Source organism: Seriola aureovittata, chromosome 20 (assembly GCF_021018895.1).
Source record: "Seriola aureovittata isolate HTS-2021-v1 ecotype China chromosome 20, ASM2101889v1, whole genome shotgun sequence".
Taxonomy (NCBI): domain Eukaryota; kingdom Metazoa; phylum Chordata; class Actinopteri; order Carangiformes; family Carangidae; genus Seriola; species Seriola aureovittata.
Window position 1 is genome coordinate 14,689,487 of NC_079383.1, and position 60,948 is coordinate 14,750,434.

General features: G+C 41.7%; 3 protein-coding genes across 4 annotated transcripts; 2 read left to right on the top strand and 1 right to left on the bottom strand.

Annotated features, from left to right (window-relative positions):
- The first annotated feature begins 16,072 nt into the window (after positions 1–16,072).
- csrnp1b (cysteine-serine-rich nuclear protein 1b) lies at positions 16,073–29,143 on the top strand. 2 transcript variants are annotated; one of them, XM_056364340.1, is made up of 5 exons: positions 16,073–16,291; positions 22,776–22,974; positions 25,056–25,315; positions 25,406–25,702; positions 25,845–29,143. In XM_056364340.1, exons 2-5 carry the CDS (start codon positions 22,794–22,796, stop codon positions 26,847–26,849), a joined length of 1,743 nt encoding a protein of 580 aa, XP_056220315.1. In that variant the 5' UTR covers positions 16,073–16,291; positions 22,776–22,793; the 3' UTR covers positions 26,850–29,143. The 2 variants fall into 2 exon arrangements, with proteins under 2 accessions (XP_056220315.1, XP_056220316.1); XM_056364341.1 differs by lacking the exons at positions 16,073–16,291; positions 22,776–22,974 and adding an exon at positions 22,982–24,072.
- Positions 29,144–30,474: 1,331 nt separating this feature from the next.
- Positions 30,475–32,656, bottom strand: LOC130161390 (chymotrypsin-like elastase family member 2A). The gene is made up of 8 exons (XM_056364657.1): positions 32,623–32,656; positions 32,382–32,476; positions 32,026–32,132; positions 31,779–31,907; positions 31,404–31,540; positions 31,146–31,291; positions 30,741–30,890; positions 30,475–30,644 (listed from the first exon to the last, which is right to left on the bottom strand). The coding sequence occupies exons 1-8, from the start codon at positions 32,654–32,656 to the stop codon at positions 30,627–30,629; spliced, it is 816 nt and encodes a 271-aa protein (XP_056220632.1). The 3' UTR covers positions 30,475–30,626.
- Positions 32,657–34,011: 1,355 nt separating this feature from the next.
- On the top strand, positions 34,012–38,521 carry LOC130160898 (Golgi reassembly-stacking protein 1-like). The gene is made up of 9 exons (XM_056363676.1): positions 34,012–34,211; positions 34,662–34,742; positions 35,537–35,740; positions 36,067–36,153; positions 36,249–36,379; positions 36,477–36,615; positions 36,714–36,831; positions 36,921–37,043; positions 37,449–38,521. The coding sequence occupies exons 1-9, from the start codon at positions 34,146–34,148 to the stop codon at positions 37,715–37,717; spliced, it is 1,218 nt and encodes a 405-aa protein (XP_056219651.1). The 5' UTR covers positions 34,012–34,145; the 3' UTR covers positions 37,718–38,521.
- Positions 38,522–60,948: the final 22,427 nt, after the last annotated feature.

A 60,948-nucleotide genomic window follows, 5' to 3' on the forward strand; every position in this document is an offset into this window, starting at 1 on the left:
AAATAGTGACCTCCCCTCATCTCCTGTTCATGAGCCGGAGAGAACAGCTCTCTAATTGTTGCTTTGCTGCTCTGCTCTCCTTTGCTTGCCTGCTACATTATCCCTAAATGACAAACACACGGTGTTATTTTGGGTGATCCGCAAAACTGCAGGAGTCAGTAGGACTCCGCATTAAAACACACACAAATGATAGTCTGCCAGGTTTGGTACACAAATCATCCACTAGAAATAAGCAGTGTGTATCCAAAGTGTCCTTGTGTTCAGACAAAACTGCCTCTGTATTTTACAAATGAAACAGAAAAATCTATGTTTTGATTTAAAATTGCAGGTTATCATGAGTGACCGGCTTTGTTCTGTTTTATTTAAGTCTCTTTTATGTTTTTTTTTTTTAAAGAGAGCTCATTTATTTTTAGCTAGTTTTTAGCATCGTTCCGGACCTCACTAATCAAATGTTTGTCAGTTAGGTTTAGTTTGCAGGAATTGTTGCTCACCAATATGATCCAGTGGAGCAAAGGGAAACTTAGATGTGTCTGAAGTCAGTTTCATCATTCAAAAGAGGAACTAAAAAACTCTAAATATTCTATTTTTATTCCTCAAGGACCAGGAAAAACACTGACAGCGGGTTAATGGAAAGGGAGATTCCTCGGAAAAAACATTAGATCAATTGTTTGTTCTCTCTTCATTTGACTGATTAATGATCCCAGCCAAAATGTCAGGTTGCTTTTGTGACTTGCATTTACCAAACCCGTGCCAAACACAGCTTAACTCGTGTGAAAAAAACCCCACAACATAAATGCGGCTATTAGAAAATAAGAGAAGTGAAATTGGAAGACAAGAAAATGAATAAAGAAGGAAAAGTTATTTTGGGAAATTTGATTATTCACTTTCTTGCCAAGAGTTAGATGAGACAATTGGGACCACCCTCTTAACTGTCTGTAAAATATGAAGCAACAGCCAAGGGGCAATTAGCTTAAATTAGCACAGAGACAGGAAGCAGGGGGAAACAGCTAGCCTGCAGCTAGCTAACCTCATTTTTGCACTGTGGTTTTTTGTGGATATAGCTTTAAAGAGGAGGTGAAATAGCAAAAATAAACACCATGAAGGAATTGTTTAGATATACCACACTTAAAACAACATCACAAAAGTTAGCCTTTTCCAAGAAAAAACACTTATTAATATGCCTTTACATTGTATTTGTAAACTAGCGCAGCACGTTTTGTTTTGTCACAGCTGACATCACAAGAATGATAGAAAGGCAGAGTGCAATACCGCACTTCAGAGGAGTTATGCGTTGGTACAACAAAATTTGAAAGTTTTGAATAATTGAAAAGGGTTAGGGTTATTTCAAGTCAGAAACTGATCTGCCTATATGCTTTCGAGCCGATGAGAGACCATGTTACCTGAATTTTGAAAGTCATCGCATTGGGTATAACAGGTGATGCTGGTGCGGGGGCTTGAATTGAACTATGAACTAGTTGAATTACCGAAGGTAAAAAGTAAACAGAACGACACTCATATCGCTCATTGCTTCATCTTGTCTTTAAAGGCGCTTGTGGGCTTATTTTTTTTAACCTTTGGACATTAGACCCAGGTTAGCTGTCTCCATCTGCTTCCAATCTGTATGCTAAGCTAAGCTAACGGGCCGCCAGCTAAAGCTATACATTTATCCTCTATAGGAGTTGGAAGAATCTTCTCATCTAACTCTTCAAACAGCCATATTTCCCACGTTGTTTTTGCCCGTTTTCTTTATTATACAATATATAAAGCTGTGATAATCAATGGTTTATATGTATCAGCTGAACATCATCTCTCTGCCACAACATCTGCGTCATCATCAGCGTCATCAACAGACGAAATCATTCCATCACATCTCGGTAAATTTGCATTTTTATTAATCCCAAATCACTGCCCTGAATTGGAATTATTCCTCGCCGATTAGGAGCCCTCTTTATTCCTCTGAGGCTTATACTCCTGTAGTCGATCTATCTCAGCTCTGCAGAGCCCATAAATTGTGGCTAAAGAGGGTAGACAAACACAGTGGGCTGGTGGTGTGGGAATCAGGCGATTTAATCCTTTGTCATTATCTGGCAGGCGCTGCCAACAGACATCTGCTTGTGAATGCAGTTTCAGGGAACAGCGAGAAAAACCGGCGTTGCTTAGGTTAGAGGGGAAGAGACACACCCTGGTCCCTTTCTGCTGCTTACATGCACTTCATTAGGGTCTGGGTGTTCTCCTCAACAATGGAGAACAGGCCCTGTTGCTGATAGCTTTATGTCTGGGTGGCTAAGCAGGCGCCAGAAGTGCGGTCCATCCCTTTGCCAACTGCAACAGAAATAAAAAAAATGTAACATCCTGTATCCTGCTGCGATATGGTCGGCAAGACTGATGAGTCAGGTTAATAAAGGTGAAATAATGAGTCATGCTTGAAAACAAGGGTGCACAGAGTGCCAGAGCAGTGGAGTGAAACCAGTCGCACCACGCAGGAAAGTCTTTTGTTTGACGTTACCTGGCTGATCGGTTTGACATTTCAATATGTACCCGATGTCCAGCGGTCAATTTGTGAAAGCGGACAAAAAAAAATAAATACAATAAATCTTGTCCGCAAGGCACAGTCGACAAAAACAAAAATGACAAAACAATAATGGCTGAGTAAAAAAGAAAAACAAGGGAAAGCTGATCCTGCTCGTTTCTTGAAAAAAGGACCAGTGGAAAGGCAACGTGGCAAACAGGAAAACAGAGTCGGTGGAAAGGATACTAATCTAGACCTAATCCCCTCAGCATCTGTCACTGATGCATTAATCAGACAGAAAGGAAACATGTTATTCCGTAATGCCTCCTCTTATCTAAAGCTTTTGTTGTTGAATTTTGCAGACTGGACGTGGGTCACAAGTCTCCCTCTTCTAGAAACACCAAAAACTTTCTTCCTTGTAAAACAATCTGACCTCCTCTAGCAGGGTTTTAGTAGATTAAGCAAGATGAGAGTATTTTGCTGATTGTGGTTATAACTACACTTTACGTACATGTATAAATGGTTTGTAAAGCATTTCCAAACTGCTTGTAATTACGTTATAAAAGATTTACAGGCTGCATTTTTCATGCTTACATTCTTTTATTTAATACACTACATCTGCCACGCTGCTACCACTGGACCCTGGTCGTTCGCTTATGTAGGTTAAATTGACACATATTTGGGTCCGAGGTGTCGGATTCCATCAACACTGTGTGATGCTTTCTAATCACACCTGCAATGACGGTCGTGATCTACTGCAGGATTAACTCCAGGAAGCTATCACTACATAGAAACTGTTCCTTTTTCTTTTTACTAGTTTAGTTAATTAGGGTATCAGGGCCCCATTAGCACATTGATGGAAATCAGGCACCATTACACCTATTCTCACCAAACAAATACGTGTCATCAGCGGTGTCGTTACCATAAATGACCCGGCGCTGCTGATACCACGGCTGATAGATCCGTGGCTGATTGCCCGTGCATATGGATCCACTGTGTGTGAGACGGAGGAGTGTATTGTTTAGATGATTAACAGCACCTGGAGGTGTGATGGGCTCCTCGCTCAGCATTTTAATCATCGTGAAACACATGCTGTCACTCCACGTCCCCGACCCCCATCAGTTAGAAAAAAGGGGTTTATGTTGGGCCATTCCCAGCAGGGCTGTTTCACCACCAGAGATGAGTGTGTAGGGTAAAACAGGCCCCTGCATCCTCTGTGTGCATGTGAGGAGTATGGCGGTGCACTGTGATGTCATGTTAGGACTGAGATGATTAAAGTAGCCACAATACGCATCAAATCTGAAACACATCACGGGATCTGCTGCTGCTTAATCTCTCCACAAAGGCTCAGCTTTTCCATGAACGAAAAAAAAAAAAAACAAGCACTCAGACTTCTAAAAACATAAAATGTGTTTACACAGGCCGAGGTCAGCTGCTAAGCACTGATTGGATTCACTTTGTTGTGTGTTTTTAATCTAGTAACATTCGAGCTCAGACAGAAGTATTAACAACATTGATGGGCAGTTAACTCGAGAGTTGCATTCATTTGCATTTTTACCTCACCGCATGCAGGATTTTAGATAAAACAACTAATCTGCTTTATCACATAAACACATTGGTTATGCAATAACACATAATTAGGATAATGATTCACTCTGTCGCCTGTGACAGTTAACGCCTGCGTTCAAAAAGGAAACAAACGGCTTTTGTTTTCCAGTTCCATCTTTGCTTATCTAGATTATGTCTTAATAAGATCAGAGATCTCTATTACAAGCAACATAGCAGCAGCACGTTTGGCACCAGTCGGAAATCATTACACAATAAATGATACACAGTAAAAAATAAGAAAAAAAAAATGGGGAAGAAAAACTTATTTGCATCTGTCATCGCGTTAGTTTCAGTTTATTTACTCGCACACGCAAACACAAAAACACATTATACACAGGGCTCTATAGCTCTTGACTAATGGAGCCCTGTGTCTGCATGTGACGTGCAACTCCCTCTCCATTTCACCCGGACAACCTTCCTCCTAGTACACAAATATTGCTCATTACATGGGGGTTTATGTGCTCGATATAGCCATTGACCCTCAGCCCGCCTCTGGCTCCTGCCTTTCCCTCTCTCTTCCTCATCTCCTCCCTGTCGATGGCTAGTTACCGATGGGGTAGTAAATTATAATGGCTAGGCTGGGATTAGGTGTGAGAGGGGGATGTCTGAGAGGCATAGTGGAGGAGGACATACACACACGCGCACACACACACGGACATACCCTCACAGATGATTGTCTCTTCGTATGCCAGACAACTCCACATTTTACTGCTCCTCTCCCTCCTCTGCCTGCAGATTGTGCTATCAATCAATCCAATTTCCTGTTTTTACTTTTTTTTTTTATGTTTGCAGATGCTCAGGTTTGAAAACACATCCAGCGTACGACACATGTTAATGCTCAAAAGAATCATTTCTGCATCTGTCATCCTCAGGCTGTTGATTTGAGTGCAATTCATATATTTTCTACATAATAACCATGTTAGAAAATGTAAAACGAGGTCTTATATATTGTTTACTTTCCTTCAAACCAATGAAAGAAACTGCCAGTAGGTGGGAGATTTGTATTTATTTCCAGTGAAAAATAAACTTTTTTCAATTGATTAAGTGTATTTAAACAATCCATGCATATTTTAGAAATAAGTGTAATCACCTCACAGGTGACATAATTCCCACAATATTTCTCTGCAGGGATGTTATGGTGTATTTTTTATTTTATTTCCTTTTTGCAGTGTATGTTGGGGGTAAGAGGAGCCTCTCGTCTTAATATAGGAGATGACCTCAGCAGTGTCCTTTCCTCAGCTCCTACTGTAGACGGACTGTGCACACTCACGCTCAAGGCGGCCGATGGAAATAGAATTGCTGCAGGGATTTCTCCACCAAATGACCTGGAAAACATTGCTTGCTTGACTTGTAGGATAATATGTGTATCTCCCGCACATCTTTGCACTGATATCTCATTTCTCAGGACACCACCAGTCATCTTTAGCTATTTGCTTGCTTGCTTAATTAAATCAGATTAGTTTTTTTTTTTAAATGTATTTATTGTACTATAAGGAGGAATATGAAATAAGTATTCTGTGTTGTGTTGTAGTAACAAAGTCACCCCATGACTAAATGCTAAACCAATTCAAGCCTGCTGTCTTGGTGTGAGTCCAGACTATTTGGCATTCCTTTCTGAGTTCTCTCCGCTGAGCGCTACCAAAACATTTTAGAAACAATTGCATGTACCTCTGTGACTGCACTGAGGAATCTTCCTCTCCCTCTCTCTCTCTCTCTCTCTCTCTCTCTCTGTCGTTCCCTCTTTCTCTCACGTGCACAAGCAGATATGCAAGTATTCATCGTGTTTGTGTGTTTGCATGCGTGGTGGAGTCAGCGTGTGGGGTCTTTGTGTCCAGGAGTGAGAGACCTGCTCCAGTGATTAATGGGGTTCCTGTGTGAGGCACTGCGAGGCGCCGTACACAATCACCGGGCCAGACCGCAGTCCCGCCAGGCTTGTCCTTCACATGAGGAGAAGAGAAAGGCGGGACGGAGGGAGGGGAAAATATTCCCTCCCTGTCCTTTACTCTCTCTTTCCTCCCCTCTGCCCATCCATCCTGCTTTTCCCTCCTAAAACTATCTACTTTTACAACTACTCCCACCCTTTTCTCCCTCCTCTCCCTTTCCGTTGGCCCCTGTCCTCTGTTCAACTCAAACTGTGGCACGTCCACATGTACTCTCACACGTGCACACAGACACGATATGAAGAACTTTTTTGTTTTTTTTAAAACACACAGGAAAAAGGAAAAAGCAGAAGTGCAGTGAGAGAAAAAAGATAAAGTGAAGTGTCGGCACAACACCAGCACAGCTTTGAAGAAAAAGCTGGGGTGGAGGGCGAGGAGCCCGCTGTGAATCCCTCGCCCTCCCCCCAGCCTTCTCTTCCCTGCGGTTCGGGTATGCGGCCCCTCTTCTCAGTGTTAAACAAGCCTTTTAAATAGGCTTTAACCTGGGCCCACCCTCAATGGGGCCATTGTGGGAACGGATGTGTGGACAGTAGTGCTCGGTAAACACTGCTACTTGTCCCTTTCTCACATTCTGAGGCCATGCAGCACTGGCCAGCCCGGAGGTTGAGGCTGTAGTTTTTGTGTGGTTTGTGTGTGTGTGTGTGTGTGTATTGGGGGAAGTGTGTGTCTGTCAGAGTGTGAGAGGCAGAAAAGCAGAAGTGGACTGATAGAAAAAGAAAGAGAGCGCAGTGGAAATAACTGTTGGGGGGGGGTTGTAAAGAGAGCAAATTAAGGAGATACAACTGATTCAATTTAAAGGTTAAATTCTTATACAACACAAAACCAATACCAGTAGACTTCACAGCCTGTCAGTCAATAAATTTGAACGACTGTCTCCAGGGGACTGTGACCACTTCTCGTGCCTTAACATCCACCCAGTTGTCTTTTTTGTTAACACTAAACGACGGTGGACTTATTTAGTTAACCCACATCAGTCCAGGGCTGGATTTCATTATCTTCCCTCTCCTAGGGTCTCTAATTGGGCCTCGCTGTTGTCGGCCTGGCACCTGCAGTTGGCCCGCATGTCACTGTAGCCGTGGTAACAGCAGCATGCTGTGGTGCTGATTCCCCGAGCCTCAGCGACTGCACGTCCCCTCAGCCACCCCCACCTGCTCCTCCCCTGCTGTTCCCCCATTACTAGCGCCGTATTGTCCTCCATCCCCCCAAGTGAAAAAATGCCACTCATTAGACATTACTTGGTGATTTTGTTTGACGACAAACAACTACTGCAGCGCCGAAAGGTGGGATTATTCAACTAACTACAGTGCAGAACCGTGTTGATGGACAGGGTGCACTCATGATTTAGACTGTATGTGCACATGAACACAAATAATTGAATAGCATAACCTTGTTCCCCCTGTACGTCTAGTGGTTTGGTTATGTTTATGTGTAGAAGTATGTGTTTTAAAGCCATTAGGAAAGTAGGGAAACTCAGAAATTAGCATAGCTTAGCACAAAGACTGAAATTTGGGGGAAACTGCTAGCCTGGCTCTGCTGAAGGGATAAAAACTGCCTATGAGCAACTTTAAAACTCAGTATTTAATGTTTGATCTCATTCGTTTAATGTGTACAAAAGAGGACATGTAAAAACAACATTGTGGTGTTTATCAGGGGGTTATTTTTAGGCAGAGAGCTGTGACTTCCTGGAGTCTTACTTGGGTGCACTGTTTGGTTTGCGTATGGATTAAACAAAAACAAGATATAACATGTTAAAGTTCCTCTCCAGACATGTTTTTTACAATGTTAAAATACTATGCTATGATTAATATCATTAATAATAGTTTTCCCACATAGAAAATGAGGGGGAAAAAATAGAAAACCGGGGCTGGAGGCACATTTACGGTTACTTCCTCATTGAGTAATCCGGATCAGGCCTTGAGCCCCGCCCACCACCGCTTCTCGCGTTAGGTTGACAGGTGTAAGCGCAGCGAGTGTCACGATGGTTACGTCGGAGGAACTCTGCCAGTGTTTGAGCCTATCAGAGCGTCAAGCGTAGGTATTTGTTTATTTGTTTGAGACAGTGTTAGTGGCTGAGCTCATGCAAAGTCTCACATTTTCTCTACTGACAAGGTTTCGGTGACCGGTGAGAGAGAGCAGCGCGGTTCAGGATGGTTAGCCTTAGAGGAAACATCAGAGAGACTCAGCTACATGTTTGAGCCTCAGCCAGGCCCAGACACAGATGAAGAGTCCGTTGTGTATCAGAACGGTTGGCGCGGTAAGCATCTCTTATTATAGCATCAACCTATTGATTTAACACATTAACGGTAATACGAAAGCTAATTTTCCCCAAACAGCAACACCGCGATCACCTCAATGACCATAAGTGAGTAACTCAGCTCTGTTGATTGAATTGTAGCTACTGTGTTGTTAATCTCCAGTTTTTGTTTCAGTAAGAAGGTGTGTGAGCTCTTCACACTTGACTCACAAATATTTCCTCTGATTCCTCAAGACAACACGATCAGAAATTTCAGCAGAGCTGACTTGCTTTTTCCCAGCAGCGTCTGTTTTGATGCTGTGATATACTGTACGCTTTGAAATCGTTGCGCAGACAATAAGAACGAAAAAAGGAGGAAGTGCTCGGTTTGTGACGGGAAACATGGCAGTGTGTGGTTTCCTTCTCCTTGTGTCAGTGAGAGTGTGACGTGGCGAGGGACTTCCATTGTAAGCGGATTCTCACCTTCTGTTGCAGGGAAACAGCTTTGCGATTTTTGCTCAAAGGCAGGCTGTTTCTGTGAAGCCTAGCACTGATGATAATACTGTGAAGGTATGAGGAGATATTACTGGTGAGATATGCTAATATTAGTTAACTAGCAAGAACTTTCTAACAGTGGAGTATAACAGTTTTGTATGAGATTTGAATGCTGTATGTGCACATGTTAAATCATAGCATGTGTGTGATCTGATTATGAATTATCAGTATCAGAGGAGCCACCTGCAGCAGAGTGCTTCCTTTGCTTCAGAAGCCTCTGTGTTTCTTTGAAAGCACATGTGCTACATGTAAACACTTCAGTGAGGAAGTACTGCACTCAAACGAAAATAAGCTGACGAGGGGTTTCGCTTTTGTTTGTCTGTGTGCACTCCTACACTACATTTCTTCGAACCGTTATGTAGCCATAAAGCACAGGTTGCCACGTATTGATTTCAGGGCAATGCAGGGAGCCATCAAGAGCTGTAAATTCTGTAAGACATGTGTCCCACAACACTGCTGCCCGAGCACTGACAGTAGGTTTGCAGCAATTGAGGAGAGTGTGATGGCAGCTTAGGGGTCCACAATGATCACAGCGTCTTTGTGATGAAGTGGCCGAGCTGCAGGCCGATTGCAGGGTCCGGTGTGGAAGTACGGTTTAGCTCAGTCATGTGAAAAATGGGCCTGAGTATTGGTGAGTGATGTGATTGGATGGCCAATATGCTCCCAGCAGGGGACCCCTTCACTAATACCCGTGTCACTCAACATTAACCCTTTCAGCGCCAGATTCACACACCTCTTTCTTTTTTCTTTTTTCACTTTCTGTTTTGTAAAATGGCTTCCTGTGAACGTTATTTCTGTGAAGTGAGATATGCTGTTCGCTGATTTCTTACCCATTTGCCTCACAGAGAAAAACACTGCAATAACAGATTCAGCCTATTAATATTCTGAGGTGCCAGTACCATCTGTCTCCTGTCAGGGTTTGGAAACTGGAGGATTACCTGGATTCACAAAATATACCTCATGTCGTCCAAAAATAAGTACTTAAAAAAAAAAAAAAAAAAAGGAGGGAATTTAAAAAAATAACAAATAAAACAAGATCACTGTTAATGTTAATAAAGTCAGTCAATAGAACCTACTCATTTACAGCTTATTTATTAGTGATTAATCAATTAATCGTTTAAAATGTTGTATTAATTTTCAATTTGACGTATTAAAAACAGTCCTAAACCTAAACACATTAAGTTAAATGTCCATTTAGCATATACTCACATTTGATGTATGTGCTTGAAGAATTGTACGATCAATCAATTATCAAAATAATTGCTGATTAATTGATTGATTTAATCGATTAATCTGATCGTTTCAGCTCCACTTTTCACTGTGTTATGTGATAGTTAAATTCGATTCCCTTCGTGTTGTAGTTTGTTTTTTTTTCACAATTTTCTGACATGTTATAGACCAAACCATTTGTTAGTTAATTGAGAAAAAAAATCAGCAGATTAATTGATAGAGAAGCTGATACTTGCAGCCCGACTTTCTTTTTTTGTTGTTTTTAATCTGATTATCAATGAAAAATAAATGCACCCTAACCTCTTGATGCCTTAAGTGAGGCCATTCTTTTGATAGTCTATTAGGCAATCAATAATATTATGTCAGGGGGAGTCTATAGCACATCACACCAATGAATAAAACATAGAACAAACGTCCTGGGAGAGACAATCCAGAATGCATTAGTCAGACAGCACTGTGACGTTGCCAAGTAAACAAAACACAAACTGGCAGCTTTTCTTCCCCTAAAGCTAAAGACACATAGTACAGAGAACCAGTAAGAGCAAACACACATACTGTATGCAGCGAGGGCAACCCAAACATAGTGCTTGTTTGTTAGTGAATGAATGGAAGCATTGAAAACTGAAAATTTCTTGTTTCGGTGTTGCGGCGACAAAGGAAAACAGCAGAGGCAAGTTGCAGAATTTATGAATTGTGCCTGTCTCAGAGCTGAACAACTGGAACTGTTATAAGCAGTCAGATCAGAGAATGGTGAGATGGGAACGACTGTTACAACATTTTATGTAAGAAATCTATATAAGGACGAACAGGAAAGGTGGACACTTGGAAAAAAAAAAAAAACTCGCATTTCATCACTCATCCTCAAAGGTGGAGGCGAAAAAAGAAGAAGAAAAAAAAAAGAAGACAAGAAAAAGGTGACCTCTCCTTTAATGGGCAGCTGATGATGTCATATCACTACACACAGATTCTTTGGTCTCCAAGTAAACCAGCTCCTCCGCGTGCTGATTGGCTGACCAGCTGCGAGAGGGGGAGGGTGGTGGTTTTTTTTTTTTTTCCTCTTTCCCTCTTGTTTCTGGATTAATCCCTGTGCCTCAGTGAGCTCATCTCTTCTCTCTCTCTCTCTCTCTCTCTCTCTCGTGTAACTTGTGACAAAACAACAATTATTCTCGATGTGGTCATGAGTAATCTCATACAGTATTACAAATAGGATGATTTAGTGGACTGCATTGTCAATAGAAGATGAGGTGTAAAATATTACTGAGGTGTTTTCTGCTCAGGTTTTGAATAATCTTATTAACAAAACACTTGTTGTTGAATTGCTCTTTCTGCTCAAAATCCAATAAATGAGCCTTATGCACGCTTCCCGTGGCTAAATCTATTTCCTCAAGTGCTCTTTTATTCCTCAAGTCTCATCCCCTGTAGCTCCGCCGCTTGTTTTCTCAGTCGTGATGAACAGGGGCCTGAACTCTGCGTTGCACTGGCTGCCCTCAGCAGTGAAACACAATGCCATGAGCCTCTATCACAGTCATGTCTGGGGCTACAGGTGACCAGCTGTCTGCCTGTGTTCCTCTCCTCTGGGACAGCTGGAGCCATCAATCAGCTCCCCCTGAGCCCCGTTGTGCCCGTCTGCTCCGCTCTGACCACCACCACCAACACCACCACCACAACAACAACAACATCAGACTGTCTCATCTGGTCTGTCGCCCCTCCGGGGGACAACGTCTCAAACTTCTGCTAACGCTAATGTTGTGAATTTATACTTCGCTTATTTCCAGGGCTTTTTCTAGACGAGCTTAAATTGCAGCTGACGTTCTCGCCCTGCGAATGCTTTTTCCAATCATATATATTTATTGATGACTTTGGCTTTTCACTCCACAGCCTAAGTCTTTCACCTCAGGAGTAGTTTAGCCATAAATTGATACATTGTTGAGCCCACTCTACGCAGCACGTGCAGTCACAGGCCTTTCTCCCTCCGCAGATGGAAAGCATTGAAGCCCATTATTGTGCTCATGGAGGGGCGTCTTCCACCATGAACTCTTTGGCACACTTTTAAAGAGAGTGGCCTTAATGTATTCAGGCCTGATTCACAGTGGCTTTGGCACTAGGACTACCATCCCCCCATCCTACACACACACACACACACAAACACAGACACACACACAGCTCTTTCTTACACAGCTTTTACTTGGAAGAGAGGTTGACATGTGTGAGTCGCTGTGTTCCCTGGAACTTTTCCTTGTTTATCAAAAAGGGAACTGATGAGTCTGACATGGGACTTCAAAGGGCAACATAAAAAGTATGAGTTCCACCACAAAGACATTTCCTGTTTATCTCAAGAGAACTTCACGAAGGACACTTCATCAAAGACCAAAAAGAAAAAAAAAACAAAACTCACGGCTAGTTTTTAAGTCACCCAGATTCGAATGTTACATAATGTGTGTCAGTCAAAACGACATTGTTGAACCTGTGTCAGTGATCCGATGTTTGCCAACGCTGCTGCTATAATTAGGCGCTTTACTCTGAACCGTATCACAGAAGTGGCAGAGCAAGAATGTCTCCAGGCTCTCTGGGACTTGTCAAACAGAGGGCTAATTGTTAATGTTGGTGATTTTTTGTGTGTGTGTGTGTGTGTGTGTGTGTGTGTGTGTGAGTGTGTGTGTGTGTGTGTGTGTGTGTGTGTGTGTGTGAGTGTGTGTGTGTGTGTGTGTGTGTGTGTGTGTGAGTGTGTGTGTGTGTGTGTGTGTGTGTGTGTGTGTGTGTGTGTGTGTGAGTGTGTGTGTGTGTGTGTGTGTGTGTGTGTGTGTGTGTGAGTGTGTGTGTGTGTGTGTGTGTGTAGAGAGCAGAATTCTTCAGTAATGGCTGTGACTGCTGCTGCTCATGTGACTGTTGGTTTTCTTCCTCGGGCCGTGGATGGTTCATTGTTGTGTCTTGAAGAGTTCCAGGGCGACAGGGAAGCTAATTGGGTGGAGTCAGTCTGGACATACAGACTCCCGGGCTCGTACTGGAGCATTACCGCGTCACACACCCTCACCTACTATGTTAGACACAAGAAAAACAAAAACAAAACCCCAGCCAGTATCGCTATTACAACGTGTGTCGTCTTATCAGAGATAAGATCCCACGTGCAGATAGCACCATTGAGTGTTTATTTACTTGCTCATTTATATATTTACCTAATCTTTTATTTTACTGCCTTGCCCTGGCTTTAAGCTAATTGATTATTCATGTGCAGTTTAACTAGAGTGGGCTGTCTTTCCCGGCTTGTTTTATTTTGAAGAACTTTAGATACTTAAAGTGATAAAAGTGTCCAGTATTTCAGATTGAATGCACTGAAATTAGAGAAAACTTCTCATCCCGTTAATAGTCTTGTGACCACCCCTTAGTGTTGATCCCCAGGTTGGGATTCACTGCTCTTCAACATCTTCCACTCCTTCCATTTCCTATAACAAAAATGTAAAGGCTAAGGCCATGATCAGTGTTATCTAACATCATCATTATCACAAAGTCATTCACTGTTGCACTCTGAAGTGAAACTACCACCTTCAAAGTAAATAACTAAAATCAAGCAAACACTCTTGGATACTGTGTCGTGTAATTTTCATGATGTATTGCTTATGAACTGGGGAACCATGTCTTAATTTGAAAACAGAAACACAGTGGACCCAATAAGGCCAATAATGGAACTGTTGCTGCTGTCATTCAGCTTGATGGCCTTGTTTTGGCTCCGTGGCTGACGCCCTAAATGGGGGCCCCCAGGCTCAACAGGCTAGTGAGAAAAGGCCCCTCTATTAGCGGGAGACAATTAGCATAGCTCTATGTACACAGCTTTAAGAGACCTCTCCCCAAATATGTTAGTCAAGCACCTGTATTGACATTGGCAGAACACTTTGCCTCAGTCTTCAGGTCCAGCTGAGAGTGAAAGCAAAGCATCTCAGTGCGCGCGCCGTGGGCAGCTACACTTGTAAATACCTGAGAGGAATTCAGCAGAGGAGGGAAGGGTGTGTGTGTGTGTGAGTGTGTGTGTGGGGGTGTGTGTGTGTGTGTGTGCGCGCGCGTGTGAAACTGCTTCTGGAGAAGAGGTGTTGCAGACCGATCCTATCAGTGATTACAACACTGTGGAATTTTGTCATTAGAGAGCTGATGAGAAATCACTAATAAACTTCAGGGTGGAAAATCATTGTTGACCTTTGAACAGTCATTTCACGACTTTGACAGATGCTACGGTCATATGTCAAAGTCTGTCTTAACTCACAACAAAGTAAAGTCTCAATTTTTCATATTGTATGAGTCAGTCGCTCAGTTATATTTCTTCTAGTTTTATATTGATGGCACAGGCCTTTCATGGAAATTCCTTCCAGTAATTGAACTATTTAAAAACCCAACTTCCTCATATTTAAATTGTCACATTGCACAGTTTGTATAAGGACACGAATGGAAATGAATCGGAAATATAAAGATTTTGTATTTTCAAAGTAAAGGTATAAATGCTGTTTCAAAGCCGTCTTTGTGCTGTCAGGAATCGTTCATGTAGTTGTTTTTGTTGCTGTAAAAGTAGTCAAACTCAAAGCAGCGGTTCTACATTTTGGAGCAGAGTCTCCTGTGGTTACCCGGCAGCTGCTCCAAGCCAAGAAACAGTCCAGCACATAACCCCCAGAAAATATCAGATGTCATTTTTACATTTGTTTATTTATTTGTTTTTATTATAAAGTATCAAATAATGAGCCTTGGAGGTGGCACCTTATATTTCATGTAAAGATATGAGAGCGGCATCAATCACCTCATGGAACTCTCAGCCAACCAAATGAGCTTATTTCCCAAAATTATGAACTATTCCTTTAAGGACACTGAGTCTAAAAATACAAGAAAGACAACATCCACCATGTGTAAATATTTAGGTTAAATTCCCATAAAGTTGCTAAAATCCAGAGGACATAACTTCAGTGTCCTAAATGGCAGCTAAAAAGAGAAGTCATGACTCCGAGTCCATTTACTGGCTTTTCTGGACCTTTCAGCCGTATCTCATGGTATTCCCCAGTGGTTGGAATTAAGTGATGTTTTGTTTTTAAGAATGTATTTATGATTATTTCTTTATGGTAAAGACAGTTGTTTCCTCTGAAACCATAGTTCACTTTTGTGTTCCATGAAAAAGAAAGTGAGTCATAATTTCATAGAGCTTAGTCAGTGTTTTCCTTTGACTGGAAATAAGCCACACCACACATCATTACAGCACCTCCCACGTCATTATTAGTGAAGATGTTGTTCGTCCAGTGGTGATAGAGCTCTTCACTTTGCTCACATAGATAATAATCTGGGGATCCATACAAGTGGCTCATAGAAGTTCCCAGCAAGTTAGGACGAAATTGCATTCAAGAATTGTTATTATTATGTGAAGATGGGAGATGTTTCAGGGATGACTGTGATCTGAGTTTCACTGTTGGCTCTTATTGTCAGTTCAGTACAAGCGACAGTAGAATACAACAGAAATTAGATTCTTATGAATATTACAGAGTATCAGAATATTGTATTGTGTATATTATATGTGTGTGTGTGTGTGTGTGTGTGTGTGTGTGCACATATATATGGTCCTAGTTTTTACTTGTTTCTAATGTTTTTTATTATTCTATAGGAGACTGATTGCAATTTGTAGTTGGGATTAATAAGGTTTTTTCTATCTATCTATCTATCTATCTATCTATCTATCTATCTATCTATCCATCTATCAATCTATAGCATCAAAATATTTTCACAAACTCACCACCAGAGGCTCACCCTCACCCCTCAGTAGCTCAATGGTGAGTACATATTAATTTTTTTTTATGTGACATTTTATCTAGTAGGCTATTAATACAACGGCTAAGCATATGTAATATCTGATGCAGGTAGTACGGGTACAGTAACATAGGAGGACGGGCAGGAAGCGGCGTGGGCAGCCTCCCTGTGTCACCGCCTGCGTCAGACCAGACGCCAGGAGGGAGTTTTCCACTGACGAAAAAGGCTGCGCTTCTCGGCAGTCTGCTACAGACAAGGGAAGCGCTTCAGCTGGTACGGAGCCCCGTGCGGCAGCGAGACACACAGACAATAGCACCGAGAGCCGTGTATATGCGGGGATAAGCGCTGTATTTATTTGTGCCATTTGGATTACTTCCACCGTTACCCCATCGGCTGTTTATCCAACGCTATTTTGTCACTAATGGTGATCGGATACTTGAATTGGTGGTGAGTACAAGCAGAATCGGGAGTTCGCTGTTGGGTTATTGAACACCGTAATTTATGTGTTTAACCTCAACGGAGGAGGGAAACCAAATAGTTTGAATGTTCTTTCCTCTGTATCGGAGTCATTTAAATGGAGTATTTGTGTAGCGGTGTGAGGAAATCCCGTCAGAGATGAATTCTCGTGGTTTAGTGGACGGATTTTCTTTGAGAGCACACTTTACATTTAGTCGCGTTCCTTTTAACTTGACGGTTCATTGTATAAATATTGACACGGTCGGCTGCTCGTTCAAGTGAGTTTAGACTAACTGGCTTCGTGTGTAGTTCAAGCACAGGTGATCACAATCTGATAACGGCGAAGAATTAGAATAATTTGTTGATTTAGGCGAGATTCCAACAATCCGCTTGATTCACTTATTGATTCGTATATCGATCGCTGATTATTCATGTTGGTAGTAACTTCGCAGCTCACGTCGGGAGTGTCTCGCTTTGCATTTCGCCCGTGTTTTCGGCTGTGGATTCATTTATGTGAACTGTTGATGAGGTCGGCTTTGTGTATTCAGCCCGTGTGGAGTTGTTCTTGTTCACCTCAGCGGTGCTGGTGCGCCTCTTGTAACTAGAGCGACTCCTGAAGGCACTACATCTGAGCACACAGCTGACAGGGCTGCTGTCATTACAATTAGCATTAATCACGAGGAGTGATCGGGTCAGCGGGGAGAGAGCACTGGCTGGCCTCGGGACCTGCACCTTCGGCCAGATTTAATCATTGATTTTTGATTGATGATTGATTGTCTAACCGTTCACACTTTGGGCTGCGAGCCAGGTGAGCTCCTTCATTGTTTGAACAATTTCCCCTCAACAGCACATGTATATATTCACTTATCATAATCAGTCACGGTGACGCATTAATGACCAGAAGTTTGTGTTGATGTGATAGACAGAAGAAGCTGTCATGCGTGCGTTTTTCCAGGTATGACACTGTTGTCTGAGGCTTTTATTTTATAGAGCCAGACCGTATCTGCTTTTGATAAAGCGACTGAATCAATTTAATCGTCTCTCGCGCGACCTCACCCGGATCATTTTTGGAATCATGTTTTCTGGAAATAGGCTACAGAGAGCTGAATGATCCTTTGTTTACAGGAAAGGAATATAGCACTTGATGCTGTCTGTTTCATGTGGTATGCATTTCCAAGGAAGGTGCAGTGATGTTAAAAAATCAAATTAAATCTTTATCTCTGCTTATATAACATCATTTTCCATTTTACACCCCAGCCCCCAGGGAAAAATAATAATAATAACTAACCAGTTTGTTGCCCCCTGCATGAAAACGAACTTAAATGACATCAAGGCACCAAAAGCTCATGTGCAATATTTGGAGTAATTTCAACCATGACAAACACCATCCATACACCCCCCTAACTCCCTCCTCTCCATCATATGATCCTGCACTCGTCTAACCTTGTGGTGCCTGCAGCTGTTAGACACAGCATAGATAATCTGGATGGCCACTTCCTGTGCACTGCAGTGTATATTTCACAACCTCAGGAAGCTCACACACACACACACACACACTCTTAGTATCTGTCTCCCCAGCTGGGGGAGGCAGCAGCAGCAGTAGTTGTAGTGCTGGGTTCAGACAAGGTTGTCTGTGCCTGCCTCATTTTGGTCACGCAGGATGGCCCCCACACTTTTGTGCTCGGAGACAGGGAAGGGGAGGGGAGGGGAGAGGGGTGTTGCAGGGACTCTGCCGGCGGTGTCCCACACACACACACACACACACACACACACACACACACACACACAGCAAGGGAGAGCTCCCATCTGCTTTGTCCTCTCCCAGCATTCCATACTGCAAGTGTCCCAGACTGGAGCGTGACCCCTGAACCTAAAACCACCTCCTCCCTTCCTCCACACACACACACACACACACCCAAAGCTGCATGTTTGTTGCTAGCACAGTGTAATGCAAAGGAATTTTTCTCTGAGATTCCCTTAACTTTGTTGTTTTTACGCACTGCACAGTTTCTGATCCATGCAAATATTTCTGCATAGTGACTACTAGACTGCTAGGCTTAGTTTTTTGGCTTTGTTTTTGGTTAACAGGAGAAGGAAAGTAACCTAGATCAGAAAGAGTGCAGTCTGACTCCTGCAGGCATCACCTGGCCATTCAAGTTTGGCCTGCATAACAGATTAATGACAGCTGAGGGCATGTGAGGTCCACGTGCAAGCTAATACCGTGTCAGGTGGGGCAAAGAAAGGTAGCTCGCTCTGCTGAGAGCAGGACTTTCCAGTGGTTAGCAGTAGAAAACACATCTGGGTTAGATAGAGCCTGTGTTCTTCTCCCGCTATTACAGCGAGAGTGCTGCTGCCAGAATGGAATTCCTGTGGCTTGGAGACATGACATTATTTATTTGTTTTGTACGATTCTCCCTCCGTCTTCCCACTACCTCTCCTTTTTGGAATCAGTGTGTGCACGGGTCGAGGCAGAGGAACAGAATGTTTCTGTGGCACAGTCTCAGCCAGCTTTGGGCTTCAGCGAGAACAACAGGCTCATAGAGGAGAAAACAGGAGCTCTCCCTGCTTTGTTCCAGCAGGTGGAGCGCTTCTGAGGAACAGCTGAGCTTAAGAAACCAGCCAGTGTTTCCCCAGCTGTGCAGGAGCCGGAATCCAGCTCACTGTCACCTTGATGGCTCCGATCAATTACCTCCGTCTTCTCAGTGACAGAGCTGGAAGTGAGAGGTGTGATACCTTGAAGCCTGGAGGAGGAGTGTAGGGGGGGGGGGCCTGCCCAGACACGCTCCCACACACACAAACAGACTCCCAGGCTCATCATTATCACATTTTATGAGCACTCAACTCAGTCAGTCATTCAGACACTGCACTTGGTTGTCAGTGTGCCATGTAAATGCTCTCGGCTGGCTGAGATTAGTGCAACTTGTCGCTCCCACCCTCACTGTTATCAGCTGCTAAGGGGCAGAGCAAGGGGGCAAAGTCAACTGTGACTTGTCCTGTTGGGCTGAGGGGGCAGAGAAGGGCAGTTCAAACTGGCTCCTGGTTGATGTCTCTTTAAATGCACGGATGCATTTTATTTTGGTAGATTTTTTAGATTTTTCTTGGATTTATGAACAATTTTGGGTTTTCTGTTTTTTTTCTTGCTCTTATATAATAAATGTGTTTCGTCAAACTGACCTAGAGATGAAGTTAGGGATCAAAAAATCCCTTTGAGCAGTTATATTAAGTGAAGAAGTAGAGTAATGTCACACTATAAATTTTTTATTGCATCTTATTTTGCAAAATGGTCTTAATAAGTGATTGATTAAAGCTGCCTTTTTCTACATCCTGTTCAAATAGTTTAAGATTCCTTAAGCTGTCTGCAGATAAAATAGAAATGAATTGGGATTCTGAAGTCATATTAACAGCCTGTAGCTGCATGTATCAAGATAATGTTATTCGACTGACATAGTTATGCATCTGACTCGAGCTGTGTAGTGCTTCTGGTGACAAATCTCCTCACTCCAGATTTATCTTCCCAACTCTGTGACAACTGGCTGGGGAGCACCTCAGCGGATGCGTTCCTTATCTGCTGCCTGTGTGCGGTTGATGGAATGACAGTAATGCATAATTTAGTGCGCGTTGAAAACATGCTGTGCTCCATCTCTGGCTCGGCTGTCCGATCACATCCATTCTCCTTTTAGAGCAGACATTCACGGGCAGCGCTTTCTTGAGGAGCCAGCTCTGAATTCTTCTCTTTTATCTTTTTTTCCTCCTTCCCCTCCACCCTTTTGCAAATGAGTCATTGCACGATTGTTGTCTTTTTAGCCTCGGTCCCTTGTTCCATCCGCTCGCCCTGCTCTCTTGGCCTTGTTCTGTGGGTGAAGCGGCTGAGCCGGCTGAGAAGCTCCAGATTGACTACAAGCCGTCCCCTTGCCAGGATTAACCTCTCGCCATTGTTTCTGCCCGTTGAACAGGATTAACAAATCAATGTGTCAGGTAGACTGCAGTCAAGAGACAATGACCCAGTTCTGACACCACTGCCCCCCACCCCTCTCCCTCTCCTCCCCTTCTGCCTCACTGCAGCTTTTAATTAAAAAGACTTTGCTTAGCTGGCGCTATGCACTCCCTTGAGGATGCCTCACAGCTTTGTTTTCATTTTTTTTCACAAGGAATTGGGGGTGGGAGTGATGGCAAAAATGTAAGGTGAACCCATGTGTGCTCCCCTTTTCTCGCGCACAGAGATATATTTATAAATATATATATATATATATATATATATGCTGTGCTGTGGTGTTCGGAGCACACATGTTGTCTGATAAGTGAATACGAAAGCAACAGATGCTGCACCCAGGTGTTTCTAAACAGTTTCAAGGCAAATCCAATGATCTGATAATATTAGTAGCTGTGAAAGGCATTTGGAGATTATTTCCTGCTCGAGTAAGCTGATGGATGGGAATTAAGCGACTGCTTTTTCTCATCGGCCGGGTAATGTAAAACACACGGAAGCACTGAGGTGGCCACAGTGCGGAGGAAGCCTTTTTGTTTGTTGCAGAGACAGTATGAGCCAGCTTGACCTATTGCAAGGTGATTCATTCATCATACGTGCACTGGGGACAACAATATCTGACTGCAGCAATAACAATAACTCCCTATACAGCTGCATAGCTGCCCCCACCGCCTGTACAAAGGTGTCAGCCTCTTGCCCTTGATTCTGACTTCTCCTTTATCCTTGTCAAAGGGAGGACTGGTTTTGCATAATTGCTCCCTGTTGCATGTAGAAAATGACCCCCCCCCCTCCTTGCTTACTTGCTTTTTTTTTTTTCCTCTCCTCCTCCTCTCTGAGTGCTGACACTTGCATAACACCCTGATAAGGCAAACGAAGCATGCAGGTCACACATGAAGTTCCTCTAAAATCATTGGCGGATCTCTGACCTATTCAGTCTTTGATGAATTTAGTTGACAGTTTAGTAATTGACATAGTTGGGTCTTAAATTTAACTTGGTCTAATGCAAATTTAAAGATCCTAACTCTGCAATTATCCCCCCCAAAAAAATCTATGAAGCCAAAAAAGAAACGGCGTGCAAAAATGATCTTTGACAGTGAGCAATTTTGACAAAATTATAGGTATTACCATGCAAATATTTGAACAAACACGGCTAAAAATAACCAAAAATTGAAGTGCATATATAACCCGCTCAAACTGCAGCAGCTGCAAGTGATTTGGCTGAGAATCTGAAGACAGTAAACAGTTTGATGGTGAAATGATCTCTTTACGGGTGAAGTAAAACCCTCCTTTCCCATTCCACATCATTGTAGGGAGTTTCTAAGCTGGAGTAGAGCCCAGTCATGTCTTCCCCTTCCCCTCACTTCCTTCCTCCCTCCACCCCTCCATCCCTCCTTGTTTAAGTTAGCAGGAGCTCGGCCACAGACAGCGATGATGACCTGTCTTGTCTTGTAGTCGCCTCGCGTTTCCCAGAAGTCGCAAAAGAGAGTTGCCTGTTATTCGTCAGAGCAAAGTGATGCATTTATGTCCCATAACCATAAAACACAACACCAGTAAACCTTCCTTCCCATCCAACATGTTAATTTTTCATGTCAGTGGTTTCTGCTCTTTCTTTTTTCTTTTTTCTTTTTCTCTCTTCCTGGAACAAATGGAGGAGACGGGAGGCTGATTTAGTTGAGTTTTGAGGGGTATTATCCCTCGTCGAAAATAAGATTTAAAGATATCAACAGGGCTCGTGCATGGAGGAGGTTTCACAGACATATTATATTATACACACACAACATTAGAGGGTAACTGGCATTCCCTCTCCTCAAGAGCTTTAACCGGTGATCATCTTTTTCATCTGTCTCTCTCTGTCTTCCTGTCTGTCTCTCTCAAGGGATTGATTGTTTTTACCGCTGAACCAGCAGCCCCTCTGCTCTGAAAGAATGCATTCAGGAGTTGCATTGCAAAACATCTTGACTATGCATAGCTGTACATGTTCACTATGAGGACCATGTGAGCGCGTTAAACGGGGACAAGCGGCTAATTCGCCCCCGCTTTGGCCTGCTGCTGACGGCTGCCTTAAGGGAAGGATTGAAATGAAAAGTCCACGGCTGGATGATCGGGTCACCTTTTGCTCGGTCCTTTATCTAATCAATGCGTTTGCTGAGCTGATGGGATTTGGAAAAGAGGGTGTAGGGTCCAGTAATTGTTGACTTGTGTGAATAGGCCTGATTGATTGCTTCCTGTGCCATGGCGAACTCCCACTCTCAGCTGAGTGCAGCAAGAGGCTGGGATGCATGCGGTCTCACATGGCCAAGCACAGGACTCGCATGTGTGCCAATAGCATTCGCAGAAAGCCTGTGTGCGCACAATAGCTTCCGTGCAACTTACAGACGATGTTAATTTATTTTTGCTCCGAAGATAAAAATCGGACTCCTCCGTGATCAAAGATGTTAAATTAAGTATGGATGATTTACTAATAACCCCTCCCTCTGCTCCCTCCTGCAGATTGCTCGCACTAGCGCCATGAGTGGGCTTCTCAAGAGGAAGTTTGAGGAGGTGGATGAGGACCCATGCTACTCCTCACCCTCACCCTCCTCCCTCTCCTCTGCCTGCTCAGGCTGGGACTCGGAGGGGGAGAGCTGCTACTCGGACACCCTGGATTCCACTCCCAGCAACCCCAGCTCCCCAGCAACAAATTTCAACAGTAAGTGTCCTCTTCCAACAACAATAAATCATAGAAAGAGCTGATGGTACATACTTAATGTGTTCTCTCGCCTTGTCTTTACTGCTCCACGGAGGCTCTGATAACAAACCCATAAAAATTGGTGGTGTGGGGGGGGGTGGATTAAGGAATTTAGGCAGCTGGCAGCCCATGAAACACTTGACAGAAATGATTTCAGACTTCTGCAATGAATACCCCTTTTGATTTCATGCCCTAAAGCTGCAAAATGGCTAATCGCATTATGCAGTGGCTGCTCACCTTGGCTCCATCTCCACCTTCTTCCCAGAGCCTTGCAGACAGACAGAGCCTCACCTGTCTTTGAGAGATGTGTGGGTTGAGCACCTTCAGGGGGGGCGGGGGTGTGTGTTTCTGTCTGGACCCGGGTGCGTCTGCTGGCCTTTGGGGGACTGGTCGTGGGTCGGAGAGGGATTGTAGTGTAGGGGGAGAAGGGCAAACAGTTGTGAGGTTTCCAGGATGGTGGGGCAGGGTGCCAAGAAGAGAAGCGTGGCAGGTTGCCAAGGCTGGGAACACACAGAGCCTTGTCTGAAGCCCGGGCATGCACCCAGCACAGGTGCTGAAAAAGGCTGAGTGAAGGGATATAAAAAAAAAAAAAGGGAGGTAGGTCAATCAAGAAAAGAAGGCACGCAGACACATCTAGAAGAGTAGATTGGGTTAGACTATTATAGTCTAGTGTTTGTGTTGGATGGAAAGTTGTTTGCCATTGTAAACCGATGGGGTAAAAAAAAAAAAAGGGCCAGCAAGGCTATCCCATTTAGAGGCAGTGGGAGAAGGTGTCATTTGTCTTCTGCAGGTGTCATAAGGCTGACTGGATTTGATGGATGTGAAGCCGAACCTGGCAGTTTATTTCATCTGCGTCACCCCTAGCGGCGGATTAGAGACACAGTGAGGCTGTTGTGAGCTTTTCTTCCCCAGAGCTCCTATTATCACACTGAGCACTCGGATTTTCCCCGTTTGACTTCTGTCACGTTTCGAGGCGTGTTGTTCGGTGTGGGTCACAAGAAAAAGCTCCTTGGCTGAGAAAATAGGAATCTACAGGCAGTTTCCCACCTCATAATAAAGGTAATTCTCAACACATGTTGAGTATTATCATCCTTTTTCTGCTCACACACACATTAAAAGAAAAAAAAAAACATTGGCTCTGGCGGCTTAAGCAGAGGAAAAAGTTGCTTGTCTGTAAGTGAGGCTCAAAAGTCGTGGTGAATATTCCCGGGCTGAGGAAGTGGAATTTATAATAAAGCTTAAATAATTGTTGGGCTTGTTCCCACATATGGTTCCACTTTGATTCCCATATGGTTTTATTGTATTTGTCTGGGTATAGAAAGATGGCTGGCTGCTGTTGGTCCTGAATGTTTTTAACAGAGAAAGGACCTTTGACTCTATTGTGACTTTACTGGTCCTTTTTTGTGGGGATTGTCAGCTGGTCAGGGAGTACAGGGTGGGCTGTTTTTATTCCTGTCCTGAGAGCTCTGCTTCCACCCTCCACCCTCCACCCTCCATCCTCCACCCCATCCGGAAGCCTCAAGCCTTTTACTCTCCTTGGTTTGTGATCCTGGCAGTTCTGCTTCCTCCACTGTGCTGGCCACCAAAGGGAAATTCCTGGGCTGGGTGTTTTTTTTTTTTTTTTTGTGTGTGTGTGTGTGTGTGTGTGTGTGTGTGTGTGTGTGTGTGTGTGTGTGTGTGTGTGTGTGTGTGTGTGTGTGTGTGTGTGTGTGTGTGTGTGTGTGTCACACAGTAGGACAAGAAACAAAGCTGGAAGGATTCTTGCAAGTTTAGATTTCACTTTACAGGATGTAAGTGTGCTGGACTCCTGTTAGCAGTGTTGTTTAATTGGGTACATGATAAGGCTTGGTTGAGGACTAGGGCAATGAATCAGAGGGGTGTCCTTTTACAGTCTGTTCAGCAGGGTTTGCACACATGAGAGGAATTCAAGTGATGGGGCATTCTGCCATCTAGTGGCACATAGCAGTAGTTATTGCAGTGACAGTCAATTCTCTTTTTTAAAAAAAAAAAGTATTCTAAGTCTGTGCTTTCTCCATCCACAGCAACATCCATCCTTAAGAAAGCCAAGAGACCACGGCGGGGCAATGTGACCTTTGACCAGGTGACGGTGTTCTTCTTCCCTCGGTGCCAAGGCTTCACCAGTGTTCCCAGTCGCGGAGGATGCACTCTGGGCATGATGCAGCGCCACAGCGCGCTCCGCACATACACGCTTGCGGAGTTTGCTGTGGAGCAGCGGCTTCTACGCCGGGAAAAATTCCTCAACAGACTCAGGGAGGAGAAGCTGGAAGCTCTCAAATTAAAGGTAAGCAAAGTTGCTCAGACACCCGTGAAGTTCTAAAATCATGGCGTTATCCAGTGTGACAATTAAACACGCTCCCGTTGTTCTCTCTAGCTGACCAAGAACGGAACCCAGGAGAGTGAGGAGGCGGAGCAGCTGACGGTGGACGACATCCCCGAGCAGGACATCGACATTAGCGGGGCCAACCTCGACGAAGGCTCTTTCCTCCAGCCTTACCCGTCGAAACGCCGCTACGCGCTGCTCAAAGCTGCCGGTGTGAAGAAGATCGACAAGGAGGAGAAGAGGCAGCTGCATGAGCTGAGGATCTCCAGGGAGAACTGCGGCTGCGACTGCCAGGGCTTCTGCGAGCCAGAGACGTGTAGCTGCAGCCTCGCCGGCATCAAATGTCAGGTGAGAGCTGAAAATCCCCTAAAACTATATGCTCAGGTGGATTTAGAGGTCGGATAAAAACAACACCCAAACACAATACAGCTGGGGGTTTATGTTACATGTATATGACAATCAATTTGACTGTTTCTTCTCCTTCTTACAGATGGATCATTCCTCTTTTCCATGTGGCTGCACCAAGGACGGCTGCGGAAACACAGAGGGTCGCATCGAGTTCAACTCCACCAGGGTACAGACGCATTACATCCACACTATCATGAAGCTGGAGCTGGAGAAGAGGCTGGAGGAGCAGTCGAGCACAGAGGAGGAGGAGGAGGTGAACACAACGGCGGCCTCTGCCTCCGTACCGGCGGCGCCCTCCTTCCCCTTTAGCTCAGAACTGGCAGCAGCTGGAGAGAACAGTTGCAGCAGCGACATGACGGACTTATCAGACTCCTCGGGTCAGAGTGAGGACTCTGAGGCAGGCGAGAGCCCGTGTGAGCACCGAACCCAGCTGGATGTGGACGAGAAAGGGCTGAGCCGTATCCTCAGCTTCAGCGAAACAGAGAACTGCTCGAGAAGTAGCAGGGACGGTGGGGATAAGAACAGTAAAGACACTTGCTGCCAGGATCAACGGCAAGAGCAACAGCAGCCATCTACAGAGACGTTTAGTAGCTTTAGCATGGTGGACTTTGCCGACGAGAATGACAATATAGACGCCGCACTGTTGGACTCTGCAGACGATCACACAGACAATCGAGCAACAGCCATTTCAGAACTTTTGGATGAGAACGCCAACCAGGGAAATGCCCTATTCCATAGCAGTAGCGTGCCACACACACCCTCCCCTACCATCGATCGCTCGGCGAGCTACAACATGGACCTGAGCCTCTCCTCGGAGTCGGACCTGGAGTTCTTTGACGGTTTCCCCTGCTTGGGGTCCAGCTCGCTCTACAACTCCCTCAAGGAGTACGAACACATGGACAACTTTTTTCAGTTTCAGTTGCCTAGTTACCCCAGCTTCCCTGCGGCTAATGACCCCGGGACCTGCCTCCTGGAGTCACTGATTGGCCTTTCAGAGTCCGTCCCCGAACCCCCTGCCACATTTACAGACAATCAGCTGTTGGAGGAAGCCATGAAATTGTCTGTGATGGAGTCTGTGAAAGTTTGACAAAACGTGAAAATCTTTGGACAGTGCAAGTGGGGGAAAAAAAAGGGGGGGGGGGGTTGGGAGTGGACTGATCATGCACATAAGATGTCAATGTCAACATGTTTGATTTTAGAGGAAGCTGTGATTTCCCTCTTGCCTAATAAATGTTTAAATTCCAGACTTGCCTTCAAAATGTTAGCAAAGCAATTTGGGATTAATGCTGTGTGAGATGGCAGCTAGTGTTAAAAGTGAAAAGATACTGAATAGAGATCAATTTGACCAGGCCCATAGAAAACCAATGATGGCTCTCAATTCCTAAGAAAGCTCTTTTAACCAAACTAATATCACCAACCATATGCTAAACAGGAAATCAACTTTTTAATGGGGCCAGGTTGGGTATCTCAACACAGCTGAATGTGCACCTCAGGGATTTTTTTCTAGCTTTCTAGCTTTTGGAGGCAATGTATGGTGACCATTGCTGTGATGGCCTTCATATGAAACCCCGAGTCAAATCACAACATAGTCCTGTTCATGTCCTCCCTGTGGGCTTTACACCCAGGTGACTTGAGTAGGTGGGGGTCCTCCCTGTGTTGTATCCTGAAGCTAGTGGACTCTTTCTCCTCAAGATCTCTCCCAAGGGTCTTATATGGTACAAAAAAGAAAATCCCTCTAAAAGCTCCTCGGTCAGCACTTTATCTGTGAAAATAGTTATGTATGAATAGGCATTGTTTTGGTTGTGTGGGGTCGATTCAACAGTTCAACGCTAAATTATGGAGTTTCTTATTTATGAGCTGGGTATCTAGAAATAATGGCTCATACCATTAAAATCTGTAGCTGTATTATCTTTATTACCTTTGTTTTAAATTATTTCCTTTTATGATTTTAATTTTTATTTATTTCTGATAAAGCCTACTTTCACTCAAGAAGCACTGTGGTTATTTTCACCAGACAGTGCAATCTTCCTTCCTTTTTTCCATATCACGTTTAGGCATTGGTATGGGAAATGGGACCACAAGTCCATCAGAAAGTATTTAATATCTATTCTCTTATACATTTAACTTTTTTTTTTTTTAGTAAGTTATTATGTCATTATTTCATTAGTTATTTAATTTAAGACTTTTTGGCAATAAAAATGGGCTGTTGTGAAGTTTACTGGATGTGCCTGCTTATCAGGGGAGCCATGCCTGCCAATGGTGTGTGCACAGTGCTTCCATTTAAGCTTTGGGACTGAAAACTGTGGAATCTCCCTAATCACTGAAACTAAATTATGGGTCTATTGTATTGCTGCCTATAATGTAACCATAGAAAATTACACTAATATTTTGTAACTAATTTATGTAGGTTGACAAAAGAATTCTAATCACTGACAAATTGAATATTTTATTAAGAAATCAAAATGAGTAATTTTCAATCCGGGACAACCTTTGTAATATATGAATTATAGAGAAATGTATACTTATGAAGGTTATTGCTCTCTAGCATTCTGAAGTATTTTTCATAGGCAGTCTTATGGTTAGATATCTTAGCGAAATGCCACTAAAACTGAGTAAATTGAAACAGATCAATTTGATTGTACTCTGAATTTTTTGGAAGTCTGTGACTTGGGTTACAACATGTTATAAATTACACATGTAAAGGGATTTGTGGATAAAAACTGCATATATTATACAATTTTTATCGCACACGCAAAACCCTGCAAATCGAAGAGTTGCCTCATTAATTACAGGACAAGACCTTTCAAAGGTGATTGTGCTGTCACCTGTGTTGAGGGACACTAGAGAGTTGATGTACATATCTCACCCTTTCTACAACTGTTTCAACAGCCTTTCTGGACCCTTTAGAAATTATGCATGCAGGTCCTGTTTGTTAAAACTTGTTCTAATTAATTGTATACTTTGAAAAGTGCAGAGTGCACATTGGAAATGTATTATTCGCTTTTTGCCTTTTTGATTACTTTCAAATCCATCCAATACATGTTCTTATGCCATGAAGAGGGCACTGATTTTTGCAAGCAAACATTTGTTTCTCTTGTACAAAACATCAATTCTCATGAAGAAATGGCAACAGTGAGTGTTTTATCAATGTAATGTATTACAGTACAGCTTTTTTTAATTTTATTTTCAAAGAACGTGTCTTACTTTTTGCCTTTTGTGTTGTACATATTTCTGCTTGAATGGTCCTGCAGAGCAAACAAAGCTGCTTTATTTTTTACATATTCACACTTTAACCTGCTGTTCAAAAACAGTTTCTTTCATCTAAGCCATTTTGACAGCCTGTCCCTCCAAATAATAATAAAAAAAAAAACATTTTCTAAATGCTTGACTCTGTTGTTTGTCATATGCTGTTTTTTGTTATATGCAGCGGTGGAAGAAGTATTCAGATCCTCCATCGAAAGTTACCGTAAAGTTTTCCCTGAGACTGGTTTATCATCATTATTATTATTATATGATGTTATTAGTGTTAGGGGTGGCATGGTGGTGCAGTGGTTGGCACTGTTGCGTCACAGCGAGAAGGTTCTGGGTTCGAACCGTGGGCCTTGGGCCTTCCTGTGCGGAGTTTGCATGTTCTCCCTGCGCCTGCGTGGGTTCTCTCCGGGTGCTCCGGCTTCCTCCCGCCGGCCAAAGACATGCACATTTGGTTAATTGGCGATTCTAAAGTGCCCATAGGTGTGAATGTGTGCGCAAGTGGTTGTTTGCCCCCACAACCCTACAAGGATAAGCGGTGAATGGATAGAATAGATGGATGAATTATTAGTGTTACTGATGTAATGCATAATGAATAAGAATAAGCATTTCACTGTCGTAGATGATTGAGGTGGAGCTAGTTTTAGCTGCTTTGTACAGTGTGTTGTTTTGCGTTGTGGTTCCCTACCTAAGGGTCAGGCTCTTCCAAAGACTCGCAAGATAAATCTTACAGGTCATAAAATTATTAATGTGAATGGGGAATCAACTTAATGCCACATAATAAACCTCTGATGCATTCATGCCATTTAGATTTAGAGGCAGAGGACAAGCAAATGTGCCCATACAGTTGCTTTTTTTACCATCTTATGTACATTTTATTGTCGTCTTTCTATACCATTAAAGGCGATATACAGTTCACAGCATATGCACTGAAATGGCATTCTTTATGTGTTTTTTTTGTGCAAACCACTGGAATTCATCTGTGGTTTCTGGTCTCCATGGTTAAGAGAAAAACACCCACTTCTTGTGATGTCATGCTGTAGCCTCCTGACTACCACCACAAACATATGGCCCCGAGATTCCAGACAAGGAGGAAATGTCGGGCCTGTGACTGCACATAGCTCACATTTGGTCACAATTAAGAAAATTTGGTTCTTTTCAGTGGATGTTTCAAGATTTTTTTTTTAGCTTTCTTTGATACATCAAAAAAAAAAGATTTACCTCCATGTTACTTCAGCCTTTTTAGCTAATGGAGGTCCAATCCCAAGAATTTTCCATCCTCTTGGACTTGGAACTAGAAAGGTCAGATTGTAAACCTTCCTACTTTTGTGACCCCTTTAACTGTGGCCCTGTTTGCAGATGTGCTGGTTGTAAGCAAAGTACAAAAGAAAAATGCATCCAATTAGAAAATAAAGACTGTGAGAAAGTACAGGAGCTCCAAGAAATGCATCAAAGTCTGAGTGCCAAGTGTAAACATGAGGCACTTTCGCCACCCTTTGGCTGAATTAAGAACTACAACCAAACACCTACTGCATATCAAACACAAATGACTTAAAGGCAGATGAATTTTATTTCACAGGTTCCATTTGATGGTTTGGGCAAAACACTGTGTCATCTAATAACCCTGTGTGACCTGAGGAAAGCATACAAAGAAAGAAAGAAAAGTCAGGCAACTGAAATATGGAGACATATTCTGAATCACATCATAGAGGCTATAGAGGAGGCTTACTGAAAAGATCCATTCCAGGAAGAAGGAGACCCTGGTGAAGACGGTGGGTTTAGTCACTTGGTTGCACATGCCAGATGGACCATAACTGACGACACCGTGGACTCTCCAAGCTCCGTCAGTGTAGCAGCTCAGGGGACCTCCAGAGTCGCCCTGAGACGGGTAGCAATAAGAGCAGACACAAGTAGTGGGTTTAAGAACCATGCAGTGAGAAGTAGGATGTTACCTCTCACTCAGCCTCTTTTATACACCTTAGCCAGTTATCTGCCGGGTGTTACCGTGGCAATGATAATTCCTAGTAACGTTGGTATTGTTGCGAGAATGATAATATCTGATTGAGTTGAGACAAACTGGTTTCATGACGACACTGCCTTGCATGAGGCAGATGCGTGCGTTTGTATACTGTACCTGGCAACCTGAAATGATCCCATCCCCTCCAGCACACACCATGGATCTCAGAGCAATGCTGCCCCACCATTCCGGCCGGGAGCAGACCGAATGCTCCACCACATTGATGGGAGCCACCTGGAGGACGGCAGGGACACTCCCTGAGTCTGTGAAGAGAGAGAGAGTAGGAATTTCTTTATTGAACGTGTGTGGGTGTGTGTGTGTGTGTGTGTGTGTGTGTGTGTGTGTGTGTGTGTGTGCGTGTGTGTGTCTACTCACAGTCCATAAGGCCCCAGCCGGTGATGTAGCAGATGAAATCATGAGGCAGCATCTGCTGAGGGGCGGGAAGGTCAGCAACAGCCACGTAGCCATTGTCATACACAGGATTAGCCAGTTTCATGATAGCAATGTCATTCCTAAGAGAAACATAAAAACATATAATTGTATCATGTAGCAGCAAACTCCTGGGTGTGAAAAAAAAAGCTTAAGTGCAAGTGTAATTAATATGTGATAGCCCTGTGGCTGACGAAGCACTTTTAAAATTGACCATCCCATCCACTTGTGAGGGAGAGTGGTAATACAGTATTTGCTCCCAGTTGTTGTCCCCACTTGTGATACTATTCCCTAGGGCAAATGCAATTGCTGTAGCTTTACCCTTTGGCAAGGTCGCCAGTCCACTGAGGATGGACAGTAATCTTCTCCACACGGATGAACTGCTCACTGCCGTCATACTCATACAGGTTATACTCACCCACCACCACACGGTACTGACTAGCTTCCATGCTGACAGGGACATATGAAACAAAAACACAATATTACTTACAATAATCACAAATGCATGTGAAAATGTACAAGTGATAGGTGAATACTGATGCCAACAAGAACCACTCGCAGCCCCTACCTGAGGATACAGTGAGCTGCAGTCATGATGAAGAAACTATCAATAAGAGTTCCTCCACAGAGGTGGTAGTATGATCCGTCATTGTATGAGTCCATCTGGAGAGAGATCTGAGAGAAAACAGAGACCAAATACACACAGGTGGAGGATTTCGTGTTATTGCAGAGATCATTCTGTATGATTAGGACGAGAAGATCAGCGATATTCAATGAATTTGTTCAATAAGTAATAAGAAAATTCCACAGCAGCATTATAAACAAAAGCACTTGAGTACCTCAAATGCAGAACATGATTTTAATCAAGTCAATTCCAATACTGCAACAGTAGAGAATCACTGTGTGTGTGTTTGTAGGTTTTACCTGCCATCTCCAGGTGTTGGGTTTAGCATCGTGGCCTCCTATGACCCTCTCATTGTGCACGTTATGGTTGAAGGGTGCCTCAGCACAAATCAGCCCTTTGGTGTACATGTGAACATAAACAGAGTGTGCAATGGTAAAATTACTGTTTGTTTGTTTTTTTGTTTTGTTTTTTTAAATCAACAACAGCACTTAAAAAGTCTAGTGTTGTTGAAAATGGTGATGTATTTCTTGAAAAGCTTACCAATGCAGGATAGAAAAGCCACAAACCAAATCATGTTGGAGCAGTCCAGGATAAATGCAGTTCGCTTCTAACTATTTATATCAGTTTGAGACTGGAAGTCCTTCAGCAAGTATTAGGCAACCATTAAGTTTCCTGCCAATATCAGCAATTGATACGGATTATTCCAGATCGAATGTACTCTATGTCATGCCATATTGGAACAAATTAGGGAAAGTGTGGTAGTCAGCAACCATATATGTATATATATATATATATATATATATATATATATATAGGCTATCTCAAAATCCATATAGTTATACTGTCAATATATTTGCATTTATATTTATATTTATATTTACATTTTTTCAATTTGGGAATTAGGTTTTTAAAGTAAAGCTCACATTTCTTATCATGGTGAGAAAAGTGCAGGTGCATTCATGTGAAGGCAAAGTCAGCTGAACCATCTGTAAAGAGCGAGGCTGGAAAGTTTCCTAGAGATAACTGTCTAAACTGATCAACAGCAAATGAATAGAAAAAATAATTCCACAGCCTGTTGATAGAGTTTGACCTTATTCAACCCCATGTTGTAAACAAGAGGACTATTCTTATTTCAGTCAAAGATACAGATGTGTAATTATGTAACACAAGCATAAATAATTATATGCATATCCAATTACATATAGAAATATCTGGAGGTAGCAGTTTATAAAATCAAATAAATATACATTTCTAAAAATACAATCCATTTAAATATAAAGTTTTAGTTATCTGCTTAACATTGAATGCATCTCTACACAAAACGTGCTATACAAACAAAGTTATCGTTTTTATTATGTTTTGTGGGAATATGGTGAGTGATTTCAGTAGTAAGTGTGACTTTAAAGTAAACTGGAGATTAAGTTCTGCCAGAACACATAAGACCTGTGTGTAGATGAGGGCGCAGTCCATATTCCTGACAGAACTTGTTCTTTCCAGATCTTCAAATTAATACAATATTCAGTGGTAACTGTAGCTGAATATAAAATGCTCCCTTTCTTTGGTGATAGGCTGAGAAAGGTTATTATTCTTGTATGCTAATTAAATATGGGAAATCAGATCATTTTAAAACAATTAAAACATTTTTCAACAAATCTGTTTATGTTTCCTCAAACATTTTCCATGTAAGGCCACAAACTGTCACATCTATTTGTGTTTACATCTTCTTTTTTTTATTAAATATCCAAATTCATGAATGAGATTGTGTATATTTTACACCAGCGTTGCCTGTTGTTAGGCAACCACGTAGCAGGCGCCGGCAAGGAGAGCTAATCGAACGCAGTTTGCGTGATAGCATCATGGAGATCTAGCCCAGTTGGGGATCGATTTTTCTGGCATCTCTATTTATTAGCTTTGCCTAGTCCTCCGGCGCCTGCTGTTAACCTGCCTCAGCTGTTGGCGCTAGCTAGCTGGTATCAGCTGTGTAGCTCATAGTAATGCCTTCTAACATTACTCTACCTCAGTGACATTTAGTTCGTGCTTGTCAAACGGAACTATTAAAAGCAATGGGGCTACCGCAGAGCTCGTTTTTGTCGGACGGTGGAACTAATAGTGGATATCATGTCCACGGGGTACGTTGTAGCGTAGTACAAGGTTATGCACAGCCCTCGTTTCGCTCACTGTTTGAATCTTATGCTAACTATGTTAATCCTGAACAGACATTGTTGTATTTTTATATGAAGACACGCAATAGGTGTTTGGCAATTGACAGGTTACTCTTTAACTGTAATAACTCGTAAAACAATCGTCAGCTTTAATGGTGTCCGCCCATGATGAGGTGGCATCTGGCACACACCCAAATTTGCTTGCGACTGTAATTGTTTAGTCACTGCAGAAACAGATACTAGCACTAGCATTAATACATCAGCTTATTCAATATGTGAGGAGCACCTGCTGTGTGATGTCTCGCATTGAGAAGCCCCAAATTCTGCCCACTGCAATATCTTTAGTTGACACACGGGGGCGACAATAATAACTGTACTGTGTGTGAAATAAAATGAAATAAATCTCAAATGTTTCAGGTTCAAGAGGACTCCCCGGCTCTGAAGTCTGGTCTGGAGCCCTTCTTTGACTTCATCCTCTCTATAGGAAATACCCGACTTGTGAGTAGACACCTATGATGCTAAAGTCAAGAGTACCTTTGACATGTCCCCAGGCCAAATACCACAATATTACCAAATGATAAACAGTAGGTTGTATGGGTAGCATGTGAATTAAGTGGGTTGCGTGACAAAAACGATGATTTCATATGATGAAATTAGCAAATTGATTAAATTATTATTATTATTATAATTATTATTTCGTTTGTTGTTATTATTATTATTATTATTAATATTGTCAACCATTTGCATGACAAGGACCTTTTCTGTGATCAGTTTTGGCTCTACTTGTTTATCCAGTTCAGGGACAGAAGGCATGATCCTTTGAAAACATGCCACCAAGTAGCTATTAATCCCAAGGTGTTTGCATAATGGTGACTTTTTATGAAAGTCCTATCCCTGCAGAGGAATGTTGAGACCTTACCTTTAGCTCAGTAGAGCTAGATGTGTGTCAACTTCCTTAAGTCATACATGAAACAGCAAAGATAAACTTCTTGGTTTTGACTTGCTGTGGATTTGTTTCTTTTGCTTTGATATGATTTTAGATATTTTTAAACATTATTTATTATGATGTGTGTACTTCTGTTCTGTGTTGTACTGCTAACCCAATAAGAAAGCCAATTTGTTCTTGCTTACAATAAAATTTAAACATCAGGCCTGTATCTCCAGTCTCAGGAGGAAACATGGCCATATGGTCTGCTGACATAATCTCATTTCATGTTCTTTTACCTGAAATTCGGTTTCGTCATGTCTGTGCTGTCACAGCTGGGTTGTTCAAAATTTCTCTGTCTCACCAGAATAAAGAGAGTGACTTGCTGAAAGATCTCCTAAAAGCCAATGTAGAAAAAGCAGTGAAGCTTGAAGTGTACAACTCTAAAACCCAGCGGGTGAGGGAACTGGAGGTGACACCAAGTAACATGTGGGGTGGTCAGGGTCTGCTGGGGGCTAGCGTCCGCTTCTGCAGCTTTGAAGGAGCCAATGAGAACGTGTGGCATGTCTTGGTAAGTCAAGTCTATCTTTCTTTGTTTAAATTGTGCCTGGTAAGGCCTGGCCTTGATATAAAACAGTTTACTGCCCACTGTGGGGAAATAGTCACCACATTTTCTTTTAGTATTTTTGTTAAGAAAATAAAAGACAAAGGAGTAGTAGGCTTCAAATCCAAATATACCTAATTTTCTGCCAAAGAGCCTAACTATAAAAATAAAAAAAGTTGCATCATACTCTTGTAAGTTTGGGTGATATTCTCAAACGTAAAATCCCACATACTGAACATTTTCAATTATTTAAGATAAAAATATCTTCATAGCATTCTTTCCCCCATTTTTAGGATGTAGAAGTGAATTCTCCTGCGGCACTGGCTGGACTTATTGCACATGATGACTTCATTGTGGGAGCCGACCAGGTGTTACAGGATGTGAGCTTTCTTGTTGTTTATTTTGCTCTTATTCATTATAAACAACTGAACAAATTATACTGTAAATTATGAATTGTTTTTTTTAACCCCTGCAGTCAGAAGACTTCTTTTCATTGATTGAAGCCAATGAGGGGAAACCTCTGAAGCTGCTGGTGTACAACATACAGTCTGATCAATGCAGAGAGGTAGTGGTGACTCCCAATGGAGCATGGGGAGGAGAGGGAAGGTGGGCATTTATTTTGTCTTCAAATTAAGGTGCATATTAATAACATATCGCCATTTTCTAATTGCGTCACTTTTGTCTTCTTTGTGTTACATTCTAGCCTAGGCTGTGGTATCGGCTACGGCTACTTGCACAGGATCCCAACTCGTCAAGTTCAGCCGAACAACCAGAACAAAAGTGATCTGCAGTCCACGGTCACTGACGTCAGTGAAGAGCTGGCTGCAGGTGACCACACTGAGGTACAGGTTATCACATCTTTCTTTGTTTCATTCATTAAATGTTCTTGATAGAGACCTTTTGTTGAGTTTAGTCTGAAACACGCTTTCTCTTTCTTCAGGTGCCTTCTGCGGCTGAATGTAGCCTTTCTAGTGTCAGTGAAACAAGCTTGAATGAAAGCAAAGGATTTGTGCAGGACCTGTTTGTAACCTCACCCACGCAGCCAGCTGTAGACATAGGTAACCACATCTAATTTTAAGAGGCACAAATTAGTTTCTGGTGTCTGATCTAGGTGTTCTCACGCACATTTGTTCTATGCAAATCACAGATATTTCCAACATACCCGAAGCAAGGACTCCAGACTTATCAGACATGGTTTCCAGCAATGACATGGACCAGACGTCCATGCTTGCTAATTATGGAGATGACTCTGGTGATCAGTGTAGCTTGGGTAAGTACCTCTACACCCTCTACAAGTGATTATATTGTGCAGCTTAATATGGCTATTACAGGTATTCAATGCCACCTGGTGTGAAAAGAAAAATCAAGAATTGAAACCAGCTTTCGCCTCACATTTCTGGGTTCATTTAATCTCTTAGTTTATTTATTAGTTTCTATTCCTGCAGGATAAAAACAGTTGAACCAAATGAAGAAAAAAATGGCTTTGATAAGTTGTTTGCAGCACAACTAAAGTAGCAACAGCAGAGGATTATTAAACAACCTAATAGGGTGTAACAGAAGCGTAAATCACAACGTTTCATTACATAGCATCCTCCAAACATTATTGATTGATAGTTTATAATTTTGTATCCCGAGGAGGATTTTTCTTTTGACTACACTTATTTTCTTTTTACAGATAACTTGTCCGTTTCCCAAAGACCTTCATCTCCAGAGAAGGACGAAGAATCAGACATCCAGAAAACTGAGCACGAAGATGCTGTTGACCTGATCACTGCAACCCCTCAAAGTACACAGGCTGTAGACGACCTCATTGGCCCTGGAGTCACCACAGAAAACCTGGGTGACACAAGTAGCTCAGACATGCAAGGTACTAGTTCTGAAACCTCACTCTCAGCCAATATTATGACGGGGGAGATGTCAGAGCCTGCTGCAACAGACAATTAAGAGGACCGCTGTACCAGAGAATAAGGAAGTTGTTTAACTCTCAAGCTGACTTGCATAAAACATTAATAGCACACCATGATACAGAAAAGCTTCCCCATATGATTGTAAGTTGCTTCACTGGAACTATTTTTAATTTACAAAAGTTTTATTTATATTCAAGTGCCACTACTGCATGCTGAATTGCACATTTAAGAGAAACGGAGCGTTGAGGAGAAAGTTGGTCAGATAGTTATAACTATATGAATGTATTATATAATTTAGGCACACTGTACGTCTCAACATCAAACAGAATGAAGCCTTAGTTGAGTCTTATTTGCTGTTCAAAGTCATCCTAGTTTGCACTAAAAAGCCAAAGGTGAATAATGTTCGGTTTTGTCGCTCTTACTGTTATCACCTGCGATATAGTCTGACACAAAAGCGAGAAAAAGAAAGTTTGAGCTGGAGTTCACACAGATCCATCATGTGGTTTTGTTTTCATCCATCATTATGGAATTTGGAGTTTATGTTTTTATTTTCTCCTGGGTTAAGTTTGAAATGAGTACACATTTAAAAAGATTTTAATCTCAGGCCTTTACCATTTAAGCCCTTTTGCCTTATGTCTGGTTTTAACTGTCCTCCTTTCTTATGTGTCGGTTTGACTTTTGATTGGTGTAAATGAGTGAGTCACATGTGATGCAGCTCTCTGACTGACTTCTGTTTCTTCCCTTTATATAGATTTGAATTATTTTATGTTTATGATTTTTATGGATGGATGTAAATATTCAAATATTTATAAAAAAAAAAGATGCTCAAGATAAACCTGCAGCAGTTTACTTGTCTTTCTGCAGTGTCACTCACACTGACACTGTTGTCACAGCTCATACCAGTTGGAAATCAAAACAGATCAAACAACATACACAGTACTTCAGAGAAAAATACTCAAATTCATTGTAAATTATCTGGATCTGAGCCAAAATTTAAAGGCTTCTTCCCTGGCCCATGCTCCATCCCTCCATTAAGTTCAGTGCAAATCGGTTGAGTTCTTGCTGCGTAATCCTGCTGAAAAGCAAAGAAACAAACAGACAGGTGAAATCATAACCTCCTCTGCAGAGGTAATGAGTGTTTCCTAGTGATATCAGCATCAGTCATTCACAGAGAAGTGAGTTCATGCTTTGCGACAGCAGGTGTCAGCAAACACCTCATTATAGCTCTCAACGGTTTCGGCTACTGCATCTTAGATTAGCTCTCTTGTATCTTGTTTTCAGTCATTAGTGGAGACATATTTCTGCACAATGTTTCTGCGAAAATCACATCATCTCTATGAACTCCTCCGTATAATTATGGGATCTGATCTAGCAGAACAGGAGTAGCTTGCATTATTAGGGGAAACTCAACAACACGGATTCCTCATTTGAATCATTTAATTCAAGGCTGCATATTTAATATCTGGAACAGGCACCATATGTCATATATATATTATATCTGGCTAGGTTGGCCAGCCCACATGTCTGGAAAAGTGGTTTTTCAAAATGAAATCAGAGGCAAATAGGGGAAATCAAATGTTAAATTACAGATACATGCTGATTTGAAATGATAGTTTAGCTAGTTCATTATGTAGAGACCTATATTTGCATTTGTTTTTTTCCCTTTGATCCAACCAATGAGGATTCTTGTATTCTGATACATAGGCTGTATGCAGTATCAACCATTAATAATTCCGCACATACAATATATTCTCAATGTTTCTCACTTTATAATTCTAAATCAGAATAACCAAATATTGGTGAGACCCAGAAAATGCAAAAAAAAAAACAACAAAAAAAACCCCAAAAAACATGAAAGCTGCAGTCGCAGAGGGGGAAAATGCCTCAATTATTTACCAGGGCACTCTTCAGTTGAAGGGGGGGGGGGGATGGGCATTCAGGGAAAGAAAAGACTGTGTGGGGGAAGAAACACGAGAGGGAGATGATGATTTATCCACCAGAGAGTCAGTGGTGTTCTTAAGGAAGCTTTCCTCTGGATCACCTGTGTGTGTGTGTCTGTGTGTGTGTGTGTGTGTGTGAGAGAGAGAGAGAGAGAGAGTGTGTGTGTGTGTGTGTGTGTGTTAAGTGAGGATTATATTTCTAAGATGAATATGTAGCACTAGCTCAGGAGCTTTGGCTTCGCCTACACACTGAAGTTCATCAGTAGAAATGTGGAAATCTCAGTAAAATAAAAACCTTGTGCTTGTTAAATCTACGCCTGTTCAGTACACATTTGGCCGGATGGTTTTTATACTCGTGACCTCAGGGTGAATATGTTGTTTCGTTGCCTTCATGTTTGGTTTGCAACATGAACGTAGCATTATTTGAAGAAGCAGCCCCGAGGCAAAAGCCAGCAGCTGCGTACCAGGAGGAGCCAAGGGGTGAAGTGTAAAGGGAGCCACCTCTGGAGGAACATGCCTTGCCTTCATTTTCTCCCTTTTCTGAGAATGTTTCAAAGGACGCTGTGACGCAGCTGAACCCACTTGTCAGCTTAGCTTTATCTCAGCCCATGAGAGGCTCGGCTCACAGGCACTAGCATAGTGGCCGTTGCCTCAGCCTGTCGTTGCAGCATGACAAATTGTGAAATAGAATAACTACAGGGAAAGAGAAAGAGAGGGGGGGGGATCATGGATGAAGGGAAAGGATGAAAAAGGTATAGAGATAAGGCTGCTGAAGACAGCAATGAAAAATGAGCAAGTAATTGCTTCATCCACTGTGGTCACACATCTCCACATAAAAACTGCATCTTGCTGTTTAGCCTTTGGCTGATGTGACTGTGCATTGCTGACTCTAGGTCACTGAAAAACAGATTGGCATATGCGGACGCTCGAGTGAAATAACATTAAATACAGCAATTTTCCACTTTTCTGTTCATGCGTGCGGGCACAGCGAACCAGCCCACTCCCATAGTTCTATTTTCTGTTCTTGTCACCTGCCCGCCCTAATCACAGATATCTTGGCACCAGTTGGCCTATCTTTGGAAGTGCTGGGAGCTGTATTTGCATATAAGCGTCATGCGGCGTTCTTCACAGTGTGCACACAAGAGCCTGGGAATAATTTCAGTAAGTGCCCATCTATGGGAGACCACCAATGTACAGACCTCCTCTTGTGTAATTCATGCATGAGGACTATCTATTAATATTATTACTATTAAAGTTGTTTTCATCTCCTGCAGTAATTACCAGCTGGATATATGTTTGCCTCTATTCGTATGTAAATATGTAAATATTATAATTTTGATCTTTAATTACAGTTCAACACTTGCTGTAGCCCTTTGGAATATGAATTCAGTCTTCAGTACACAAGTGGAATATTGTGCAGCCTAATTTAGCATTTCTCGAACCTGTTAGAAAACCAATTGAAAACCAATTATAAAACTACTGATACCTCAATAACCTAATAAAGCGTTTGCCAGTGTCTTCCAAAAACCATTTAAAAAAACAATTCATATGAGGATTTTTCATCTCCCACTTCTATGGTTGAGGTCTGAGATTGTCTAAAACTACATAGTTATGCAAACATCATGGTCATGGTCAATGGAAACCAACAATGACTGTTGGTGTGAAAAGGGAAGTAAACTATGGCGAAAACGCCCAACCATCCACCACAACTTCTTCCCCAAGAGGTTTTGTGGCACTATAACTTCCTCTTGAGAGAGGACAGTCATTATTCAAATGAACACCAAAGGTCGCTCGTCCGGAAAACATAAAAATCGATTTTTTTATTTATTTTTTTTTTTTAACATTTGAAAAAATGGTCAGTTCTGTTCTTCTGGTAAGGACAGTCTATCTACAATCTTCAGCGTCAGTGTGGCCAAAAACCCTACCAGAAATATCCAGTGTGATTCATTTATTATCCCATAACTCATAGTTACGCCCTAATCTGGGATCTTTTGTTGCCTCTCACTCTCAAATACTCTCTAAAGTAGCAACGAAAAAAAACTAAAGATAAAACTTTGATCTCTAACAATTTGAACTGGATTCCTTGTGACAACAGAGCAAGAGATAAAGGCAAAATAGGATGCAGCAGCCAATAAAGGAGGTTAAATGTGGTTGCCCTGCTTTATTTCCAATACTAATTGCCATTCAGCGGGGGTGAGGGCCTGGCCACACAAGACAGCACACATTGTTCTACTGTCAAGATGACCCAGCTGATGTCAAGTCCGCACCCATCTGCTACTGCGGCTCCTCCTCTCTCAACCTGAAAAAGACGACTTGGCTGTTACACATCCAAGGCAGGTTGTTAAAATCAAAATTTTTTAAAATTATCATCCAATATCTTCCATTCCCTCAGCTACTTTCGTATATTTTGTTTTTAATATAGGAGAATGAATTTGAAGTCTAGCCATGAGCTGTGTTTTTTTTGTTTTGTTTTGTTTTTTTTTTTGGTGGATGCTCATTACATTTCTTCTCCAAATAGTTTCGAAGCAATGTTTGTCTGTGTCCTGGAGGCCTCTCTTTGAAATGATATCGTAATGTTAAAAAAAGAAAATTGCTACAGCATTACTGTTGCAAGGCTTGCTGCTTTCATCTCGGCAGAACAAACACAAGACAAATGGGTTTTGTTTCTGCAGCCGTCTCTATATGTTACATACAGCTTGCTCAGAAAGGTGTCAAGGTGCTGAACGAGTCTGCTGCTGTGTTTTTGCTCTCAGTTTTTCTCGCCTTGTTTGATCAGGGAGGCCTTTTTTTTTTTTTGTTCCGGTGGAGGAGCGGCTCATGAGACAGAGGGATAAAGGTTCGGCTCGGCCCTCTCACTGTGAATATGAGTAGATGGAGGAACATAACTCAGCACGTTCCCTGCTGTTTTCCCGTGTCTGTGACATATTTGCTGTGACATCCTCACCACTACCCAGGCATGGTTTTGACCCGACAGGGCGCTGTCTCTTGGAGTTAACCTCATTTACCAGTTAACTGTCGCCCCCACAGAGCGATGCACGCCTGGCTCTGGAACTCCTCAGTCAAAACATGCACACGATATAGCATGCTATTCTCTAAAAGGACCAAACAAAGCATGAAACACTGAATTTTGCAGGACTGGCCTGAATGGCAGAAACACTGGGGCAATGTTTCTGTCATCTAAAAAATGTCCGGGTCATTAGGTAAGGCTGTGAAACACTAGCAGGACTCAGTGTTCATGAAGGAGGTCTGCAGTTACCAAAATTTGCAGCTGCAGTGCTACAGATATATTATTATGCTCTCTTATTTGCATAAATCCTAGTTTTGATGGCAGCATCCCACAGCACGTGTACCCTCCCCCCCCTACAAATCTTGATATATACAGTATATTGGCCACATCATGTTCACAATGCATGCTGGCCCAGAAAGAAAACTGAAAACAAGTGTGTGATTTTTCCTCCTGTCGATGAATAAAATCCTCCATCACATGATTTATCCTCCACTTACACACAACAGCTCCTGCACTTCTTTCCAGTTGTAGCTCCTTCAATCAGCTTTGGCTCGGCTGTGTGTGTGTGTGTGTATGTGTCTGTGTGTGTGTTCATGAACAGACGACAGCCTGAATTTGACAACACGGCATTTGCGTCACTCAGTTCCTGCCTGTGTCAAGCCAGAAAAAACAAAAAACAAAAAAAGCACTGATCTACCTGATAGCCTGGAGAGGTGTGTCTCTGCAGGATGGCAATGCCACTGTGGTGGAGGGGAATGAACTGTGTCAGCTTTCTCAGAGCAAAATGGAGGCACCATTTCATGGCGCCAGGGAGAGGAGGGGGGGATTAGAGGGAATGGTGGAGCAGACAGACATAAAATGTAGAAAAATTATCCAGTAGAGCAGCCAGAGGTGTGCAGACGGGTGGGGGGGGGGTGTAAAATGTGGATTTGCTGCCTCTTATTGCGTGAATCTTCCATGTTGGTTGATCTGAATAAACACATTGCTAGGTATTCATTGTATTACAGATGGACAATACTCTTAATATGGTTGACACGTATGTTCAGTATAATCAGGAGGTGCCGTGGTTGCAAATACCCGGAGTATGATTGATAATCTAACCCCATGACTGTGAATTTGTGTTGCTATCCAGACAGCTACACGGAATCAAAAAGCAGAATATATCAAAAAACCTCATTTCGGAGTCAGTGATGCCTATGTAAATATCTGAGAGCTGACGGATGTAGCTTTTGCCACTGTGCCTCGGCGCTGTGGCTCTGTGTACACATTATTTTTGAGTCCCTCAGACATGGAAAATGTAATAATATTCAAACAGAGTGGGGAGGGGCCAAAATAAGAGTAACCCAGTGGAAAATTATGTGCTGTGTGTGTGTGTGTGTGTGTGTGTGTGTGTGTGTGTGTGTGGTGTGTGTGTGTGTGTGTGTGTGTGTGTGTGTGTGTGTGTGTGTGTGTGTGTGTGTGTGTGTGTGTGTGTGTGTGTGTGTGTGTGTGTGTGTGTGTGTGTGTGTGTGTGGTGGGGTGGGGGTGGAATATGTACTACATGTCTACTAAAGTGAAAATGTGCTGTTATCAGGTTAGTCCAGAGCCACATTCTCCAGCAACAACTGAGATGCACAAACACTCAGACTCCCCTTGAGATTCCCTTTTTTTTGTAATTACTTTGTGGAGCAGGAGTGTGTGTGTGTGTCTGTGTCTGTGTGTGTGTGTCTGTGTGTGTGTGTGTGTGTGTGTGTCTGTCTGTCTGTCTGTGTCTGCTTTTTAAACGGTCTGGCTTTTGTCAAGAGCTTTCCAATTCAGGCTTCATCCCAGTTACTAATGCACCCTTAAATGTGGCATAAAATCAGGGGTCATTTGTTATGCAAGTCATTAAATTGCTATTAGAGTTTACGTGGAGAGCTATCAGTTGATGGCATTAATCATCTGTCATAATTATAGTGATTGTATGAATGGGCAGACTTTGCATTGGCAGATAGTGTAATTCAGGCTTGCTTTGTCTGTGGAGACAAACGGAGGTTGCCATGTCTGTGTCTTTTAGTGCAAAGCCAACACACGAAATGAAGACTTTATTTACCTAGTGAGAGGCAAACAGAGAACGACAGGTGGGTCCGGTCCGCTGCTTCCACCTTTGACTGCAATTACTGTGATAAATGGAGATCAAAACACTCAGGTGACTCAGAGGAGGCCGGCCGATCACTTATCTGATGGTGAGTCATCAGTGGCTTCTACTGTCAACACTGGCCCATCAGACGCAAGAGTTAGAGGGAGCATTGCGTATATGCATGCATCTGGATGTGTGTAGGCCAATGTGTGTGTGCGGATTTGTGTTTGTGTGTGCTCATCTGCGTGTGTGTGTGTGTGTGTGGGAGGCTTTCAAAGCGCTGATGGCAAGTTTCCACTGTGGTCATCTAGTGTCCTCTGACAATGTGACTGTGGTCTGTTCAGTTTTCCAGCTCTGCCTGCAGACACAATGTGTCACACAACCATGCAGATGAAAACGCAAAGCACGGGGAGGAGCACTTCACTGATTTAGATGTTAATATCTCTCACAGTACATCGTGTTCCCTGCATGCACTTCACCTCTGTGGACAAATCTCCATCACATATGGAAGAATTTGCAGTTGTAATAAGGATGGGGAGGTTAATTAGTGCCTTTGCATTAACTGAATCATTATCTGTCTTCTAAATTAATCTTTCTTCCTGTCCAGGCAGGAAACTTGGACAAGCTTATCTTGATTATGTAAAACTTTAAAAAAATAAAAACAAGAGTTTTTATTTGTATTTGATTGTGATATTTAAACTTAAGAGCAATGTTCCTGTGCAAAAACACTATAATAATCTCTTTTTTGTCATAGAAACAATGCATTCTGCCTTTAATCTGTTAAATAATTACTTAAACATTTAGTATCCGGCAGTCCAACCTGTGTGGTTTAATTGATTATATTTTCTCTGTCTCTATGGCAACTGAAAATTACCATGAAGGAGATAATTACAGGGTGCAGCAAGATGCCTGAAAATAACTGAATTGCCTCTTTTATTTGAACTTCCCATCTTTATGCACCTCTCCCTGAAAGGCCTGGATTGATTTATTAATTGATTTTTGAGGGCCCAGCTATACAAAGCTATAGCCGCACACTGCTCAGTATTGTTAAATAGCAACACTGGCAGAAGGGCAGGGCTGAACCTATAGGTGTTCCTGGTGTGCAGGGACCTACGATCAAACCTTTTTCCCTCTAACACCATAATGGCGCTCATCATGTAGGCGTGACTACAGCAGTGTGCCCTGAAGTTAGCCAGCTGGCAGCTGCTGATTATTCTCTACCTTTCCCTTGTCATTTCCCCAGCCCGTCATGACATTTCAAGCAGCATGCAATCCCAGTTAGAGATGTGAACTTAGTTAATATAACCTTCTGTAGCAGTTACAGCGGTATGATATGTTCATACCTCTGTCAGACAGCATCTGCTATATTTAAATTCAGGCAGACCGGTGCGTTCACACCAAGCCTTCAAAGAGTGGATTAGCACAAATCAGCTTTCCTCCGACTGCAATGGGAGCTGACAAAATAACAGATCATTTCCCTCCTCCCTCAGAAATAACACCTCTGTTTCACTCTCTATCCCCTCTTGTGAATTCAGAAACAACACAGGTTCAAAATGCTGCATGTTTTCAAGCTTCACCTTCCATAAACACAGAATGTAAAAAATGCTAAATGTAACTTCCATTGCAGGACTAAACTCTGCTGCTTTATTGAAAATACATATTGCATTTCTAATCCCATCCTTCACCACGTTTGCCAATGCACTGTGGTTACCCTTCCTCCCCTTTCTCTGCTGACCCATTGATAACCTCTAAGAACTGCCTGTGGGCCAGTCAGAAACAATCAATTGATCAAAAAGGCTAAGTGAGAGCCATTTGCATCTCAGTAATGTCTTCTGGCAGATTGCAGTTGTCTGCATGTTCCTCAGTGGTGAGGAGCCAGAGCTGCATCAGAGCGTGTTAGAGGTAACAAAGACTGCCTTCAACAACTGCTTAAAGCTCAATAATTAACACTTTATGTCATTATGTTGTTTGTTTAATCCATAGTAACGAATTAAACTGCTTAGTGAGTTTTCGAGGTGCTGTTAGATGGATTTCCATTCTTCATGCTACGCTAAGCTAACTGGCTGCTTACTGCTTGCATGGCCTAACTGTATTTCTCACAATGTTGAACTATTCCTTAGAGCTTGCATTCCATTGAAGCAAGTTGGCCCATTATCCTACATACACACACAGAGACATTAAATCACTTTCCTTCTTTTAGAAGTAATTTGATCTCTTCAAAACTAGAGCAGAGAAAGTATTAAAGTTTAAATAGATCATTTCTATTACAAATGTTATACTTAGTCTAGTTTTTGAAAATTCCATCATTACACAGCAACAAAACAGACATTACATTTTAATATCTCGAGGTTATGATCTATAAAATAGGTACCTCATGTTAATCGGCCCTGTGATTGGATTTGTCGTCTCTGATAATGTTGCTCTCAGACTGTCGGGGGCTTTTATCTCCATTTGCTATGCAATGTGGGCAAAGGAGCCTATTATCTTTTCTGTTGATTCAATTATAAAACGACTATAATGTCCGCTCGCCACCACACACATGCAAACATGGACAGCAGGTAATCCATATCAATGGCTCAAGCAGTGAAGAAATGTACTGTATAAAAAACTAAAGATAAAAATGTGGTATGATAGCTAAACCAAATTAAAGAGAGAAATGTCTAATATTTTGTTCTCATTTAATGATATTCTATTTCATGAGTATCATTTCCCATTCCACTCAGCTTTTTTTAATCGGATGCATCTAAAGATAAATAACATGAGGATGTTTTGCTGTTTTAGAAATGCTGTAAAACGCAATGCATTTTCCACAGACTATGACACTTTAAATCACATTTTTACAATCACTGAGCAGTTATATTTCTATTTGCAATTGCAGGAATATCCAGCAGCATTTTTACCAGATCCAGTTACTAATCATATAGAAAAATATCAACAGCAAAATCATCAGAAATTGCTGTTATTTTGCCCAATGTGGACACTGTAGGAAGGTCAACATTACAGCCATACTGAGTCTCTTTACATTTAGATGTTCATACCTGGGTCACTGCCAAAAAGCAAACATCCAACTACAGCGTTTGAGCAATAGGAGAAAGATCTTGCTGAGAATTTAAACACAACACTTATTGCTCCACCGAGGAACACGGTGTTATAAGCTGCTTAGTTCTTAGCCTGTGATCCAGTACATTAAACCCAGTGCATGAGTCAGCTGTATTCAAAATCTAATTTCTTTGTTCATTTTCACTTATTCTACCTCTTCGCCGTTTCTCCTTAATCCCTGTTGATGTGAAGTAAGGATGAAAGAAAGTGTATTGAAATTGAGAAAAATTATCTTGGCTGAGAAGTGGTGGCACTGTGGGGCTGACAGAGGTATTATATATATATATATATATATAAAAAGGGGGGTTATAAAAAATATTTCAGCTGATATATCCGCTATATTTAGACTACATAGCCAAAACTATGTCGACACCTCATTAAAATTACACTAGTGGTTGTTGTACATCTCATTCCAAAACCACAGGGTTCAGCATTCTGGTATGAAAGCCTCCACTCTTTTGAGAAGGTTTTCCACAAGATTTTGGAACCTGGCTCTAGAAACTTCTTTTTTTTTTGCTCCATTACTTTTATTAGTTAGCCACTAACTTTGTGTGTCCGCCATCTGGTGCTATTCATGTGCATGTAGTGTGTAGTGGGTTTATCAAAGCTATTTCTCTGAAAGCAACTGCTGCAGCTGCTGGAAATAAGGTTGATGAGAGTGGTGAGAATGGACCAAAAACAGTAAAGTTATGGGCTGTGAAACCAAAACAGTGAACTGATAGATGCTAAAATGCTCCATAGAGGTGCGGGGGGGGGGGGGGGGGGGGCTGGGATGGATTCTCTGTCACTACCAGTGACTCTCTTTACAATACAAATAGTGTCTTGCTCCATTGTTCACATAAAAATATTGATAAGAGCAGCTTTAAGATTTCCCCGTATTTGGAATGTCCACATACTTTTGGCCATGTAGTGTATGATTTACTCGATGTAAAATTTTGCAGTAACAAGAAACAACATTTTGAAGTTATGATGCCATTTTGTGTATAAACCTGTCACCATATTTTTTTTTTTAACTTTGCTATTCAAATATTGAGTTGCGATAAAAATCCTCTGCCCTCTGAACAGCTTCTCATGCAGAGAGTAAGTCTGCACTGAGTAAAGAGTTTTAGAGACTTCAAATAAATTCTTCTCAGGGGAGATAATGCCACATCAAACACGCAGTGAAATGCTCCATAAAAATGACATAACACCGAGAGTTACTGTGGTTATCGATCCAGGAATCTGGCCTCTTTTTTATTGTTGAGATACTGTTGCACATTCTCTTCTCCCCTCAACCTCTGGGTCTGTGATTATATGACATGGGTGCTGCTTACCTGACCCATCCGTCTACGTCACATCTCAACATGAGTCATGCCTCATTTTGTCGTGACTAAAGCGGGAGCAGCCCTCCCTCTCTCATGCTCCTCCTTTTGCTCCCTTTCTCACTCGCCCTCCCTTTCTTTTCCCGCGGTCCCCGTCTCTCTCACGAGAAACATTTGTAGGCACATTACTGCACACATCGACAGGCACATACACACTCTCTCCTCCCATTTCTTTCTCATTATATGTGTTTGATATGAGCCAAATAGAAAGCTATGGGGCACAACAGAAGATATAAGAAATTAGATGTACTGAAATGAAAATATGACATCTGACATTTTCAGAGGGGCAAGGTGGCTTGTTTGTGAAAGCGAAATACAGCAGCATGACCTCATTACACATCCACTGTGCGTTTACGCTGTTCATTATGTGGCATGACTTATTCTCTCCTGAGCTTCATTTTTGTATTCTGTGGAGTCCTACAAATAGCATTCCACATTGCAGTCTGCCAGGCTGTCCTGTTGACAGCTGCCTGGTCGCATAAATATGGATCCCCCAGGCCAGACCCACAGAGAGGAACAGGAGTGAGAATACGAGACAGAAAAACAGGATGATAACAGTTGGTGGGGCGTAGATCTGTCTCTATTTAACATGTTCTCAGGTCGCTTCGTGATACCAAAAAGAGGTCTGCCAGAAATGAGGGCAGGCAGTACTTGAAAAAACCTCTTTAGTAAAAGCCCAACACTTCTTTGTGTTGTGAGTCAGTATGAGGAGATATGTCTCTGCCAAGGAAGAATCCTCTCTAATGAGGCCATTTTGGGATGAAGTGTCGGATAAATCAACAAATCCTCTCACAAACAGTAGGCGCTGCTCTAACAATAACTTCAGAAACAATGTTTCTTCTTGGGTTTTCCTTCTGTTTGTGTGGAGATTCTTAATCTTCTTCTTTCTGTGCATCCATGCATATTTATATTATATGGGGACGTGACATACAGGCACCCGCTCTCACCCTTAAGCCTCTGTACAATATGAAAACCTTAATATTTAAGGTCTCTTAGTGGGTTTATAATAGCATAAAGTTGTATTTCATATCATGTATTATTATAATTATCTATTGTTTATTGGAGACAGGGATGTGTGGAGAGGATAATGGGTGTTAGAAATTAAGAATGTTCCAACAAATGTTGGAATTCTGTTAAACTCTTGATATAAATGTGTATAGAAAGAAGCAGAAAACCATCAGAAACAGTAACACAGAAAGGTAGATGATTTGTCTGTCTGTACCACAGGAGTCAGGTTGATGACAGTCAACAGCCAGGGCTTCCTGTTTTTTTGGATGTGCACCTCCTCAGGATGTGACCTAACCATATCAGTCCTTTTCTAAACATGTAATTGCCTGATGTCTATTATCTCCTTTTTCCATTGTACTGCCTAGTTGCACATGGTCAGCAAGCCCTCCCCCTGTAATGTGTGCATCTTCACTCCATGTGATATCACCCATCTCCTCGTGGTCCATCTGTTCACACAAAGGAGGTCTATGAGGTTGTTTTGTGTTGCCAATGCTGACCGGCTCCATCTGGTAACAAGGCACTAAAGATAATAGCCACTGGGAGAGGTAGGCCTTCAATAAGGGCTATAACTTGTTCTGCAGCTTGATGAGATTTTCTTCTGGTGCGGAGGCAGAGGTGCAGGAACAGTGACAAACTACAGTAATGCTCGTGGTGGCTCTTCGACGACAGTCAGTAAGCCTGCGGGGAAAAAATGCATTACTGGAGGGCTCCGATGTCAATTATTCAGACTCATGTCATGTACAGGTATTGGTAAAGTCTTCCCAGTGGCATCTTTATGTCAAGCTGCAATTTCAAATTCGCTTTACAAATTCCCAAGACAAGCAGGAGGGAATCAATTACGCACAGGGAAGGTGTTAAGACTCTTCAAAACACTTATTTTAGTCCCATTCAAACATACTGGCAGATATTCTCTTTAATAACATGCTGAAACTTTCTCAAACTAAATTTTCTCGTGCTGTGTGCATGTAACCTCTGCTATTATCTAGCTTTCTGGTAGCCTAGTAACTCAGTATGATTTATGCCCTTCCTCTCATGACATTATACGCTGATTGAAATGCATCAGTGCACGGTGCTATTATAATCTTTTACAGCTTGACTTAGGGATGACATTTGTGGCTGTATGTTACTACACTGTGTTAAGCTATTAACATCCCACACCAAACAAATGTTACACGTTCCTACAATGCCTGATTGAAACATTGCTGTTTATCCTTGCTCCAATATCTCACATCCTTTACCTCCTCTTCTCATTCTCATTATCTGATTCTTGTCAACCTTTTCAGCACAAATGCAAAATTGTCTTAGCGACAGGTTTTATGTCATGGCAACTGTGTTTGCAGAAATGAATGTAATGGCTGCTCAAATCAATATTCTGCGGTATCTAGCAACAATAAGTGTTAGAAAAAAATGTTCCCTACAGCCAAAATCAAAACAAACTGCCCCGACTCATGGACTAATTTACTGAGAGAACATGATGATGGGCATTTCAAGGAGGAAGTTGGAGTGCATAATGGAAAATGCAAGCAGTTGAATTTAAAAGCTGAATCTGAGTGTTGTCAGGCTAATGGTGAATACTACAGCCTTCTGTGTTGTTTCCTGAAAGACAAATAGCCTGTGGAATGGGAGCTAATAGAGAGTGAGTTAGCGTTGTTCTGATTGGCACATTTAAAGGAGAGGTCTGGCACTATTCTGTTTGTTGTTTTTTCAGCAAATATCATCCCAAGCCCATCTATTTCTCCAAACTCTTTAAAAATATTTCACAAATATAGTTTCATTTTTGAAGGCTCGTCATTTTCTAAAAATATCTGGACACTCTAACGGTAGTTTTTAACGTTATCCAAATGGGCAAATAGTGTATTTATTGGGAAGCATTTGGGAAGCTGAGGGTTGATACACATATTGTGTGCTAGGAATGAATAAACTACAGTGCCCATGATCATGGTAATGAAGGAATATCACCCACTCTGGCACCACCATGAGGTTCATATTTGTAGTTTTAAGTGAAGCGTGTTGATAACTACTGGATAGATTGCCATGGAATTTGTTACAGACAGTCATGTTGCACTTAGAATCAATAGTAATAACGTTGGCTATCACTTTCTCTTTAATCTCCCAGATAGCAACATAAATCTGGCCCATACTTGGGTCACATACCTGTTTTCTTCTGGCCCAGTATATGCCCAGTTACACGGGCCGATTCTGGCCCAAATACAGCATGATTGTCAGATGCTACTTCCACATCTGGACCAATTCTGGTGCACACACAGCTGGAATCTGCCCAGATGCGGAAGTATATGGGCCAGACTCTGCCCGAGGATCCAGGCTTATGGTGGGCCAGAAGTTTAATTATGCTATCTGTATAGCACCATCATCAAGTCCAAATGTTAGTTCCTTCAGAACTTTGGTTTATAACCAAATACCTGCCAAACTAATGACATTCCCCATGAGCTTCGTGTTTAGTGCTAAGTGTCATATGTTTTTGTTCTTGTAGCTTTTAGACAACAGTGGAGATCTAAAGCACAGAGAAATAGGCTTTCACGATTTCTTCATAATGATAATAGTTTAGAATTTTGCCAGGCTTGTCCTTTAAATCAAGCAAGTGCGAGTAAACAAAATGATGTACTGACAACAAGCTTCATTGGCAATCCAGGTCTGGCTTTTCTCTACTCATAAAACAACTTGTCTTTAAAGTCTGAACTACATCACCATATATTCTCATTTTATGGAGTGGCAATACCAGTGATAGTGCACGCAATGATGTATAGGAGTCTCTGTTTCACTTGGGGGCTCCAGTGAATCCATAATCCCCCTAATAAATCACCATGTGCCCTGACCTTCCTCACTCCCACTACTCTATCTTTAGTCAACACTGTTATGATGCAGATGATGATAAATTCTCTATCAAATAATGGATCATGCTCCTCTGATAATTCCGTCCCCAAATTACATTGTAATTACTGGTGTGTATCACAGTGCTGTCACAGCAGCAATGGGCCAGTCTGGGGGAAGAGTCATCACATGTCATATCATCCTCCAGCTCTCCTCTCCTCTTTCTGCTATCCAAGTAGGACCCACATCAGGTACTGAATACGATTAATGCATCCGGTTCCTTGACAGCTTGTTTCGTAGCAGGCTAGTGACTCCACGTAGGACTTTGAAGGACACATTTATTCACAGCTGCTGCAGTCAATCTGATTTCTGTTTGCTTTTGTTTGAGATTGATTTTATTTAGGCACTCGCCTCAGTGGAATTTCTGTGAGGCGGATGAAGTGTAAAACAAAGTATCCTATTCATCCATTTTGCTCTTTAATGGCTTTGTACAAGGACTGTAGTATTGTGATACTACTGTCTCATTTCTGATACCAAATATCAATTTCAGTAGCTGTTGTCGAACTATCCCTAAGGTTTAGATAAAGCAGGAAAGGCAGAAATATTTTGGTTAAAACTAATTATCACAATGTCTGTGATTAAAGAGCTGACTGCTGTCTGGAGTGTGAAGTGTTCTCATCAAATGTGTCTGCATATCATTCACATCGATTTCAAAGTGTTTTTTTGTTTTTTTTTCTCCAAGTCAACAAATCAAATGAATATGAATGTCACTTTCTTTAAGAACAACATTTAGAATCAGACAGTGAACAGGGGCAAAATGGATTGAGATGTAATCATAATAAAGATCTGAGATGCTTCTGGGTGTAATCGGACTGCAACTGACAGTTATTTCCCTGACTGATTAATCTGCCAATGAATTCCTCGATTGATCACTTGGTCTATAAAATGTTAGAAATTAGTGACAAATGCCCCAATTTGAGGTTTTGCTTGTTTGTGTGACTGTATGAAAAAAGTTGCTGACCACAGTAGATGTAGAAATTTTTGCAAATTGTTACATTTAAGAAGCTGGAGCCGATGAATTTTGTTTTTGCTGCAAGTGATCCACCAGTGAATTCTCATAAAATTACATTCTTTAAGATTAGATCTCAAATTTGATGAGTAGATGTTTCTACCGGCATCGGATTTGCATATTGGATTCAGATAGCCTTTCTCGAGCTAGCAGCTGACCTCATGATCAATACCACTATTGATATAGACGCATGTAGTTTTAACTGCAGATGTGAGTGGCTGATTTAAACCACCACACTACAGCCTTTGCAGCACCTACTGTCAGAGAACACTTTGATCAGTGTTGTTATTGTTCTGCGTTTCTACAGCAACTACAGCATGTAGTGCTCTCTCACACAGTGAGTGTGATTTATTCAGTCACAGTTTGGTTCATTTTGCACCTCATAATCTCACCGGAGCCTCCACCGTGCTCTAAATAACAGCATGATGAATGCATCTTGACTTTAAGAAATGCTTTTGCATGTGCTGCTGCACTGTGATGACGGTAAACACAGCCCAGCTATCTCTTGTATCTTGCAGATACTGTCTACCATCTTTATATCTCAATATGTAGCTTTAAACCAAACAACAGGACAGGACATTCAATAAAGCAGTGGCCATGGCAGCATAATGATCCATTAACACATTTGCATAATTGTAACTCTGATAAATTGAGCAGAACATTTATTTATGAATCGGGATCAAAGGAGATGCCACATTTTAATGGGCGGACAGATGCAAAGAAAAGGGCGTTCTCATGAGAGGAGGCGTCTAGTCTAAAGCATCACATGCATTATGGATCAGCACTCACACAAAGGCTGCTGTATCAGGCCTTTTGGGGCACTCTGTGGCAGAAATCAGAAGGGGTTGAGGCACGGGCTAATCAAAACCAGATATGGCCATGTCTTAATCACAGGCTGCTGTAAGGTTAAACCACCTGGGGCAAAAACTGGATGTTTCTGTTCCAGATGGTCTTTCTGATGATATTTTAAGATGGAGGAGAGGTGATCTTAGTTTCTTTGTACAGTATATGTAAAGACACATTTTCTCTCAGATGTGGTAGTTTTCTTTGTGATGGATCTGATTTCATTTCATACAGCCTAATAAGGGTCTCCAGTATAACAAGGGAGAAATGTGTCCGGTTGAACAAGCATAGAGGTACCCACAGCTACACGCTCATATGCCGGCCTTAACTGTCCATCCATGGCAAAATAAAATGAAGATATCTCATCCACAGCACACAACACAGCTCACTGTCAGTTCAAACCTCTCTGCCTCACTTCAAAGTGTGTCACTGAGCCAGACATCTAAGCAGACCCCTTTCAGCACGAATCTCAAAAAAGAAAAGGGTTGAAGGTGTTGAAGGCAGTGTGCTACACTTGCTGAAGTGTCACCTATCAGATTCATTTCCACATAGTGAACGGAAAGTAATACATTTATCTCATGTCCACATGTCAGAGTATGTCTTCTTGTCTACTTCCCTCGGGCGCAATGGATTGGATGCTATACATAACATCTGATTTAGACAGTGCACGACTTAAAGCCACTTGCATGTATACTACCAATTCCAAGCATGCCGGTGAAGTAATCCCTAAAGCTTCCCACAGAATGAAAATTGTGAAATAAGGGTGACAGGTAGACAATATATTAACAGCAATTTAGTTTGTTGAAAACATTCCCCCAAGCTGCCGTTAAGGGTCGTTCTCACCTACTAATGTAAAATAGTTTTGAAAGGATGAACCTTGTTCAATATCCGGGTAACTGGTTGGCAGTTTATTCAGATCAGTTTAGTGCATTGAAAGCACAAGGAGGTCTACAAGTTCCCTTGCATTATATGAACAGATGAAAAATGAAAATATGCAATATATGCATTGGACATTGGACAGGAATTCCCCAAAACAATACTAATACTAAATAATGTCACACTAATCCTGAAAAGATAGAAGATAAACTGTAATGTCTGTAATGTATTAGGTCCTATACAGTATTTTCTTTAGGTCCACTGTTTCATAGATAGCTAGCTGCTAATGTCTAGCTAACTACATTAAATGGTCTATTTTCACAGGTGTTCATATATGCACAATATAGAGAAAACATGCAAGATTTAAATACCAATACAATACTTGGTATTGAACTAGAAAAAATCCCCAGAACAGATACCCCACTCAAAAACAGAAGAGTGATGATAATAATAACTATAATAAGTCCACTAGCTTGCAGTCAGATGATTTCTGAGGAAGCTAGTGGCTAAACTAGCTAATGTTGGCAAGCTAACTACATTAGGGGACCCTATTATCCCAGGCATTTCAGTGCACATGCACTGTATAAGCAACATGGAAATATACAATACATCCTTTGGGAATTATAGACCCAAATTACCCAAAACAAGCCACACTGAATAAACCACAACAACAACAACAACTACAACAAAAAGAGGTATAACCTGTAATGTTATTTTTTAGGGTTAGTCCAGCTTGCAGCCAGATTATTAGGAAGCTAGTTGCTAAACTAGTTCATTTTGTCTTGCTAAGATTATCCCAAGCATTAAAGTATACGTGTGCAGTAAGGGAAACATCAAAAAAGTAAAAAACTGAAAAATTTCTTAGAGATTGTGTAAGAAAGTTTACACTAACTAATTAAAATTCCACTAGCTTGCACAATGCAGATAGTGTTTTTCTAGCCTGCTAGTTGGTAGATTAGCTAATGTCCCTACGGAAATCAAACTGTCTGAGATTGCCGTTTGTTTGATTTCAAATTGTCACTCATATTGTCTCATGTGGTTTTGAAGTGGTTTTAGTTGGTAATGGTTTTTCTGGACAAGTGTGACTGGAGTTCAGAACAGCTGCTTGAGGGAACAAGGTTAATTAAAGTGAAAAAAGTCCCTGAATTGCTTGAAATAACGCCAACTCTTATATCATTTTGGATATCAAATGTATACAAAGTATGATTTGTTACAAATAAAGTTGTAGTATATAAAAAAAACAGAGCAATTTTGTAAGGTAACATTTTATTCTACATAATGGCTCAGTAAGAGTGACACCACCAGCTATTGGTGATTATGGACCACATGAAAACATATATTATTGTATGCATACATCAAAATATATGATGTATTTGTGTTTGTTCAGTCAAACACACACACACAAATTACAACCTATACACTTACAGAAACAGGCGCACACCTTAAAGGGACCAACTTTCCTTAGGCCAGTCACAGAAAATAAATGAGGCAAATTTTAAAGTGACCCATATACTGCTCACACTCATACATGTTAATCAAAGTCATGAGGTACAGCCTCGGGCTTGCTGAAAGTGATGACAGTCCACACTCAACTCCTCCCAAATGGTGCAGTGATTAAAAATTCCTTCATAAAGAAATGACTGGCTTTACTGACTACAGGGTTATGAAGTGTTCTCACAGGCACCATGAAGTCTCACAACAAATCAGCTAAAGGAAAAAAGAAAGAAAGAAAGAAAGAAAGAAAGAAACAGAAAGAAAGAAACAAAAAATTAGCAGCTGCTGGATAGAAAATTAACAGCTGCTTGAGCTTCAGGATCCAATTACGCTCGGCCTTGGCTGCTCTGAAGGACTGATAATACCTCAGTAAGGGAAAGAAAAATACTGTGTTGAAACTACTCATTTTCTACATTGGGTGTAAGTTTTGCTCCAGTCTGGCTTATTTTCTTGCTCAGATATGTGAGCATGATAATTGTATTTCATTTATAAGTACAGTATTGATTTTAGTGCACTCTGATTACACAAAGGCGCATTGATTTGGCAGAAATTAGAGCAATAATCTTCAAAGGTACACTATGCTCTCCCTCATCATTGTTTTGCCAGAGACAAATGGATGAGCCATATGGTCAATTAACTCCTCCATGTGCTGTTTTCTTCTTGTGTGTGTTTGAGCTCTAGATGAGGTGATACTTATGTGAGATGAGAGTTTATTTTAAGTCGTACTTTGAATCTTTGTGTTACCATAACTATTGTTCATTTTGTTCAATATTCCAACCGATACCAATATTCGATCAATATTCTATTTAGTGTTATTTGAATGTAGGGGTTACCCGGCTCTAATACTGCAGGTGATTGACGCTTTTGGATGTCTCAGTTCATAGTGTAAAGTGGGCTAGCTTTTGAAAACATTTATTAATGGCTCATCAACAATTTTAGAGTCACTTGGTGAAGTAATACTTGTATTTGTTTTGTAGCATCCAGGCAGACTGAAATACGTCAACAACTATTGGATGGTTTATGACTGAATAGCCAACCTGTGCTTTGTGTTGTAAACATTATACCTCTTAACCATCAACATGTTAGTATTGTCATTGTGAGCATATTAGCATGCTGACATATAGCCTCACAGAGCTGTTAGCATGGCTGTATACTCTTTGTCTTGTTAAAAAAGTCAGTGTCTATATAACAGTAAAACTAAAAGGAAACTTAGTTATGATATGCATCATATTGTCTGATCTATGACTGCATATGCCTCTGTGACCAGAGACATTTTTACACCTTTTGAAATGATAGAGAGCAAACAATTATTTTGTATCCTCGTTTGCTTTTTAGGTCAAAACAAGAGAGAATATGAAAAACAAGAGAGGAAGCCCCCCTTTAGGAAAGTAGGAATCCTCTGCTGCTCATGCATTATTAAAAAGTCTAGATATAGAACAAACTTCAGAGTTGGCCCATTTTATGAATTCATGAAAGTATGAGGCACTATTTGATTTTGGGTTCAGCAAATACACAGAAAACAAAGTGCCAACAGCTTGCCAGTGGGGATGAGCCAGTGTCAGAGCGATGGTTGCAGGTAGCATCATGCTGGAAACAGCTCGGCTTGGTCTTTGACAGCTGGCTAAACAGTGAATGTGTGTGTTCTCTCAGATAAAATTTAAATCTAACAGCCGTCAGCTTTCCCTGAATAATCTTTGATTCATTCAGTGTCCATCCATAGGAATTTACAACAGCATGAAAAGTGTAAAACATACTTTTAAACAATAGATAAACTACAATGTGGTAATATATCAAAAGTTAAATTATGCATGTACATGCACACTGGTCTTGCTGGTTAAAAAGAAAAATGTCAGGCATGCTTGATCATATTCACTGTGGTACTCTAAGCCTTAAAGGTGAAGAAAACAAGAATCCCTATCTATTATCTCCCCACCCACACACGAATTGCCTATTTAAGGCACCATCTTCCATTTATTCCACTTTATTTGCTCTATGTCAGTGACAAGCCTGGTCTTACCTTCTTCTCCAAATCCTTAAATTGCTGTGTAAGCCTGTCAGTCAGTCTACCAATAGAAGGGATGGAAGTTTGTTGTTTTCTGCTCTCCAGCCGATAAAAAGGAAATATAAGTGCTTAATCAATGACAGGTGGCCTAAGCCCCCAGACAGAAGATGAATGAGCCGCATGTCCATCGTGACAGCTTTTTAGAGGGGCCAGACAAGCAGAGGGAAAAAAAACAAAAGTGATCATTACAAAACACACCTCAAGGTTTTCATATTTTCTCAGATTTGCTCATCAGAAAGCCAGCAGGGTTAACAAGAAACAAGAAAATAACAAGAAATAAGAAAATAAAGAAAAGAGTGAAGGGCATATGAGGTAATGGTTTCAGAGCCGGGTAAGAAATTACAGCTTGTGATCCTCTGAGTCACTATAGGCTGCAAAGGTTTAGCCGCTGAAATATGTGAAAGAAAGAGCTTGCAGATACAGAGAGGAAAACGCTTGAAATGTCAACCAAGCACAGGTGCAAAGTATGAGCTACTGTACAAAATTAAATTAGCCTGATGCCCTTTGTAATTTCTGTTTTAAAACATTGCTGGCTCTGAAACAGAATTAATTAGTTAACCCACTGAGCTCAACCTTCATTTCCCAGGTGAAATTGATTTATTGACGTTGCTTTTGTCAATCAGTGTGCATCTTTGTGAGTGTGATTACTCACAGAAAAAGTGTGTGTGTGTGTGTGTGTGTGAGGACATAATAACAAACTTGATTATTATTCAAGTCAAGTTAAATTGTCCTTGTTCACATATGGATTTAAATGAATCATGGTGATTTACAATATGCTCTAAAGTCAGACAACATGAGGTACAAGCTACTTATATAAGAAGTCTCCGCTGACCATACAATAGCTCCAACCAATACGCTAGCATCTGCCGGTGGAGGCTCTGCTAAAGCCGCCTGACATGAAACAAGTGTAGTCAGGATTATGGAAACTTAACGTGTTGTCATCTCCCGTGAGATATTTAATAGAGCAGATTCATTCCCCTGTTAAGTGAGATTATGAAAAACCTCTAGCATTTCACTTCCTTGAACTTCTCTTCATCAGTCTGAATTTTTCTTCAAGGAAATCATAAAAAACACTCCATGAATTTCTTATGCCGCAATTATGAATGTATAGTAAGATGAGACGCTGTCCTATTGCTCCCCATTTTTCATTGTGGCTCAGTGAGCTGTGAGGCAGCCTGGAGTTTACAGCGTTTTTATCCCTCAGCTTATTCCTGTGGCACGCTTAAACAGTTACAGCTTCATACACACCCCAGTAATCAATTTTGAAAGTCATGTGAAAAATTCCCTAGCTGAAATAAAATACAAATAAAATAACAAAATACAACCAGCTAAAATTAAAGAAAGGAATAGTGAAGCACAAAACAACTTTAAAGGAAGTGTTCAAAGATTTTCCAAAATACACATATTTCCAAGTGTTAGGTCAGAAAGTCAAGACCAATCTCATGCCTGCATTAAAGCTACAGCTACGAGCGATTAGTGTAGCTAGGTTTAGCATAAAGGTTGGAAGCAGGGAAACCAGATAGCTTCTATAGCCCTATAGCCTTGTTAGCTCGAAGGTGGATTTTCTTATCATTTCGACAGA

Excerpts from the sequence above, each read along its gene's own strand:
- csrnp1b (XM_056364340.1), top strand. The coding sequence starts at position 22,794 with ATGAGTGGGCTTCTCAAGAGGAAGTTTGAGGAGGTGGATGAGGACCCA. Across the intron at positions 22,975-25,055 it reads CCCAGCAACAAATTTCAACA|CAACATCCATCCTTAAGAAA; the intron begins GTAAGTGTCCTC and ends CTCCATCCACAG. Across the intron at positions 25,703-25,844 it reads TCGCCGGCATCAAATGTCAG|ATGGATCATTCCTCTTTTCC; the intron begins GTGAGAGCTGAA and ends TCCTTCTTACAG.
- LOC130160898 (XM_056363676.1), top strand. The coding sequence starts at position 34,146 with ATGGGGCTACCGCAGAGCTCGTTTTTGTCGGACGGTGGAACTAATAGT. Across the intron at positions 34,212-34,661 it reads GTGGATATCATGTCCACGGG|GTTCAAGAGGACTCCCCGGC; the intron begins GTACGTTGTAGC and ends CAAATGTTTCAG. Across the intron at positions 36,380-36,476 it reads GCATGGGGAGGAGAGGGAAG|CCTAGGCTGTGGTATCGGCT; the intron begins GTGGGCATTTAT and ends GTTACATTCTAG.
- LOC130161390 (XM_056364657.1), bottom strand. The coding sequence starts at position 32,656 with ATGATTTGGTTTGTGGCTTTTCTATCCTGCATTG. Across the intron at positions 31,908-32,025 it reads GCAGCTCACTGTATCCTCAG|CATGGAAGCTAGTCAGTACC; the intron begins GTAGGGGCTGCG and ends TGTCCCTGTCAG. Across the intron at positions 30,891-31,145 it reads GGATCATTTCAGGTTGCCAG|GGCGACTCTGGAGGTCCCCT; the intron begins GTACAGTATACA and ends TACCCGTCTCAG.